The sequence below is a fragment of the Neoarius graeffei genome, chromosome 16, assembly GCF_027579695.1.
Source record: "Neoarius graeffei isolate fNeoGra1 chromosome 16, fNeoGra1.pri, whole genome shotgun sequence".
NCBI lineage: Eukaryota > Metazoa > Chordata > Actinopteri > Siluriformes > Ariidae > Neoarius > Neoarius graeffei.
Window position 1 is genome coordinate 13,644,340 of NC_083584.1, and position 72,089 is coordinate 13,716,428.

Below are 72,089 nucleotides of genomic sequence, written 5' to 3' on the forward strand. Positions count from 1 at the left end.
TCAAACTTTAAAATGGAGACAAAATTCTCCTGTGTGGATCTGGCATTCAACTTTTTTGCTAGGTTCTATACTTTTTGATTAGTCACAGATCAATCACCATGAGCAAATCTGGAGAAATTCAGACTTTATAATGGGTGTCTATGGCGTTGGAAGGAACCTATTGTTTTCGATTAACCCCTTCAGACCTGAATTACATTACAAGGTTGTGAAAATGATGATAATCGCTTCCCCTCCCAACTATATGCAACCAGAAATGCAAATCATATACATTACCTATACATTATTTTTAAATCAACAATCTTTAATTTTTTTTTTTTGTCAATTTGAATGGGCATCAGGTCTGAACAGCTGTTAAAATATGAAAAGATCATATTCATTTTTTGACATCACATAGGTTATCATATGGGCTTGATATGAACAGTTTAAAATTCAAAACGAATTAACATAACCAACAAGCAGACAAAAACCTTCAGAGGCTCACAAATCTTTAGGCCTATAGGCTCATTTTGTGTGGGCATTTTTGAAGCAGTTTCTCTGTGACACAAAGCAGAAGTGCACCTTGCACTTGTCACAGAAGACATGGGTTTTTCCTCAACAGCCTGCAGTTTGCACTTTCTTGCCTCTTTTTTTGCATCATAATTTGGCATGAGCACTAAAATAGCCCGTAGTTACAGATAGCAGGCCTTCCGTTGGTGCAGAAAGCTGCTGGTAATTGTTTTAGCAGTAGTCAGAGGCATGAATGTCACTCCCATTCTCGTCCTTAAACTGGCTCCAAATCTAGCTGATCCAGCGGCACATGAACTTGTTTTACACCTCCTTTAACAGCGTGATTGCAGCTGGTACAATCACGCTGTTTTTTTTTTTGTTGTTTTTTTTTTTTTTTTTGGGTTCTGTAGACTGGGACTACCATGCAATCTCCGCCCACAAGGAAAGTACTGGAATTCCCTGTTAGAGGGTGTAGGCTATTATTTAGGACAACCATAGCTATCCACTGTATTGTCTGGCATATGCGGAAGAGGGGTACAACTGTCACTCACCAGTCAATTTACTTGACCACTTCACAATTTAATGTAAACGGTTCTTATATATAAAGGAGACTTGGCCAAACCATGACACTAGTTAGAAGGATATGACTCTAGCCTATAAAATTGCAATAAAATAAAATCCTCATGGTCTTATCAATATTAAACTGGAACAACTTCCTCAGGCAGTGAAAATGCTGTTGTTCTTGCATATAGCTTCACAATTCTCCTAGAAGTTTAATTTGGAGTCAATAACCCTTGGTATTTATATGATTGAACTTGTTCCACTGTTTGACCGTTTCATAATTGTATTCCAGACAACATAAGGTCCTTTACTACCACCTACAGACGAACATTGGTAACTGCAGCATGAACATAAAACCAGTCAAAAGCACATGTTTGCATTTGCAGTGGAAATCATAAAACGTGCTGGTTGTCCTTAAGTTTATACTTGAGTTCTCGAACCTCCTGACTAAAATCAAACCTGTCAAAATGTGTGTAAAAGCAGTTCAGTGCATTGGCAAGCTCATCGTCAAACTTAAAACCTTGAAGGGAGATGGCTACTGTTACTGATTCTGGATACCTGCTTTCATACAGGGCCATGCAGGCAGAGCCAAGATTGTCCTCAGCCATTTTATCTTCCGAGTTTGGAATTTTTGCTTTAGTTTTTAGCTCGATGTTGGCAAAAAGCAGTATTCTTTTGAGATCCTGTTTTTTCTTTTTCTTTTTTTTTTGAGCTGGAAGCCCAAATTATGTAAAAATAAACGAATACAGACTTAGTTTAAAATATGGGCTGTGAATCTATGAATTCTAGTTTTTTGGAAAGGATCTGTATTTTTTGAGTACACAATGCCCTCGCGATTTCAACATTGTCAATATTTAGCCTACTTTCTTCTCTGCTGCACCATCTCCACGTTCACCATGACAGTCTTCAACTAGGTCCGACTCTCCTACTCGGTTGGCGGGTTCAAATTGTTCAGTCTGGAAACGACTAGTCTATAGCGTTGACTTTAAGACATATAAATTTCAGAATAGGTGGTGACAAAACCACAAAGCATTGTCTGTAAATTCTATTAGGCTATTTATTGACAATGACAGTCAAATTAATTAACACCTACTTAAGTGATTCAAATACCGCCAGAAGCGCTGAAACCTGACAGCTGTCAACTAGGTCCGCCTCTCCGGTTGGTGACTGGCTCTTGAGTTCTGCTGAGTAGCCGAGCAGTCAACAAGAATCAAACTTGTCAAAATGTGTATAAAAGCAATTCAGTGCATTGGCAAGCTCATCGTCAGACTTAAAACCTTCAAGGGAGACGGCTACTGTTACTCTGATTCTGGATACCCGCTAGAGTTTTCATACAGGGCCATGCAGGCAGAGCCGGATTCAGCCATTTTATCTTCCGAGTTTGGACTTTTTGCGTCTAGGTTTTTAGCTCGATGTTGGGGGGGAAGGCAAGAGTGGCAGTACAATGCTCATGAGCCTGCCTTTCTTTTCTCAGTAAACGTCATTTTATACATCTATTCACCCATGGTTTGCTAGGGAAGATCTCCATTTCTTTACCCTACAGGAGATCATCATATCTCCACAGAAAGCCTTTCCCAAAGTTGAAAACCGAAGGTCAGTTTGGTTCTTTGCAAGAGCTACAGCATTTATTTCAGTGGTTAAGCCATGCATTGTACCTTTTTATAAATAATACAAAAAAAAGCCAAAGTCAAGTCAGAACAAAAGCAGTTTATTAACAGCATCAGAAGCGCCAACAATGACAAATTTGGACCGTAAGAGCATCAAAGAAGCAAGAACAAAACAAAAAACATCCCTAAGAGCATCAAAGAAGTAAAAAAAAAAAAAACACTCGGGTTAAAACGTAAGAACAAAGCGCGTTAAAAAGAACTCGCCAAGACAGCGGCAGCAAACGTCCATGACCGAACGACAGTGGACAAGCCTCAAAGTCCTTTGCCAGCCTCAGCCTTCAGTGTCCTCGTCATGTTCAAAGAGTTCCTCCAGACTCAATTCCTCCTGGTCGCCTTGTGCAGCGGGCGACTGAACGGGCTCAGCCGAGCGCGCACTCACGAAACCCAGAACCAAGCCCTCTCCGTTCGTGGTCACCTCAAGCTCGCCCTGACCGATCACATGCTCCTCCAGCACCGAGCCGTTGTGAGCCGAGGCGGAGAGGAAGTTATCCCGCACGTAGTTGAAGATGGCAGAGTTCGTGAAGTTGCCGGACAGCTCCACGCCATCGTCCCCCATGACGATCAAAACGCTGGCATAAGTGAACGTGTAGGCGTTAGTCCGTTGGAGAATTTTGCAGCGCTCGCACCGGTATGGTGCTCCTAGTGGCCAAGCCGTCCTGGCTGGCGTGGCACCTACAGCACCGAGGATTCGCCACGATCTGCATGCCAGTGACCTCCCCTCGGACCGTCTGCTTCACACCGGCAGACAGTGGCTCCATCGACGACGGCTGGCCGACCTCGGCTATTTCCGAAACAGCAGTGGAGGGAGTGGTGGTAAGAACTGTGAGGTCGCCCTGCTTCCTGGTGGCCAGTGCATCGAACCGGTATGACCTGCTCTCTTGTACGGACACTACCTGGGCCCCTCACACACTCAGCGAAGTCTGGCTTGTGGGGTCGCATACCGCAAACTCCTTCACCTCCATCGGCACGCCGTTCAAGGGCACCATCCGGCAGCCAAGGGCCTGCACAATTTTCACGTCCAACTGGCTGACCTGCGAAAACATGAGCACAAACAACGTACGGATGTTGCAAGTTCAATGTGCCCGCATTGACGAGGCAAGCACGCGGTATAGATGCGGTACAGACCGCATCTGTTTTGAACTGAGCTGCAATGTACCCAAACGACCACCAGGTAGCACTTGGGAGCACTCGCCCCAGATAGCAAAATCCTCCGGCCCCTCTCTGGATTTTTCTGGCATTTCTCTGGGGTATGTACAATGTCGGCAAATGGATGACAAAGAATGCCTTAAATATTCTGGCACTTCATTGGAATGCCACCTCAGTAGCGAAATCAGTGGTGGAGGAAGGGGCGGAGGGATGTTATTTATGGTTCTTTTCTGGCAACTGTGAATGATACCTGACAACATATATTTTTTCCAGTGCGCTGTAAAAATTAATGGACGTAGGCTGCAGAGTTTTTTGCTGGGGCAGACACGACCAAACAGAGCTCTCCAGTAAGTATTGATTTATTAATTGATTAAACCACAGTTACCGACTTGAGATAGGCCTATGTTCGCATTGTGAAGTTTGAAAACAAAGGGGTTTTTTTTTAGGTTGACCTGTAGACTGGCATCTTAGCTGGGCTACTCTTTGGCATGGCAGGCTTTTTTCATATTTAATAGATGGTCGGGAGATGTCAGCTGCCAGGCTAGGTTGTCAGTTATTAAAATGATTAGACACAGACTCCACAACACTAACAGCTCCCAAACATTTTATTCAGCACAAAGTTTCGATCACTGTACTCTGAGAAGGACAACACGTCCAAAACGTTGTGCTGAATAAAACATTTGGGTGCGTTTATGGTGGCCCTATAATGAAATGTACTTTTGTTAATTTACAAGAAACGATTAAACTTTTTAACATGTTAGATAGATGCAGGGTAGCTGTAAATCACTTTCCATCTATAGGAGGCTGTTAATAAAGGAATGTGAAAACATTTAGGCTTGGCGGAGACAATTGTGCATCGCAACGCACGTTTATGGAAAGTTAAATTAGGCTGAATGTCCGACGTACCGTAAATAATGTGTAAGCCTATTACAAAGTTGCACAGTTCAGATACCCATTGTGAAGTTTGAAAACGAAGGTTTTTTTTTTTTTTTTTAATAGGTTGACTTGTAGACTGGCATCTCAGCTGGGCTACTCTTTGCATGGCGGGCTTTTTTCATATTTACGAGTAATAGATGGTCGGGAGATGTCAGCTGCCTTGCGCACGAGACAGCTACTCATGCCCACAGAAAACTCCCTGTCTACTAATGAAGGCAAATGATGTCGCCTTGTATACTGATATTACTAATACCAAAGGCTAGAGGTTGACAGTAACCAAACTTGCATTCAATCTGTTTGATTACAGGAAAGCATTCTCTGATGCCAGCCACAGACACCGACACGCGATTGTTCAACGCGGCTGTGGATCGGACCACAATCATCTCAAGATAAATTAAATAAGTCATGATAAATGAAGAAACCTTGTCCTTCGTCGGGTTATTTTTCTTGTAAGCTTATTTAAACTGTGTCTACCTTGTGCATCATTGTGAAGTTCAAGGCAAGAAAACAACAGATATTGCTTCAAAAGTTAAAACGTTTACTCATTCCGAAGGAAATTAATACAAGATGCACAAAATAGGCCTACACATAACACAAGTTAAAAACGTATTGCACAAAGCTGCATACAGACATACAGATGTTAAATGCGAAAAAAGTGATGAAAATAGACTAGTAATAGAACGACGTGCAGAGTCGTGATAAGGTTCCCTGATGTATTTCAGTGTCCTGATGAGGTGCCCTGATTAGGCCTATCCAAAGTGGTTTAGAGTAAAACAGTCAACATATTGAAGTGAGGTACTGCAGAGGTGATGAGATGTCTTGATTGTCCAGTGTTGGTCAGTCCTGTTGTTGTCAAGGACTGAGTGCAGTCTGCGGAGATCTGCGTGGTGTACGGAGGTACTCGTTGATCCTGTCAACGCACTTCATGCCGACTGTACCCGTGCCCGGAAACTTGCGCTGGACCGTCGACATCACAAAGTCCTTCACATTTCGTGGCAGTGCTTGCTTGCCCCGTGATCCATCCCAGTTGGTGGTTTTGCACCAGGCTCTGTAGTGCTCCTCAGAGATCATGGTGCGGAAGAGCAGGCAACCGTATCTGCCGACTTGACCGTGGCTCAGCTGGTGTATCCTTGCATGATCTTCGGGGCCGAAATCACGCAAGGTCATGTCTTTGTGCCAAGTTGGAGTTTGGATTCTGTCATCCAGTGTGGCAGAGAGGGCCAATGGAGACATCACCGTGCTGTCTTCCCCAGGCGTTGAGGAGCACACAGGAGCTGGTCTCTGAGGCGTCGAATGCCTTCTGTGGTCAAGCATTGTTGCCTGCAGTTCTTTCAGGTCTCTGGCCACCTGTACAATGTCCATGTTGGCACTTTCTTTTGCTTGGAGTCGCTAAAGTTCCAGCTTCAGGTTTTCCATCTGTGCTCTGTGTCTCTCTCCTCTCAATCGAGAATTTTCGGCATCCTTCTCTCTTTCCCTCTCGACTGCTTGAGCCTTCTCCGCTGCCAGCTCCGCAGTGATGGCGGTCACTGCATGATTCGCTGCTGTCAGCTCATCTGTTCTTCGAGCCAGAGTCGCATTCAACTGGGTCTCCGTCATGCTGGCATGCCCTGGCCTCACCCGCACCTCAACACCCACCTGTATTGTAATGAAAATAAATGTAATGGATTAGTAAACAAGAGTGCTTCCCAGATGTAGGTCATAGGAATACACAGCAATCGACTATACACACTTACCGGCAGTTTGGCAACCTGACGCTTTCTTGCTGGCTCCTGTACAGCTGCAACACCCTCCACATTCACCCTCGCATTCATCCATCCCTTGATTGCCGCTGATTCGGGACGTGCGCTGCTTCAGCGGACTTTACGACTTTGACTCTGGGAAGGGGAATGTGTTTCAAATGCATGTATGTATTGGACATATCTGGTATGACTTCGTTTTTTTGTTTTCCTGTGCCCTGGTGCACATTTTGTTTGCTTGATGTTGAGTGTGAAGAAAAAAGAGCGGTTTGTTTTTGATACGCCGTTGCCGTGAAGTACCCTCTTGTGTCTGTGTGTGGGGGGCTGAATCGTGTGAATGAACTTTGCAACCCCTCCCCCAATATGTGCGCGCGCACACAGTGCGATTTGCTGGGGGGGGGGATGGTCGAGAGGGGGGAGGGTGCTCCTATGGCCCTGCACTGGTCTCAAACCCATTGGCAGGCAGAGAAAGATATCTGAGAATGAAAAGTGATCCAGCAGCTGAGTAAAATGAAGGTCGCTGAGATTATGGCTTTAAATTGTAATAGTCCACCAGAGTTGAAGTGACAAAAATGCCCCACATTAGGGCAATCCACCCTACTTATTTAATACACTGTGCATTACTATTTTTGAATGTAAAACATTCTTGCGTATCAATCCATCCGCTGCAAGCCACTGTCAGCCAGGTTTCAAACGTTTAAGAACTGAAATAGTGTACAGTAACCCAGGCAGCAATCACTCACCAAGGTCTACAAAGCTATCCAGGCTGGGGGAGGGGGCATCTCTCTCTCACTCACTCACTCACTCACTCACACACACACACACACACACACACACACACACACATTTCTACACTCTTGTATCCCCCAAACCCCTGGTCTGCCCAGATCTTATCTGTTGGCTACTGCTTTCAAGTGCGCGTTCTCTCAGGGCAAGCGCGGCCAATCAGACAGGGGTTATGATGAATCCTTTCTGCCACGCGTTAAGCTGGAATGCTGAGAAATTAAATGAAACGTCACTGCATGATAACTAGGCTATGTGTTTAAATTCCACTTGTGCAAAAATGCTCAGCCTTCGTCCCAACAGTTTAGTAGCCTATCTTAACTTTTGTCATTAGATGCGTAAAATAGCGTAAATTATAAACCGCTTCACTAGTTTGCCCTTGAGTGCTTGGTGTACAGTAAGCATGTTTGGCATGTCAGCTGGCCTCGGTACCTGGATGCTTTCAGCGGAGATCATACGGGATGAGATCCGCTTCACACACCCCCTATGGACCCTTTTCACGTGACGTCACGACAAACGCAGCCGCCATTTTGGACATGTACTACCAGTAGTTTACCACAGCCAGCATTGAGGAACGGCAGCAAAAAAGTGTTTATTTTCAGCAAGACTTCCATCATGCCACTATATTGTTGTGCACCTGGATGTAGTAACCATCAACACACAAGGCAAGGGTTATTTTATCGGATCCCGACGGAGAAGATGGATAGCGGCCATTAAAAAAAATTAAGATTGGCAGCCCTCGGCATACCAGCGCTTGTGTAGTGACCACTTTGTTGGAGGTAAGACGAATAAAATTAGCCAGAAAAGGCATTACATTGCTGTTAACATTCTGTGGCGGCGAGTGTGTAACCAAATAGGCTAAAATAACCCATTGTAACCTCTTTGTTCTTCTGTAGTAGCTATTAGCTAACGACATTAGCTAGCGTTGTTCCTTTGCTGTTGGTAGACTGTAGGACAGATCAGAGGCAGTGTCCTACAAACAGCGCTTAATTTGAGGGGGAGCAAGCCGGAGCGCGCTCCGGAACCTCGGGCGTTGGCTCCGGCAGCTATTTACACTGGATCCGGTGATCCGACACCTCTTTTGACTATGTAACAAAAAAAAAAAAACCAACCCAAATAATTAAATAAAAAAATGCAAGTTTATTTAGTGTTAATGTCTGATTTTGATATCTGCCTTGTTGGTGATTTCTCTCATGAAACGACATCCACAAAATATCTGCAGATGAACTTAATTTGCAGTGTTATTACAAAACATGCCCAGAAGCGCAGCGCCCCGCCCCCTTTTTTTCCGCACCGGAGCCGCTCATCCTCTGCGCTGCGGGACCTCCCACTTTACAAATTAAGCACTGCCTACAAATAAGTGTTCAAAACAATAGGAGCATGTATTTGTCTCTTAAATCCAGGCCGTTCCCTGTAATCTGTAACACTGGGTTGGAGAAAGTAATGGCAAATAGCGAGTGCACAAGCCATAGAAGGTAAATTGTACACAGCGCCAGGGCAGTGTGATGGTATGTCTACTTTTAGATTGTTAGCTTGTCAATGAACACACTCGTCACTCGACGAGTTTCACGTCTTTACGACGGATACTTAAATGTGTGTTAGGTATTATTGTTGCAGTCTAAGCAGTCATTGTAGCAGCTAGATGAGCGAGAACCGAAAGGGTCTGTGCCATAAACCGTTATTTATGTACAGCGTTGCTAATGTGTCGTTACTGTTATTTCTCCCTCTGCTCGCCCTGTAAATGCCCTACGTCGCTGGATAGCGAAGGTGTTTTCTGCATCTCGCTCCTTTTTCTTGCATGTTCTCCGTTTGTCGCCTTCCTCGCATTCAAACCAATTCGAGCCGAAGTCCGCTACATGTCCAAAATGGTGGTCGCGTTTACGAAGGTCACGTGACTGAAAAGGGTCTATAGAGGAATTGCAGCTGGGTGCTCTAGTGAAATGGAGGAGAAGGGGGAGGTGGTGGGACAATTCGAGAAGCCTTCGCGCATGACAGGTGAAAGGAGCAGGAGGGATTAAATCTCCGGGAAGGCGGGAGCAGGTAATGACAGCTGTTAATCACTCCGCGGGCTTCCTCCCAAACTACGTTTATACAAACATTTATTTTAAATACCGAAATCACACGCAGCCACTTCACCTCTCTAACTTTAAATCCTGGAAGTGTGCTCGAGAATACTGTGCAGTTTAATGATCTCGTTATCAGCTGAATCGGCGTGCGCTAGAATATTAATGTTATAAATTAAGTTGGGATATTTATTCATAACATAACCAGACGAACTGTCTTCACCTACAAAACAACGGCAGTGTCTGTACAAAAAATTAAGTGACGGGGCATGCCAAACTGTGCAATTGCAATTTTTTTTTTTTTAACAGCTGCGGAGGAAAGGAGGTGAGAGGAGAAATTGGCGCATCTGCTCAAGTTTGTGGCGTGCAATTATCAACTCGTATGTGTTCAATTGTCTCTGTTATTAGTTAGCAATAGAGGTAATTTGCTATCACCAAATCGCTGATTATTAACGAAAGGAGAGAGAGAGATGGCGGGTGCACGTTTTTTTTTTAAGCCGGCTGTGCCAATGGAAAGGGAGGGAGAGGAGAGAAATTGGCACCTCTGTTCGTTTTTGCGGCTGGCTTTGCGCAGAATGATCAACTCGTTTGCCTTAGAATGTGTTTATTATTAGTTTGCAGTAGAGGTAATCAGCTGTCATCTATGTCATGTGATAAATGTCGGTACAATGGGTGCCGCATTTACAGATTAACACATTCTCGCCGCAACTTGCAAACTTTGTTCCTGTTGTCGACAGGATGTAGCCTATTTGAATTCATTTTGCTTAGCTAGTAACCCACACATCTTATTAAAAAGCCTACAACTAAAGGGGTCTGCAGCCTGGAGTATGACTTAAACCATCCAATAATTCGATTTATTACAGCGCATGCTTGGATATCTGGAGAACTCCAGTTCTGAGCTTAGCTCGATTTACTGCCAGTAGCTTGACTATGTAGCTCTGCATGTATACGTAGTGACTGACAACGCTCGTTGGAAGGGGCAGAAGAATTTTGCAGTGTGCTGGGAGTATGCACTCAAGGAAGCCACTGACAAAGCCTACTTCAGTGTTATGCTGCCCCCATGGCTGCAAGTTGTAACTGCACCCTTACCGCAGCTTACCGCCAGGGCCCCTACCGTTCTGTGGCAGACAGGCGAGCATTCTGAACTAGCAACCACAGTAGTGTCAGATTTCAAGCTGTGTCAAGATTTACCCAGTGTTTTAAATGTGCCTTCCATCGTCGAACGCCCCACACTTGTGCGCTGGCGAGGGCCCAGGACCAAAACTTCAGCCACCGTCATTTTCTCAGAAGTGCGAAGTTCACGGCGCCCGAATGGCAACTTCTCCGCTGCGTCAACCTGGCTTTGGGGGGGTAAGCACCACGTCGTAACCGCCAGCATCAGTCTGACCTGCAAACATGGACAAGAGAAGGCCGTCAGCACTCTACCGACCATAGCCACGAAGCATTGCTGAGCCCAAGGAAGGGGCTGGAAGGCGACAATGACTCACTGATCGTCTTGTGACAGTCCACGAGTTTCACCGCCTGGTGGTTGTTGCTGGCCCGCGTGCAAGCCACCCGCTTCTCCGGCGAAAAGCACACCACTCACCGGAACTCCTCCTGACCGGTCTGCACGGTCGCGTCGAAATAGCGAGTGTTGTTGCGAGAGACCTTCTCTCGGGAGACGTTGTGTAGATAACCAAGGATGGGCTCGCTTTCGCTCTGACTGCCCCAGGTGCGCTTAGACGGACTGGCCATGCTTGCTAAGGCATTTCTTCTCCTCTTTCGTGGGCGTCGGTGTTCGCTGAATTTCTCTGGAAATATTGCTTTATGCCCGGCGACTTGCAGTGGCTTGAAAGGCCTGCTGCTGTGCGAAGGCTATATATGGCTTCAGCGTTGGGCACCCCCCTCCTCCCAAAAGGCTCCCAATTGGTCAGGAGAAACAAAATACTTCAACTTCATTGGCTCAAAATAAACATTTAAACAAGCAAGACGCTGATTGGTTCAATCCGGCTGCCTGCTCCCAACACTCGAATGGTAAATATAACTTTGTGTCCTGAAAAAAAAAAAAATCAGTACACACATCATTTCAAAGTAGGTGTTTTATGAAGAGGAAATTGAGGGACAGCAGATGAGCTAACGGCAAACTTCAAGGATATCTGGGCTTCCATTGCTCCCACCCAATAGCCTACCACTGCCTGATTGCCTCAATGCCACAGTGCATCGAAACGGTGATTAAGGCAAAGGGATTCCTAAACCAAGTATCGGGCATTGACATATTGTTTAGAAAAATACCATATTTTGATTGATTTGATGTGTTCCTAATTCCTTTCTTTTTCATCTGCAAACTGAGGAGTAAATGGTGATTTCTTCACAGTATGCTTTTGAAATCCTGTTTTCTTGTTTTGTTTCTGGAAGCCAAAATTATGTAAAAATAAATGAATACACACTTGAAATAGTTGAAAATCTGGGCTGTGAATCTATGATATTCTAATTTTTTTGGAAAGGATCTGTATTTTTTGAGTACACAATGCCCTCGCGATTTCATTGTCAATATTTAGCCTACTTTCTTTGCTGCACCGTCTCCAAGTTCGCCATGACAGTCTTCAACTAGGTCTGACTCTCCTACTCGGTTGGCGGGTTCAAATTGCTCAGTCTGGAAACGACTATAGCGTTGACTTTAAGACAAATTTCAGAATAGGTGGTGACAAAACCACAAAGCGTTGTCTGTAAATTCTATTAGCCTACTTATTGACAAGTTTGACTTATTGACAACAAGCGTTTTCTGTAAATTCCATTACTTATTGACAATGACAGTCAAATTAATTAACACCTACTTAACAGTGATTCAAATACCGCCCGAAGCACTGAAACCCGACAGCCGTCAACTAGGTCCGCCTCTCCGGTTGGTGACCGGCTCTTGAGTTCTGCTGGGTAGCCGGGCAGTTAACAAGAAGAGTACTAGCACAGACGGTAAAAAGGCATAGAAAATCGTTGGTAGTTTCTGGATACAATCCATACCCGGTCCTTTACTACCACCTACAGACAACCATTGGTAACTGCAGCATGAACACAAAACGAGTCAGAAGCACATCTGTTTGCATTTACAGTGGAAATCATAAAACAAGTTATCACAAAGTCAACAAAAAGACATAATATAGAAAATGGGGGTGCAAAAAAAGACAAACAATGGGGTATAACACTACAAACTCAATACTAATGTAATCATAATGCCATAATAGGCAATCACTAAATTATACATCCAAATAGGCTACCATTTTAACTAAACTTGAGCTTAATTACAGAATGCCACCATGAGCACCTATTTGAGTGTCTCGATAAAGCAGTGAATTTTGAGATGACAGTTTGTTACCTTATCAACTTTTCTGAGATTTTTCATTAAAATTGAGCTTAATAAAGGAATGGGTCTGAAATCATTCAGACATTTTGACCTACTACATTTAGGGACAGGAGCAACACCAGCATCTTTCCACACTTTTGATACATGTTGTGTCTATGTTATCTGGTTATTTGTCTTGCCAAAGACATTTTGACCATGTCTTTCTCTCTCTGGTCAAAGTGACGCCTTCATTGCAACCAGCCATTCTCCCTTCCCACAGTTCGTTCTCACACACACACACACACACACACACACACACACACACACCCCTAGTACACTTGAAGTAATTTCAGCCATCAGTCAATCGAATTTGATGGTGAAGCCGCCGAAAAGCAAATGACCTTGTATCTCAGTCAAACGATGGTATATCGACATGAAACTTCTTGTGGGTGCTCGTGACCATCTGTCTGGCCCAAATGCATTCTGCTGGCCTGACGACTAGGCTCATAATCTGCTTGGCCCCCACATTGCTGCTTGCAGCTATATTTATTATTGTTGCTGCTGCTTCTTCCGTGTTTTTGCTTCGATATTCGCGCCAAGGTTTATACAAACGTAGCGACGTAACTGACATGTACAGTGACGTAATAACGTGGCTTCGCTTAGCACCGTGAGCTATGGAAAAGCAAACTGGTTCCCAGCTGTCTCGCAAGTTGAACGAGTTGTGAACCAGCACCAGCACTGGCCCCGAACCAGCCCTGGAACTGATTTGGTGGAAAAGGGGTATGTGAGGCACAGCACATCTGCTAGTTAGAGTTCATGATGTGCTTTCAGGTCCACAATGTGGGATGGAAGTCCCTGCGTGTTATGGTGGATGATGGTTAAAGTGTTGGGAGTTTGTTCTATTGATTTAAAAAAAAAAGTTAACAATGGTCTACAGCTCTGGAAAGAGGCTTGATTCATATTTTCCTGAGCTGTCTTGATTTCAGGGTCAGCATATCTCCCCCCCCCCCCCCCCCCCCCCCCCCCATCAAAGTCACAGATGGTCAGACCTCCCAGCGAAGTTGTGTGGCTGAGAGCTACATAAGCCATGGCTGGTTCAAAGACACGTTTCAGGCACACAACCGCTGACGCCGTTGTCATGCCTTGTACTTTGTGGGTCGTACACGCAAAGGCCAACTTCATGGGGAACTGGCGACGAACAACCCCTTTTTTGTTGCTCAGGTTCTCCTCAGATCTTTCAATATAGGCCAGATTATCTGAGGGACCCAAGATCTTTTTGCGGAATCTCTGTCCTGCTGTGGGATTGTCCAGTTGGAGTCCAATCAACTTTACAAATTTTGGCTCGCTCTCCATCATTACAATGTGCGAGATGGTTCCAAATGTTCCATTAACAATTTCGTCAGGCAAGTCTCGCTTGTTACCTTTAATGTCAAACACCATCGTCATGCAGCCAGTTGTAGGCATTTTCCTGTAATCCTGAGCTGTAATGGCGATAGTATCCTCGTGGAGGGAGGCTACAGTGTCAGAGTTGTGACGGTCAACTTCTTTGTTGGTAGCATATATGTAGCCTATCTACTGGACAATCCTTGATATCAGCCACTGCCTGTGTGAGCAACCCTCTATCTTCATCGCTCAAAGGATCAAGCTTTTGCTTCACTCTAAGGCGGTTCAGGAGTTCAGCAAAAGCTCGATCGTCCTTCTGTTGCATGATCTCTGTAAGGATGACCATTTTGAAGTGATCCTTCCAGAGATCAAACTCGGTGTCCTCATACCCACACTGGCTTGGCTCTACCGAGAGGCGGCAACTGATAAGTCACCTACAGCAAGGACGGCAGTTCCTCCGAACGGCTTCCTGTTTCCTCTGATCTGTTGAGAACGCCAGTTGACGTAAGCAAACAGCTCTTTGGAAACCATGGAGATCTCAATTATGAATCTCTGCGTTGGACAGCGTCGCTCTGACCTCATCAAGGGCATTTCCAAGACCTTGATATGGTGACTTCAAGGATCTTGGGAGTTTGAGGATGGAGTGCAACGTAGTGCCAGAGATGTTGAAGGCTGCTGTGCCAGTGAAGGCAGTCAGCAGCACTGCAGGCTGGGACATGTCTGCTTGGTCCTGGAATCTGGGGAGCTCACGCAGAATCCTTGTTGCCTCCTGGTAAACGCACTTGATTACGTGCAATTTACCACAGCCAGCTCCCACTGTCAAAAAGTAATAAAATGGCTCTACATCGCGACCTCACACAAGTTCAAAAGCACCACTGACGTATGCTGTAGAAGATAGAAGCCTGCATTTCGTTCAGACTTGGATACATTTTTCTCACGAAGTCTGGACTCGACTCCGGTGCTTCTATTCTAGGCTTGGAGCTCCTCCCATCTTTCTTGACTTCAAATTCAGGAACTTCTTGGTCCTCGTGCTCGTCAGGTTCTCGCTCTGCAAGACACTCTAACCGTTCTGCTTCTACTTCAGGCGCAAAAGAGTTCCACTCATTAACTATAGGGCCGTGCACCTGATACTGTTCTAACGCTTCGTCGATCTTTCTACCTTGACCTTCGTAACTTTTTTTTTTTTTTGTTGCAGGTTACAACGTCTTGGACACTCGTACCCGCCTTTTGGCCACACTTATAAAACTGCTCATAGGTCGGGTGTGCTTCATCTCTCAGGTCGTCATCAGATCTGTGTGGTTTGAGCAGTCTTCTATAGAACTTCTCAGGTGTTTTCTTCTCTGAGAAGCGAGGAAATCTAATAATTGCTGGTTTTCCAGCAGTCCTTTTCTGAATAAAGCCCATGTCATTTAAGAGGGGGATGGCACTTTGCTGTCCGTACAGCACCCTGTACTCTTATGCAAACTCGGCCATACACGTGCAAACTCTCGATCGAGAGGTCTGTTGACGTCTTTTTCAGGTAGGCCTGACATCCACACCTCCTCTGAACCCGGTTCCATTTGTTTGACTCTGCCAATAGGGTGACTCATCTTCAGACCCTCCTCATCGGTCTGAAGGTACACAACGGACCGGGAGCACCTCTTCAGACGTAAGCTTCATCCATGGGCAGTTTAGGGAAGCCAAATCTACAGGCAACATTGCCTTTTTTGCAGGACTTGGAATGTTTCCTACTGTGCACCTGAACCTCTGAGACAATTCTGTGGAGCTCCAGGTCTGGCTCGGGGTCAGGCATCTTACATGAGATGTACCGATCTATAAATGCCGATATGTCGAGGTCGAAGTCCTCTTCAAATTTGGGTGCATTTTTAATCCAAATTAGCACGTGTATATGGGGACTTGGTCTAGCTTGGAACTCAACCCTATAAAAGTAATCCTCTACTTCACCAATGGGCTGTGCTGGTGAGAGGATAAGGTTGGTCATCAGAGCATCGACTCTCTGCAAACATGCGCATTACTGTTCCAGGGTTGCTCCGCAGAATGTCGCATTTTGCTTTCCAGTCGAGCTCTGAAAAGTCCCCTAGTTCTCCCTGCTGAGCTTTAATGACCTCAGGCCATCTCATCTCAGCAGTGGAGAACATTACAAAAAATGTGGGTTTGCCTATTTGTCGGACCATGGCATGGACATCTTTGAGCTGGTTTTTTTTTTTTACACCCACCCCCCACCCCACCCCCCCACCCCCAATAAGCCAGGGTGCCTCTAAGAGGTTGCATAAATCGAGTTGCATCTTGGCTCATAATGAACCGTTGCACCTCGTCTCGGTCCAGGAGCATGATGTTAATACGACGGCCATCTTGAGCTCTGGACTTCCCTTTGCACATTTGAATAGACATACTGTTTGTCGCCAGGTGTGTTTCTGTGACAAACTGTGCAAAGAAAAGATAACTTTGGTCGCTAGCAAAACGTGTATCAGCAGCAAACAGCCTGCAATTAAAATACATACTAGGCGAGAGTGAGAAGGTTCTGGGTTCATCCAGTGTGTTCTCTCCTGTCGGGAATTGCACAGGAAAAGCCATGGCTTCTAGTTTTTGTCTGGTGAAGAACCCTACTGGTTTGTTGCCCTGGGCGGGGGCAATGCTAAATATTCCATCACCATACGAAAGAATTTCATGTGCAATATCAGGTGGCTGCATACACGTGTCCAGAGTCAGGCCAGGTCTAAGCTCCTCCTTCTCTTCGTCAGCTTCCTTGGGCTGCTGACGTCTATCAGGGTCCGGGTTGTTCTGACTACTAAAAACCTCCTCGAGGTTTATGTCCGCCTCAATGTCTCCCTGATGCTACTCTGGCTGTGCAGCATCAGCAACATTGTGCTGTGAGTCGTCTTTATCGACTGACTCATCAAAAGTAGCACTATCATTAATGGATACATCCTGATACTCAGAATGCATCTTTTTAAGTGTAGCCAGGCCAGCTAAAACATTTTTTATATTAACAGTATAGAAATGCTGGTAGCCCTTATAGTTAATGCGCCTCTTTTAATTTAACCTGAAGTAGCTGCGCTTCCGATCTGGGTCTTGGGAGACTGACTGTTGCTTCCATCTCTGATGGAACACACACACAACAGCTCCGTGGACTGCTTTTTGCTGTCCTTTCAGCAGAGCGATAACCTTGGCAAAAGGCAGTACTTTTGCAATAAGCTGCCTCTCGAGCACATTGAGCGTAGCCAACTCTGGGGGGGGATCAGTGCCAACTCCAGTTGGTTCACAGTGGCTATTGGTGGCATGCGTCCTGTCTTCAAGTGGCTGTGTCACGTGTGACAGATCCACTCCTGCAGTCGCTCTTGTGTAACAGAGCAATGTTCAGAGCAGTCGTTGTCACAAAAATGGACATACTTGCCTGTTAAGCAGGCTGCTGCCACTCTGGGTTTTTGGGTGTAGTTTCCCCTGTTGCATAATTTAACCTGATTAGGAAACATTGCTCTGTTACACACCATACAAACATGTTGGTCCACGACGAATTGTCTTGCGAAAGGCTGTGATGGCGGCTTCCATCACAGGGTTAATCACGGCCTGCGAATGGCGGGGGTTGTGGGGCACTAGCTTCCTATATTTTCTTTTGATCCTTAATGCTCTCTGCATCTTGTTAAAGATGCAAAAAGTAGCATCTGTGGACAGTTTGGTTACTCTGCGCTGCCTACAGCGTTGGATACAGCGTAACCTAAACTCAGGATCACTGTGGTACCTAGCATTGAAATGCTCCTTTTTCTTTTGCCTAAAGCTCTGGTTGGATATGTACTTGGTCATCATATACATTTTCTGTCTACTCTGAAAAGCAGGATCCGCCTTATACTTGTCTTTACTGTAATTTTTTTGTCTACTCTGGAATACGGGATCTTCCTTATATCTTTGGATAATGAATTCTCTCTTGTCTTTGAACTTTTGAATCATAATGTCTGAAAGACAATAACCGTTGTTTCCTATGATTACTGTCTTGTGAATATTTTATTTTGTTTGCTTCCATTTTTTTCATTCTAAATTCCGGGTAGTTGTCGTACTTTTTTTTCATATACTGATCTTCCTTTTTTTTTGACAATGTGGCACACTGGTGCATGTTGCTCTTTGCCGCTACTTTTTCTTCTGGCCTTTTGTCGCCGGTTTTTACCTAGTTTTACGATACTTTCATTTGTTGGAGGGAGAGCTGTCCTGGAGACTTTTTCTACCGACGATTGCTGAAGACATTCACTGGAACCGACGGCTTCAAATGAGACAAGCACAAACTCAGGTGATGGAAGGTCCACAATCTGCAAAGAGTTTGAGCAGGTGCTCAGCCAGGTCACTGATTTTGGTGAAGGTCTTCATGATTGCAGTTCCGTAGTGGTGTGGTAGACCTGCCAAATTTCTGGCGTGTGAATCACACACCATACCTCCATGATTTGTCACGGAAAACTGCAATACACTCTGGAGATACAATGATAAACGCATGCCTAACATGACCTGACAGACACTGAAGCTCTTCAGCAAGGGAAACGAGATCCTGGTTTCCGTTGCTGCTGGCTTTGACGAGTCCACATTTAATGTCGGACATGTGGACATCGTACATATTTGTCTGTCAGGACTTGTTTTGGCATTTCCCCAACGCTAAGATGGTCATCATTGTATCTTCTCTCCAGGATCAGCTGTTTCATTGCTACGTACAGTAGAGTGAATCTCCCTGTGCCAGCACTCTATCGAGGGCAGCTGTGTTAAAGTGACGGCCCTCATTCTCAAAAGCGAGAAAAGTCAGGGACATGCAGATACACTGATTCCTAGAGAATTCACTGTACCTCATGTCTCTCTGACTGTGGCTAGCCCTAACAGCGACAGACTGACCCCCACTTACCATCGCACTTACCTTGACGCTCGCCTGTAAAGATGTTAAAAGGTTAATTATTAGTAAGTTAGTCACAATTATTAGTCTTATTAGTAGTTACTACCCATTATTACCAGCATTATTAGTACTGTTAACTGTATTAATAGTAGTAATAGCAGCAGTCGTAACTAATCACATTACAAACTGTTGTATAACATCATTTTCAGCAAGTTTGTCAGATCAATTAAACATGTCTATAAAAAAAAAAAGCTGACACAATCTTACACATTATGGCAAGTATACTTGGCTACACATTCCATTCCATTATTCCTTCTTTAAAATTTAAACATGTTGAGACCATCGTGGGTTCTCCTTTGTCCCATGGTCTTCTAGAATAAAGCTTAAAGGAGGATTTAAAGGACCTTTAAAGGAGGCTACTACAGTAACTCCAAATCGCAAGCTGTAAAAGACATTGTTAGTTTGATGTTAGTGATGTCTACCTCTCTCTCTCTCTCTCTCTCTCTCACACACACACACACACACACACACACACACACACACACACACAAAAGGACAATCAAACCTGCAATGTACACTAGCCTTCATTATCAAACATGTATATGTATAATAATGTAGTCTGTTGTATGTTCTAATTCAGTATGCAGTGCTTGCTTGCAGCTCTGACGCACTGACTACTTTAGGACACGCTGGAAGTGGTGTGGGGTCCAGGCGTTCTTCGTGGCAATGCATGCATCTCATAGTGTATCTAAGTGGGAAGCCATGGAAGATGTTGCAGCCAAACAAAAGTTGACTATAATGTTAAGCAAAGCCTATAATGTGACCATTAAACGTCGTTACATGTACAAGGTATATGGATATAATTATAGTATGTTATCTTGTTGCAGCAGGGATAAAAGTACTGGTTGCCAAATCGATACAGATAGAACATGGACATGAGTTATGGAAAAGGAAATCAATCAAACAAAGAGGAAGCTGTCATTTGCATTGTTGCACATTATGAATAGACTTGTATCTTTATGGTGATGATACACGGGGCAACTTTTTGGGCAATGTTGCCGAGCAATGTTGCTGGCAACGGGCAACTAGGTGAGACACGGCAACTTTTTCAGGGCAACTAACAATGGGCAACAACAGTTAGCAATGGCAGTTTACAGTTAGCTAAAAAAAAATCGATGTCTTAATTTTTGCTGTGACCATTTAATCAAGCTGTCTGTTTTTTAGAGCTTTGGTGAGGTAAATTCCTCCATGTAGAATATTAAAATAACTTACCGGCGTAAAAACAGATGAGGAGTCTCTCCATCTCTTCACTCCACTGACACTGCGGCCGCCATATTTGTTTGAAATTTCTGATCCAAACCTCACCGGAGGTCACATGACTCGATACTCGCGTTCTGATTGGCTTATCTCAAAGTTGCCAGAGATTATCAAAACCATTCAGAAAGAAACAATGTTGCCCAATCTCAATAGAAAAGTCAAAACGCAATTGCCCAGCAACATTGCTCGGTAACATTGCCCAAAAAATTGCCCCGTGTATCATCACCATAATAGTAAGGCTAAACTTGGCTGGGTTTCAATTTGCTAGCCACTTAGACAATGGGCTACCTAGTTGATTACAATTTGCACACTTCTGCTTCATTAAAGGTGATTAGAAAATGGTTGAACCGAGCATTTATCCTTGTTCTGTGATGTGACATATAGCCAACAGCATTTTGGTTGCGTCTGTAATGCATCAGAAGCTTCCTAACAACCGCTATCTAACAGTGCTGTAGGGGTGGGAGCTTCTGAATGTGTTCTTTGCGTCCGTTTTGAGCCTTTTTGGCACCCTTACTAGTATCACGTATGACAGCATGCAACGCTGATTGGTTGCTATTGCTGCCACTCAATTGTTTGGCTCTGCTTTTTTTTTCTTCTTTTACATAGAAATGTAATAAGACAATGCATTTTTACCAATAAATTGGCCAACGTGTCATTCTGAAGTTGCTGATGGGTTTGGTATTAATGGATCACAGTCTGCATGCATTTGGGAACATTTCACAGCTAATAGTGTACATTGTTACTGTTTGGATTACTCAGAACAAAGTATTTTCCAAGGTAAGGCAGCTACCCTTTGCTATTGCTAGCTAATGCCAATGACTATGCTGTATGACAATAATAACATTTTATTTATAAGCGCCTTTCACGGTACTCAAGGACACTGAACAGAAAACATTAAAACACAACAATAAAAGAAATATAAGTTACATAAAATCAAAAGGAAAAATAAAATACATAAAATCATTGGCATACTGGAATCAAAACTTAAAACATGGGAAAAATAAATTACATAAAATCATTGGACTATACTAATATGAGAGAGAGAGAAGGAAAGAGTTAAGCATTTGCATAAGCTAAGTGGAAAAGGTGGGCTTTTAGATCCTTTTTAAAAGTGGATAATGATGAACATTGACGTAGCGAAAGTGGAAGGGCATTCCATAATTTGGGGCCAGCAACACTGAAAGCCCCATCACCCATGGAACAGAGCCTAGAGCCTGACAGAGGCTAATAATAAGCTAGCAGCTAACTAGTGAGCTAAATAATAGTTCAATAATTACAGCACCTTCACGAGGGGAGGGCAATAAAATCAGTGCGGGAGGGGGGACTGAGAGGGATTTTACGTCAGTCTCATTCTTTGTTCACATTGGCTCATTTTCTGGCGGACATTCTTAAACGTACAAGTTCTATGACACAGAATGTTCACATTGTTTAGCACTTTCTGTATGCTGTTGACTGCGGGAGGACTACTGTTGTTCAACAAAGACAGGCAAAAGGGCAATTCCATGTAAATGTCAACCTCACCATGCAAAAATAAAGCAACATGTAATACATCAAAACCACTCCCAGAGATATCACCTAGGCCTGTATTTTACAGATGTGAATAAGTTGAACCAATTTGTCACAAGAATTGTTCCCTTCACCTTAATATGTCAGTCTTTCTTTCTTATAATGTAAAACCCAAGCTAAAATCAACTTTGATCATGTACAATTCTATATTATTGCCACAAGCCACAGAAATGTATGCTAAAATCCACAAAACAGCAAAACAATAGCCATCCTAAGTATTATTTAAGAACTTTGATAGTTTTAGCTGATATTTAGAGAGTTTTTCAAAGGGTTATAGTGGTTAAATTGCTGATTTTCTAAACATATGCCATGTCTATTTCAGATGCGTCACATCCATAACGGAATTTCGTCACATCCATAACGCTGACTTTTCCTTCCGAAACTCTGCATGAAATACAAAATATTTTAAACAAAGATTTTTTAATATTCACCTTGGACCCCTCTATCAAATGGATATCTCCATTTCGACATTAGGTTTACAATTTCACAGAGTTTGATAAAAATGTACAGTCACCCAAGAAAAGTGATACTTTTTCTGTCACATCCATAACGCATCTTTTATTGGCATTTTCTGGCATGCCCTAGATGTACTATGGGAATTGTTCTTGTTCTATCACTTCTCCAGTATGGTACAGCCTTAAAATATGCAACACCTGTTTAAATACTGGGAGACAATAAAACATGCACTGGGTCATTTGTTGCCATTTTGAGTTCAAGTGTCACGTCCATAACGCTGGAATTGCTCAAAAATGGATTTCGATTCTCTGTCACCTTGAAATATTTTACACTGAGATCAGCATAAAGTTAACTTTTCTCTATCTTCTTGTCAGTGCATCACAAACTGGGTGTCAGTTGCATATTGTGCGACAATATCTATTAAACAATTCTTCCACAGTCAGCTACAGCTAACTTAAAAAAAAAAAAAACAGTTTGATTTTGGATATTGGACACAAACTCATTCAATCGGCGCTCGTAGTGTTATGGCCTGGATGATCATGAAAACGGCACAAGTTTGAAAATAATCCACAATACGCATGACCATGTTAAATGAGTGTCTAACATCCAATATTAATCCAACTGGACCACCATGCCACCTCAAACATTTAGTACAGCAACGTTTAAAGTTAAAATTACATGTCAGCAGGGGTGAAAATTAACTACAATGGTGCTTGAAAGTTTGTGAACCCTTTAGAATTTTCTATATTTCTGCATAAATATGACCAAAAACATTATCAGAGTTTCACACAAGTCCTAAAAGTAGATAAAGAGAACCCAGTTAAACAAATGAGACAAAAATATTATACTTACTCATTTATTTATTGAGGGAAATGATCCAATATTACATATCTGTGAGTGGCAAAAGTATGTGAACCTCTTGGATTAGCAGTTAATTTGAAGGTGAAAATAGTCAGGTGTTTTCAATCAATAGGATGACGATCAGGTGTGAGTGGGCACCCTGTTTTATATAAAGAACAGGGATCTATCAAAGTCTGATCTTCACAACACGTTTGTGGAAGCATATCATGGCACGAACAAAGGAGATTTCTGAGGACCTCAAAAAAAGCGTTGTTGATGCTCATCAGGCTGGAAAAAGTTACAAAACCATCTCTAAAGAGTTTGGACTCCACCAATCCACAGTCAGACAGATTGTGTACAAATGGAGGAAATTCAAGCCCATTGTTACCCTCCCCGGGAGTGGTCGACCAACAAAGATCACTCCAAGAGCAAGGCATGTAATAGTCGGTGAGGTCACAAAGGACCCCAGGGTAACTTCTAAGCAACTGAAGGCCTCTCTCACATTGGCTAATGTTCATGAGTCCACCATCAGGAGAACACTGAACAACAAATGGTGTGCATGGCAGGGTTGCAAGGAGAAAGCCACTGCTCTCCAAAAAGAACATTGCTACTCATCAGCAGTTTGCTCAAGATCACGTGGACAAGCCAGAAGGCTATTGGAAAAATGTTTTGTGGACAGATGAGACCAAAATAGAACTTTTTGGTTTAAATGAGAAGCGTTATGTTTGGAGAAAGGAAAACACTGCATTCCAGCATAAGAACCTTATCCCATCTGTGAAACATGGTGGTGGTAGTATCATGGTTTGGGCCTGTTTTGCTGCATCTGGGCCAGGATGGCTTGCCATCATTGATGGAACAATGAATTCTGAATTATACCAGCAAATTCTAAAGGAAAATGTCAGGACATCTGTCCATGAACTGAATCTCAAGAGAAGGTGGTTCATGCAGCAAGACAACGACCCTAAGCACACAAGTCGTTCTACCAAAGAATGGTTAAAGAAGAATAAAGTTAATGTTTTGGAATGGCCAAGTCAAAGTCCTGACCTTAATCCAATGGAAATGTTGTGGATTGACCTGAAGCGAGCAGTTCATGTGAGGAAACCCACCAACATCCCAGAGTTGAAGCTGTTCTGTACGGAGGAACGGGCTAAAATTCCTCCAAGCCGGTGTGCAGGACTGATCAACAGTTACCGGAAACGTTTAGTTGCAGTTATTGCTGCACAAGGGGGTCACACCAGATACTGAAAGCAAAGGTTCACATACTTTTGCCACTCACAGATATGTGATATTGGATCATTTTCCTTAATAAATAAATGACCAAGTGTAATATTTTTGTCTCATTTGTTTAACTGGGTTCTCTTTTATCTACTTTAAGGACTTTTGTGAAAATCTGATGATGTTTTAGGTCCTATTCATGCAGAAATATAGAAAATTCTAAAGGGTTCACAAACTTTCAAGCACCACTGTATACAAAATAGCATACTTTACCAGCCATTGACAAATAAATGCCAAATTTTACCAGCCACTCAACAGTAAACTACTATTCTGTTGTAAAGTGAGATGTTTGCATGCCTGCAAACAATACAGCTAGGTGCTGACAAAATATTCAAAATCTCATGAATTTAAAAACTAGCCGTGCATTAAAACTGGCGGAGGGCAATCACTCCACCCAGGCTTGAACCCAGTTGACTGCAGCCTTGATCACAATGCCGTCAAAATACACTGAAATTCTTGGCTATACGTTACATTTCACTGTATGTCACTTGTTTCAGAACTATGAATTTTGAATTTCATTTGTTTAATGTGCAAGGGTGTAAAACTAGCTGAAAGAATAATATGCTTACCTTCCAAAAGTCGCAAAATCGCAATCTGTCAAAGACAAACAAGCATTGTTAGTTTCAGCAGTGATGTCCATCTCTCTCTCTCTCGCTCTCTCTCTCTCTCTCTCTCTCTCTCTCACACACACACACACACACACACACACACACACACACAATGGACAATGAAACTGTACTGTATACTAGCCTTCATGATTAAACATGTATATTTATAATGATGTAGTCTGTTGTAGGTTCTAATTCAGTATGCAGTGCTTGCTTGCTTCCAACTCTGACGCACTATTTTAGGACACGCTGGAAGTGGTGCGGGGTCCAGGCGTTCTCTGTAGCAATGTATGCATCTCATAGTGTATCTAAGTTGGAAGCCATAGAAGTTGTGGCAGCCAAGTTGTTGCAAAAGTTGACTATAATGTTAAATTCAAAGACTATAATGTGACCATTAACTATCCTTAAATCTACCAGGATATAATTACAGTAAGTTGTCTTGTTGCGGCAGGGGATAAAGTACTGGGTTGCCAAATCGATACAGATAAAGCATGGACATGAGAAGGTCAAACCCATTCTGATGCTGAGTTACAAAAAAGGAAATGAATGAAAGAGGAAGCTGTGTCATCTGCATTATTGCAGATTATGAACAGGCTTATATCTTTGTATTAAGGCTAAACTTTCTTAGGTTTGAATTTGTTAGCCACTTGGACAATGGGCTATACACTTCTGCACTGCTTCAATAAATATTTTACAATGAGATCAGCATAAAGTTCACTTTTCATCTTATTGTCAACGCATCACAAATTGGGGGTCATTTCAGTTTGACTGAAAGTTCAGTGTGCAGGGATGAGAATTTTCCGCCGATCGGTGGATTTCCGACTTTTTCAGACCAAAATGATCGTTTTTGAGATTGATGTAAATCCGTTGAGAAATTTTCGGGGGGGTATGATTAACGATCTGTGGTCACCTTATAACGCAGACATCCCAAGTCTCCCGGAACTTCCGGGAGTCTCCTGCATATTGATAGAAGCGAGCAAGAGCATGCGCGTGCAACATTTAAGGTCTGCATCACGCATCTTAGAATGTGCGCGCGCGAGGGAGAGACTGTGTGCAGTGTTGCCAGATATTGCTGACGTTTTCCATCCCAAAATATGTTCAAAACCCGCCAAAATGCACTTAAAACCATCCAATGTGGCAACACTGCCTGTGTGCCTGTTCATGTAGCGCATGCCAGACAAAGAGCATCCTGATTGGGTTACTCAGCAAAATAAGCCAATCAGCTTTGTGTGGGCGGGCTTTTATCCCTTTTCTCGAGGACTGAAATTTTTAGTTGAGTCAGTGCAGCCGACAGGACCGGCATAGCAGAGAGAGAGCGCGCGCGCCCCAAAAAACCAAAGTACAAACCCCACTTCACCTCAGATTACACAAAAGAATCTCCCTGTCTAATAAGGGTAGAAAATGACAGTTTCGCGCGATGTACTGTTTGCAGCAGTGGTTTCAGCATTGCCCATGGTGGCTTAAATGATTGTAAAGGACATGTTGAGGTGAGGAGTGTCATTTCATGTGCATTATATTTAGGTCAACAACAGGCTGTCATGAAAAGACCAAACTTATTGAAGATTTCCGTAAAGTAACAATGTATGAATATACATCATGTATATCAAATACACGTCATGTATAAGTGTGTATCTTTTTATAAATGAGGTTAGCTTGTCTAATGTAGCATGTTGGGGAGAATCATAGTATCATATCTATATTTCTGATAAAATTTTAGGTATGATACCGTGTATAACTCTCCTACTTATTGCTCATTTCATTGGGGGGGGGATTTGCTGGCATGTGCCGCGCGGGAGCGTCTGCCCACGTTTTTTTAGGCCGAGATGAACTTAGTTTTTGATTTCAAAAAATTTTTCCAATTTGTAATGCCCATTGTACATGCCTGTTCTTTAACTCAAAATCACCATCTCGATCTTCAAATTGACCATATGGTATATGCATTACATTACACAACATCCTGTCCAGATAAAACCTAGTTAGTACACACAACAGTTGAAAGGGAAGTGATGAGTGATGTTGAATGTTGCCTGCTTAATATGCAAGACCTCCTGCTACCATGATAACATCAGAAGAAAGCTTAAGAGAATTATATGACAGAACTTGTTTCTGGTTTGCACTTCATTTTAAAGGATTAGAGTATTCAAAGACATGAATAGCAAAAATGCAAAAATATAATACTGTAGAGCTCGTTTATATTAAAAGGTGCATTGATTTTTTGAAATCATCAAATGTGAATTGATTAAAAACAAGTCTCTTGTACCATATTAATCATTTTCACCTGGGAGTCCACCAAGAAGGGGAATTTATTTCCAAATACATTGCAACTTTTTGCTGATAAAATTAATGGTTTTGGGGTAAAAAAAATGGCCAAAAATCATTAGCGCCTGGGCCCCCTTGGGGCATGGGCCCCGCCCTGGTGTTTTCAGACTTTTTAAATATTTTCCATTCTCATCCCTGAGTGTGACTATCTAGTAAACCATTCTGCAGTGGTCTGCTACAGCTAACAAAATTAAAAAACATTAGTTTGATTTTGTAGATTAGACATAAACAGCTCATGCAATCAACGCTTGTTGTGCTGCGATGGCCTGGATCATCATGAAGATGGCACAAGTTCTTTGAAAAGAATCTCTAATACACATCACTGCCTTAAATGACTGTCTAATGCCCGATATTAAACCAACTAGAGCACCGTGCCACTTCAAACATTTAACACTGACTTTAATTACACGCCCTCGCTGCTGTCTGTTCTTCTCAAATATGCTGCCGCATTCGCTCGCGTTAAAATTACACGTCGGTTTGATTTCCAAAAATCCTCGGAAGTGGCCATGTTAACTGGCGTTTGTCTGTTTATCTGTGAGCAGGATTGCTACATAATAAGGTCCACAGACCTCCTTCGCGAACCCTCCAAGAAGCGAACAGGTTAGAAAACCGGCTAGTCTTTGCACGCGTCGGACCAACGTGTTCTTGATATCTGGGAAGCTAACGTTAGCTCAGAGAGAGATTGTGATTCTCAGTCAGCAAAACGCACACCTAGTCAAAAATGACTCGACACGCCACCATTTCAGACAATCATTCAAATGTTGTCTGCCGACATGTTAGAATCCCAAACAGTCATTTGATAGTAAAGTGTACGCCGTGGGCACGAAGGCTAACTGCTACCCTGCAGCTTGCTAAGCCTTAACCTAGCTGTGTTACATCAAGCTGCAATAGTATCGGTATAGATTAAAACTAAAAAATAACCATCCATGCATTAACATCATTCATAATAACACACAACTGTGTTTAATGTCTACTCGCTTGCTTGTACATGTATGGTACTGTCAATACCTCGGAAATGACTTCAGGGATTTGATGGAAACAAAATTGTGCCCTTCACGATGAGAAAATCAAAATGGCCGTTCGATGTCATCAGACGCTTCTTCCAAAGCAGCTCGACGACACACTTTGTTGCCTCTGCTACTGGCTTAGTGATTGGCTACTGATCAGAATCTAAGAGCCAATCAGTCAACAAGAATAGCCTAGTTTTGCAGGACAAATTGCAGGTGCACTACAATTGTCGTTCATTTGATTCACCTCCAGCCTGTTCATTGCATGCGTTTAGATAGCCTACTAAGATATTTTACCCCGTGTTTTGAGTGACTTCATTGATTCAATCGATTAAACATTTGATTGCTCACACCCTTTCAGATTCAAAGTTTAACTTTCCCAATGTCAAACACCAAAAGGTACTATTTAGCAAGCGGCATTTATGTCAGTGTAATTCACAGTGCAGCTGCTTTAATGCAAAAGACCAAATTCAGTCAGAATAAAAACGTCACTTTTTTACACAGTAAAAGCATCAAACATGCATATAAAAACAGTAAGAACTTCAAACGCGCATATGAAATGAACAGTAAGACCATCAGACAGGCATATGAAATGAACAGTCAAACATGCATTTGAAGAGAGCATAGAAGGCCGCGCGAACATGAACATGGTCGCGAACATCTTTCTTGAGCGCGCAATAACAGAAGTTCCCCTTGCACCGTTGCATCGCTCTTGCTGTTCTTCGTTCAGCCTGTGTGCACAGCGTACATTTAGATACTTAGTCCCGTGTACATTTTTTGTCAGTAAAATGATTGAGTGATAAAACACAACAGAAGAGAACACTGACTTATGTTTTTCATATGCCCTCGTCCATCAATCGATCAATTATACTGTAGCCTAATGTGGGTATGCACACTAAACAATATTCAAATGAGGGGAGAAATATGGAATATACAGTACCTTTTCATGTAGAAAGCTGAAGAATTTAGGCTACATTCATTGAGGAAACCTGTACATTTCATTGCACATGGACTTTGCAATACGACACCCGTTTGTCTAGAGCTAATTAACGGATTGACTTGACCCAGTGGAAATATTAAAGGATATTGGCTATACAGTGCCACGTCTGCACCTGTTCGGCTAGGCAAGAACACATCAGTCTACAGCAGATGAGACATGGACATTATGGGTTTAGGTTGTCTGACCGGGCCTGTTTTTCTTTCACTATTTTTAATTTTACAAATATTCTTTTGCATGCAATGCCCTCGCAATTGCAACCTTGTTTTGTTCAATGTTTATTTAGTTCCATACTGTCTTGCCTGGCTGTGACGAGTGCAACTTGTATTTAGTTGTATTGACTGTGGCTCAATACGCTCTTGCCTCTACTCGGTTGGTGATTGGCTCTCTTGGTTTGCTTGGTAGCCAATCAGACAACAAGAAGAAAAGCCTAGTTTTATCTTAAGCGCTCATTAACAGAAGTTGCCCTTGCACTGTTGCATCGCTCTTGCTGTTCTTCGTTCAGCCTGTGTCCACAGCGTACATTTAGATACTTAGCCCAGTGTACATTTGTTGTAAGTAAATTGATTTGAGTGATAAAACACAACAGAAGAGAACAATTACTTTTGCTATGTTTTCCATATGCCCTCGTCCATCAGTCGATTATACTGTAATGCGGGTATGCAAACTAAACAATATTCAAACGAAGGGAGAAATATGGAATACACCTTTTCACGCACAAAGCTGAAGAATTTAGGCTACATTCATTGAGGAATCCTGTACATTTTATTGCACGTGGACTTTGCAATATTTTGGCTCACTGACGACCACTTTTAGCCTAATTGTCCACTCATACCTGCCGAGGTGTCGTTTTATTTTACCTAACGAAATTGTCAATATTTGACATAATTTGATTCAACCCATGCCAAGATTTAATTGTTCACACCAGTTCAAATTAAAATTTTTCCAATGTCAAAGACCGAAGGTGAATTAGCCTACATTTTTTATGAGCTATTGCATGTGTCAGTGGTTAAGCCATGCAGTACACCTGCTAGAATAAAAGACCAAATTCAGAACAAAAACGTCACTTTATTAAACAGCAAGAGCATCAAACACGCATATGAAAAGAACAGTGAGAGCACCAAATGCCCATATGAAATGAACAGTAAGAGCATCAAACGTGCATATGAAATGAACAGTAAGAGCATTAAACATGCATTTGAAAAGAGCATAGAATGCCGCGTGAACATAAAAGGAACAAGCGTTCGAACATTAGCACACAACTGACAAGCCCCAACGACCGTTAGGCCGTCACCCCTCAATGTCCTCGGGATCCCCCAAACAGGTCATCCAGACCAAAGTCCTCCTGGCCACCTTGCTCGGCGTGCGCAACGGGCGGATCAGCGGGTTCCGCGGACCGCGCAACCACGAAACGCTGGACCAGGCCCTCCCCATTCGTGGTGACCTCCAGTTCACCCTGACCCAACACGTGCTCCTCCAGGACAGAGCCATTGTGTGCTGAAGCAGAGAGGAAATTGTCCCGAACGTACTGGAAGACGGCAGTTTGTGAGGGTGCCGGACAGCTCCTCGCCATCGCCGCCCATGACAACGAGTACGCCAGTGTACTGGAAGGTGTGGGCGTTGGTCCGTTGAAGAATCTGGCAGTGCTCACCACGGTGAGTGGTGCTTCTCAGGGCCAGGCTGTCCTGCATGGCGTGGCACCTGCGGCACCAGGGCTTGGCCACGATCTTCTCGCCCGTCACCTCCCCTCGTATGGTGTGCTCCACTCTGGCAGACAGTGGTGTCATGGACGACGGCTGGCCGACCTCTGGTATTGCCCGGATCCCCGTGGCAGGAGTGGTTGTGATGACGGTCAGATCGCCTTGCTTCCTGGTAGACAGGGCCTCGAACCGGTATGACTTACCCTCTCGGACGGAGATGATCTGGGCCTCCCACACACTCAGACGTCTGGCCGGTGGGGTCACACACTGTGAAGACCTTCACCTCCGTGGGCACACCGTTGACGGGCACCACCCGGCTAGCTGTCGCCTGCACAATTTTCAAGTCCATCACGCCCACCTGCAAACACAGAACACAAACAAGGCCGGGTCAGATTCCAAGGTGCGCATGAAGAAGCACATTTTTAAATTGTATGCTTCATTTCCAAACGCGCCACACTTACTCGTTGCTGAGGACCCAGGGCCAAGACCTCAGCCACGGTCCTCTTCTCAGATGAGCGAAGCTCCCGGTGCCCGAATGACCAGGTTGTCCGCAGCCTCCACCCGGCTACTGGGAAACACCATCACGTCGTAACTGCCGGCGTCAGCTTGACCTGCGAATACAGAGGGAAAGAGAACATCAGGATTTCCACCTTAACCACTCATCGCTGCTTTACCCAAGGAGGATGCTGGAAGGAGAAATGACTTACTGATGTCCTTGCGACAGTCCACGAGCTTCACCGCCTGCTGGTTGTCGCTGGCCTGAACGAACACAGCCCTTTTTTCCAGCGAGAAGCAGACGATGCGCCGGAATTCCTCCCTGCCGGTCTGCAGAGTGGCATCGAAGTACTGGTTGTTGCAGGACACCTTGACGGGGGAGACGGCGTGAAGGTAGCCGGCGACAGGCTCGCTCTCGCTGCAGGGACGCTTGCACAGGCTGGACGTTGCCAAAGTCGTCTTTATGTTCTCGTGTGCTCTAGGCCTGCCGATTTTGCTTCTTCTGTGCTCGCTCGTCTGTGAATCCGATCCTGCCGATTTGCTTCTTCTGTGCTAGCTTGTGCGTCTACCTAGCCAAGCAAACAGTGCTCGCTGACCTGCCGGTTAGATTGCTTCTTCTGTGCTCGCTATAATGGATCTTGGAAGTGTTGCTGTTTAGCATGTAGGCCAATCGTCCATGCTACGAGTGATTTGGGATAATTGCTGCCTTTTGAAGCGCAATATTAATTTGCTTTTCCAATGTTAGATGTCTTCGGCTGAATGCCTGTCATGAAAATGACATTTCAATGACTGACTGAAATTGTTGCTGTCATCAACGTATACGAGGAAACCATCAGACTTACTGTAATAAATATCCACACCACACTTCTTTCCAATGGTGTCCACACACCTCATTCAACCTGGCAGGCTGCACAGGCATTAGCGTACTGGGCTGAGGTCTCTGACAAATATCATTCAATAACTTTACGGTGCAGTAGTTATAAATGGCAATCAAACAAATTAATCAAAGACCGCAGTGTATGCTATATGAGGCAAGTCCCCACCTGTTTCTCCCCATGGCCTTCACTTTAGGCTACCTAAAAATGTGTATGCTATATTTCACAGCTCGTCCACTAAGTGCCCAGCATTAACTTCAATTCAAGAATGGAAATCAGCCCGTAAGAATAGTGTCACAGAAAATGCTGTTCCAATGAAGTACAGTTATGTTGCAAATATTTAGGCAACAAGAATGCTCTTTGCGTTTGGTTTAAAGGTCAGTTTAGATTTGTGGAGATAAGCTATGTAGGAGGAAGCAGCGCACGTACATCATTGTTAGCTTAATTGCTACTGCTACAAAAATGTTCATACAAGAGTCATCATATTTAAGCAGCCTCTGTCATACAACACCTGTTTGTCTAGAGCTAATTAACGGATTGATTTGACCCAGTGGAAATATTACAGGATATTGGCCACACAGTGCCACGTCTGCTCAGCTAGCCAAGAACACATCAGTCTACAGCAGATGAGACATTGACATTGTGGGTTTAGGTTGTCTGACCAGGCCTGTTTTTCTTTCACTGTTTTTAATTTTACAAATATTTTTTTGCCTTCAATGCCCTCGCAATTGCAACCTTGTTTTGTTCAATGTTTATTTAGTTCCATACTATCTTGCCTGGCTGTGACGAGTGCAAGTTGAAGTAGTTGTATTGACTGTGGCTCAATACGCTCTTGCTTCTACTCGGTTGGTGATTGGCTCTCTTATTTTGCTCGGTAGCCAATCAGACAAGAAGAAAAGCCAAGTTTGATCATTACGTTGCCCTTGGTTTCTTCAGCGCGCAGTAACCGAATTGCACCGATGCATCGCTCTTGCTGTCCTTCGTTCAGCCGCCTCTGTGCCCACCGCGTACATTTAGATACTTAGTCCCGTGTACATTTTTGTCAGTAAAATGATTTGAGTGATAAACCACAACAGAGGAGAACAGTGACTTTTTTTATGTTTTTCATATGCCCTTGTCCATCAATCGATCAGTTATACTGTAGCCTAATGTGGGTATGCACACTATTTTATTTATTTATTTATTTTATTTAAAGTCGAAAGATCATTGAGGGCACAGCCTTCATTTACACTGCTGTCGAGTAAAAACATACATATAAAACATGTACAGCATCACAACAAGCTATTAATTAAAAAGTACATGAATGTGATAAACATCTAAGCATGACTTTTAAAATGTTCTAATGACACAAGTATCAAGACCAACACTTCGTTGCAAGGCATTCCATGATGAGGGTCCACAAAAACTAAAAGCAGTTTTGCCCAGCTCAGTACGGGCATAAGGTACCTCCAGCAAAAAATTGCTATTGCGAGTTTGGTAGGGGTTAGAATACCCAACTAAAAGAGATGAAATGTACAATGGGAGCTTGCCAGTAAGGGCCTTTATAAATAAACAAATAGATGCATATCCCTTCTTTCAGAAAGAGAAGTCCACCCAACTTTGTCATATGAGTGTTGTAGGCATCTCCAGTAATAAATCTAAGTGCTGAATGATAACTATCAAGTGCCTTGAGATTAGTGATAGAAGCATGCCTATACAGTAGATCAAATCTCCATAATCAATAGAAGACAAAAAAGTAGCTTCAATTATATTTTTACTACAGAAAACTGGAAAATAACATTTATTTCTGTGCAGAAAAGACAAAAAGACTAAATATTCAAATGAGGGGAGAAATATGGAATATACCTTTTCACGCAGAAAGCTGAAGAATTTAGGCTACATTCATTGAGGAAACATGTACATTTTATTGCACATGGACTTTGCAATACGACACCTGTTTGTCTAGGGCTAATTAACGGATTGACTTGACCCAGTGGAAATAATACAGGATACTGGCCATACGGTGCCACGTCTGCGCCTGTTCAGCTAGCCAAGAACACATCAGTCTACAGCAGATGAGACATGGACATTGTGGGTTTAGGTTGTCTGACTGGGCCCGTTTTCCTTTCACTGTTTTTAATTTTACAAATTTTTTTTTTTGCCTACAATGCCCTCGCAGTTGCAACCTTGTTTTGTTCAATGTTTTAGTTCCATAGGCTACTATCTTGCCTGGCTGTGACGAGTGCAAGTTGAAGTAGTTGTATTGACTGTGGCTCAATACGCTCTTGCTTCTACTCGGTTGGTGATTGGCTCTCTTGTTTTTGCTTGGTAGCCAATCAGACAACAAGAAGAAAAGCCAAGTTTGATCATTACGCTGCCCTTGGTTTCTTCAGCGCGCAGTAACAGAATTGCACCGATGCATCGCTCTTGCTGTCCTTCGTTCAGCCGCCTCTGTGCCCACAGCATACATTTAGATACTTTAGTCCCGTGTACATTTTTTTTTTTGTCAGTAAAATGATTTGAGTGATAAACCACAACAGAGGAGAACAATGACTTATGTTTTTCATATGCCCTCGTCCGTCAATTGATCAATTATACTGTAGCCTAATGTGGGTATGCACACTAAACGATATTCAAACGAAGGGAGAAATATGGAATACCTCTTTATGCAGAAAGCTGAAGAATTTAGGCTACATTCATTGAGGAAACCTGTACATTTTATTGCACATGGACTTTGCAATATTTTGGCTCACTGAAGACCACCTCTAATTGTCCACTCATAGCCTACCTGCTTAGGTGTCATTTTATTTTACCAAACGAAATTGTCAATATTTGACAATTTGATTCAACCCATGCCAAAATTTAATTGTTCACACCAGTTCAAATTCAAAGTTAAATTTTCCCAGTGTCAAAGACTGAAGGTGAATTAGCCTACTTTTTTATGAGCTATTGCATTTGTCAGTGGTTAAACCATGCAGTACACCTGCTAGAATAAAAGACCAAATTCAGAACAAAAACGTCACTTTATTGAACAGTAAGAGCATCATACACACGTATGAAAAGAACAGTGAGAGCACCAAATGCCCATATGACAAGAACACTGTTGAGAGAATAATCACCAGTTTGTTTGATTTGACGTAACCTACCATGAATGTTGGCCAAAAGGCGGTGGTCAACCATAGAGGCTTCATCTACAATCAGCACTTGCAAGCTCCCCATTTTACTTTGTAAAGAATTGACTTTCTCATCGCTCAGAGGTTGATAGGGCAGTCGGACATTTGCACCTATTGAGAATGTGTGGTGAATTGTTGCAGCGCCGATGTTATATGCAGCTACGCCTGTGGGTGCAGTTAGAAGCACAGTGAGATCCTCCGGATTTTCAGCAATCTGTGACAACAGCCTTGTAGATTCATAATGAATTGCTTTAATTAGATGGCTTTTGCCTGTTCCTGCTCCACCAATAATGAATAATCGCAACGGTTCAGGATTCTGTCCAAAAAGTTTCTGCAAACACCACTGGCGAACGGCATAGCAGACTGCTCCTCGTTCAATGACGGTAATAAATCCAATGCATCTTGTCTGGGCATAGTCACATGATTAGTCTTCAACGAGCATGCAGTTTGTGGGTTGGCTGTCAGGTCAGGGATGAGTTCTGCAACGTCATCTTCCTCATCTACAACTTTGTCTTTCCTCAGCTCCAAACAACAAAGATGCTCTTCCTCTGCTTGTGGAGCAATTCTGGACCAGGCACATTGTAAGTCTGGGTTGGTTTCGTGCAACTGCTTAGCTCTGTCAATCTTATCACTCTCTTTTTCAAATAGAGCTCTGTTGTAATCCACAATCGACTTCACTGTTTGAACTTTGCCACCACATCCAACTGCTCCGTCCTTGTAGAAATGTTCATATATTTCATATGGGGGAGGTTTGAGATGGCAGACTTCATAGTGAGGCAAGAACAGCTGCAGTAAAGAATGGAAGTATTTTTCTGGGTCTCTTGTGGGAGAAAATCTGGGATACCACACTACAGCAGGCTGCATTCGAGTCCTCCGTTTCACAAAGCCGCAGTTATTGGTGAGCTCTGTCGTGTGTATCTCGTTCTGTTGGAGCCTGAGACTTTGAAAGAACTCTGTATTCGGGACAAAAACTGGCCAAGCACAAGTCTTTAAACTCTTCCAATTGAGGTCTGTTCTTATATATCTCAATGATATTGGTCATTCTAATGCTGGTACTGTCTTCACACTGTTGCTGAGCTTTAGCTTGGAGCACGTGCAAAGGTAAACTCATTCTTGGAGGATTTTCGCCAACGGGAATGAACTGTACATCACTGGAGCATTCTTTCAAGTGCATATGTGTTAAGCGATAGACTGCCTCTTGAGCTGAGACCTCCCTGTTTTGTAGGTACACACTTCCGAGCTGCTTGAACGCTGCTTTTGCATCCAGATTGCCATTCATTGCCTCATTTTGAGCACGTTGTAACAACAGACCCATTTCCTGCTCTGCCTTTCTGATGTAGGACAGTATATACACAACAACAGAATATGCATCTGTGACATATTGAATGTCCATATTGCCTTGCCAAGCACGAAGTAAGTCTTCATTGTACTGGTTCACCCAAATGTCTGCAGGACTTCGCATTAGGACAGTGCTTTTCTTTGTGGAACATATACTGTATGAATGTTCAAATACACTTTGATCTATCCCCAGAGATTCAAAGAAGGCATCAGTTGTCTTGAAATTAAAATGAGGTCTAGTTAATGCAGATCTCACTTCCTTCATGACTGCAGTGGCACGTTTAGTTTCATCACTGTTATTCGACTCATCTGAATTTTCTCTTGTGATGAAAGTACGGTTTGATGGTGGTAATGGGAAATGGAACCTGCACACGGTGTTTTTCTTACGGCAAGTTTTGGAATGTCTCGTGCTGTGCTTTTGAACGCTGTTCACGGTCTCAAAAAGCTTTATCGGTTTCCGGTGGAAGTTGACATGTGATGTATCGGTCAATGAAATCAGCCACTTGAGCATCACTGTCTCTGTCAACCTTTGGAGCATTTTCAACCCAGAAAAGGCAGTGGATGTGAAGAGAACCACGTTGTTGAAATTCGACACGATAGAAGTAGTCCTTCATCTTCCCTGTAGGTGCAGCTGGTGACAAAATTACATCTCGAAGAAATGAATGCCAACGGTGATCAAATATTCGTGCTGCTGTAACAGGGTTTCTGCGTATGAGCCCACATTTATCTGACCAGTCGAGATCATCAACAGGTGTTTGCTTTCCTTCCAGTCTTTGAATTGAGTTCAACATCTCGGGCCACCTCAAATCGGCAGAACTAAACGATGCAAAGAATGTGGGTATGGAGAGTTGTCTTATCATGGCAAATAAATCTTTCTGCACAGATATCCAGTATGGAGGTGTGCCACGAATACCACGCAGAAACTTGTATCCTTAATCATTCCGCAACATTTGATTGAGTGAGTCAGTTTAATAACATGCCTGGTGATGCATCTTGCGAGGAATCTCCTTTGCGTAACGACACTGATACACTAGACACAACTTGATGTACCTCTGACATGTATTGTGCATAGAAAATGAAATGTGTTGCATGCAAAACGTCCATCAGCATTCAGAATGCGTGTATTCAGGTATCGTGACAATGTTATTTTTGACTCTCTTTCATCATGGAATGTAGGCCCACCCAAAGGTTATAGGACAGGAAAACATTTTGCCTCCTTGGTTTTATCAGACAGCAATCTAACTGGACTGTTGCCTTCACCAGGTGCCATGTTCAGTATGTGCTGAAAATTTTGATCAATAATTTCTGAACCGACATCAACAGGTTGTAATGAGGTGTCTGACACAAGCCCAGGCTGGTCTTTTATGTAGGTCAAATCTTCCTCTGCTTGTTGTTCTTGAGCATTTTCATCACTGTTATCAACCGTTTCCTGTTCGTCATTATCAACTTCATGTGCATCATTGCTATCCAGAGGGTTTAACCATTCATCATTCGAAGTGACATCATACCACTTATTGTTTGCTATCAAATACCTTGGTGCATTTCTGACATGGTCGGTGTGGACATGGAGGTATTCACAGTGCGCTTTGTAAGAAAGTTTCCGTTTGAGCTTGACTCGTATCATTTTTTGACATCACGTACGTTATCATATGGGCTTGATATGGACAGTTTAAAATTCAAAACGAATTAACATAACCAACAAGCAGACAAAAACCTTCAGAGGCTCACAAATCTTTAGGCCTATAGGCTCATTTTGTGTGGGCATTTTTGTAACAGTTTCTCTGTGACACAAAGCAGAAGTGCACCTTGCACTTGTCACAGAAGACGTGGGGTTTTCCTCAACAGCCTGCAGTTTGCACTTTCTTGCCTCTTTTTTTTTTTGCATCATAATTTGGCATGAGCACTAAAATAGCCCGTAGTTACAGATAGCAGGCCTTCCGTTGGTGCAGAAAGCTGCTGGTAATTGTTTTAACAGTAGTCAGAGGTGGGCAATTCCATGTAAATGTCAACCTCACCATGCAAAAATAAAGCAACATGTAATACATCAAAACCACTCCCAGAGATATCACCTAGGCCTGTATTTTACAGATGTGAATAAGTTGAACCAATTTGTCACAAGAATTGTTCCCGTCGCCTTAATATGTCAGTCTTTCTTATAATGTAAAACCCAAGCTAAAATCAACTTTGATCATGTACAATTCTATATTATTGCCACAAGCCACAGAAATGTATGCTAAAATCCACAAAACAGCAAAACAATAGCCATCCTAAATATTTAAGAACTTTGATAGTTTTAGCTGATATTTAGAGAGTTTTTCAAAGGGTTATAGTGGTTAAATTGCTGATTTTCTAAACATATGCCATGTCTATTTCAGACGCGTCACATCCATAACGGAATTTCGTCACATCCATAACGCTGACTTTTCTTTCCGAAACTCTGCATGAAATACAAAATATTTTAAACAAAGATTTTTTAATATTCACCTTGGACCCCTCTATCAAATGGATATCTCCATTTCGACATTAGGTTTACAATTTCACAGAGTTTGATAAAAATGTACAGTCACCCAAGAAAAGTGATGATATTTTTTCTGGCATGCCCTAGATGTACTATGGGAATTGTTCTTGTTCTATCACTTCTCCAGTATGGTACAGCCTTAAAATATGCAACACCTGTTTAAATACTGGGAGACAATAAAACATGCACTGGGTCATTTGTTGCCATTTTGAGTTCGTGTCACGTCCATAACGCTGGAATTGCTCAGGTATGAATACGTCACTCCCATTCTCTTGTCCTTAAACTGGCTCCAAATCTAGCTGATCCAGCGGTACATGAACTTGTGTTTTACACCTTCTTTAACAGCGTGATTGCAGCTGGTACAAAGCTGTTTTTTAAATTTTTTGGTTCTGTAGACTGGGACTACCATGCAATCTCCATCCACAAGGAAAGTACTGGAATTCCCTGTTAGAGGGTGTAGGCTATTATTTAGGACAACCATAGCTATCCGCTGTATTGTCTGGCATATGTGGAAGAGGGGTACAACGGTCACTCACCAGTCAATTTACTTGACCACTTCACAATTTCATGTAAACGGTTCTTATATATAAAGGAGACTTGGCCAAACCATGACACTAGTTAGAAGGATATGACTCTAGCCTATAAAATTGCAATAAAACAAAGTCCTCATGGTCTTATCAATATTAAACTGGAACAACTTCCTCAGGCAGTGAAAATGCTGTTGTCCTTGCATATAGCTTCACAATTCTCCTAGAAGTTTAATTTGGAGTCAATAACCCTTGGTATTTATATGATTGAACTTGTTCCACTGTTTGACCGTTTCATAATTGTATTCCAGACAACATAAGGTCCTTTACTACCACCTACAGACGAACATTGGTAACTGCAGCATGAACATAAAACCAGTCAAAAGCACATGTTTGCATTTGCAGTGGAAATCATAAAACGTGCTGGTTGTCCTTAAGTTTATACTTGAGTTCTCGAACCTCCTGACTAAAATCAAACCTGTCAAAATGTGTGTAAAAGCAGTTCAGTGCATTGGCAAGCTCATCGTCAAACTTAAAACCTTGAAGGGAGATGGCTACTGTTACTGATTCTGGATACCCGCTTTCATACAGGGCCATGCAGGCAGAGCCAAGATTGTCCTCAGCCATTTTATCTTCCAAGTTTGGACTTTTTCCCTTAGGTTTTTGCTCGATGTTGGCAAAAAGCAGTATTCTTTTGAGATCCTGTTTTTTTTTTGTTGTTTTTTGTTTTTTTTTTGAGCTGGAAGCCCAAATTATGTAAAAATGAACGAATACAGACTTGAAATAGTTTAAAATATGGGCTGTGAATCTATAATCTAGTTTTTTGGAAAGGATCTGTATTTTTTGAGTACACAATGCCCTCGTGATTTCAACATTGTCAATATTTAGCCTACTTTCTTCTCTGCTGCACCATCTCCAAGTTCACCATGACAGTCAACTAGGTCCGACTCTCCTACTCGGTTGGCGGGTTCAAATTGTTCAGTCTGGAAACGACTAGCCTATAGCGTTGACTTTAAGACATAAATTTCAGAATAGGTGGTGACAAAACCACAAAGCGTTGTCCTGTAAATTCTATTAGGCTATTTATTGACAATGACAGTCAAATTAATTAACACCTACTTAAGTGGTTCAAATACCGCCAGAAGCGCTGAAATCTGACAGCCATCAACTAGGTCCGCCTCTCCGGTTGGTGACTGGCTCTTGAGTTCTGCTGGGTAGCCGAGCAGTCAACAAGAATCAAACTCGTCAAAATGTGTATAAAAGCAATTTAGTGCATTGGCAAGCTCATCGTCAGACTTGAAACCTTCAAGGGAGACGGCTACTGTTACTCTGATTCTGGATACTCGCTAGAGTTTTCATACAGGGCCATGCAGGCAGAGCCGGATTCAGCCATTTTATCTTCCGAGTTTGTACTTTTTGCGTCTAGGTTTTTAGCTCGATGTTGGGGGGGAAAAAAGTCAAGAGTGGCAGTACAATGCTCATGAGCCTGCCTTTCTTTTCTCAGTAAACGTCGCTTTATACATCTATTCACCCATGGTTTGCTAGGGAAGATCTCAATTTCTTTACCCTACAGGAGATCATCATATCTCCACAGAAAGCCTTTCCCAAAGTTGAAAACCGAAAGTCAATTTGGTTCTTTGCAAGAGCTACAGCATTTATTTCAGTGGTTAAGCCATGCATTGTACCTTTTTATAAATAATACAAAAAAAAGCCAAAGTCAAGTCAGAACAAAAGCAGTTTATTACGAGCATCAGAAGCGCCAACAATGACAAATTTGGACCGTAAAAGCATCAAAGAAGCAAGAACAAAAAGATCCCTAAGAGCATCAAAGAAGCAAAAAAAAAAAAAAACACCCGGGTTAAAGCGTAAGAACAAAGCGCGTTAAAAAGAACTCGCCAAGACAGCGGCAGCAAACGTCCATGACCGAACAACAGTGGACAAGCCCCAAAGTCCTTTGCCAGCCTCAGCCTTCAGTGTCCTCGTCATGTTCAAAGAGTTCCTCCAGACTCAATTCCTCCTGGTCGCCTTGTGCGGCGGGCGACTGAACGGGCTCAGCCGAGCGCGCACTCACGAAACCCAGAACCAAGCCCTCTCCGTTCGTGGTCACCTCAAGCTCGCCCTGACCGATCACGTGCTCCTCCAGCACCGAGCCGTCGTGAGCCGAGGCGGAGAGGAAGTTATCCCGCACGTAGTTGAAGATGGCAGAGTTCGTGAAGTTGCCGGACAGCTCCACGCCATCGTCCCCCATGACGATCAGAACGCCGGCATAAGTGAACGTGTAGGCGTTAGTCCGTTGGAGAATTTTGCAGCGCTCGCACCGGTGTGTGGTGCTCCTAGTGGCCAAGCCGTCCTGGCTGGCGTGGCACCTACAGCACCGAGGATTCGCCACGATCTGCACGCCAGTGACCTCCCCTCGGACCGTCTGCTTCACACCGGCAGACAGTGGCTCCATCGACGACGGCTGGCTGACCTCAGCTATTTCCGAAACAGCAGTGGAGGGAGTGGTGGTAAGAACTGTGAGGTCGCCCTGCTTCCTGGTGGCCAGTGCGTCGAACCGGTATGACCTGCCCTCTTGTACGGACACTACCTGGGCCCCCCACATACTCGGCGAAGTCTGGCCTGTGGGGTCGCACACCGCAAACTCCTTCACCTCCATCGGCACGCCGTTCAAGGGCACGATCCGGCAACCAAGGGCCTGCACAATTTTCACGTCCAACTGGCTGACCTGCGAAAACATGAACACAAACAACGTACGTAATTCCACAGTGTGGAGACGCATAAAGGAGACAAGGCTAGTATTCCAGTGTGTTTTGGCACCCATAAATATATAGGTGAAAGTGTTTTTTCAGTGGTGAGAGGAGAGAATTCCAGTGTTTTCGGCCCAAACGGCTTCTCATACAGATCCACTCCTGCAGTCGCTCTTGTGTAACAGAGCAATGTTCAGAGCAGTTGTTGTCACAAAAATGGACATACTTGCCTGTTAAGCAGGCTGCTGCCACTGTGGGTTTTTGGGTGTATTTTCCTCTTTTGCATAATTTAACCTGATTAGGAAATATTGCTCCGTTACACACCGTACAAACATATGTTGGTCCACGACGAATTGTCTCGCGAAATGCTGTGATGGCGGCTTCCATCACAGGGTTAATCACGGCCTGCGAATGGCGGGGGTTGTGGGACACTATCTTCCTATATTTTATTTTGATCCTTAATGCCCTTTGCATCTTGTTAAAGATGCAAAAAATAGCATTTGTGGACAGTTTGGTTACTCTGTGCTGGCTACAGCGTTGGATACAGCGTAACCTAAACTCAGGATCACTGTCGTACCTAGCATTGAAATGCTCCTTTTTCTTTTGCCTAAAGCTCTGGTTGGATATGTACTTAGTCATCATGTATAGGGCTGTAACAATATGCATATTGAAATCGCGATACGCAGAGCCACGATCCGTGTCGAGATACAAGAAGGCAGAATCGCGGTAGACCCTTTTAAACTTCTCAGCCCAAAAACAGAGGTGCTTCCAAACTTCAATTTATGAATACTTTTTATTTAAATTACATTTTAAACTTACTTAAATTACTTTTTATTTTTTTATATCTATTAGTAAGTTGTTTTGTCACCGACCTGCGACAATCTTCTGCGAGTCATGCAACGTCCACACTCGCCACTGGCAACCATATGGCGTCCTTGGCCACCAGAGCATTCGTTTCTTTTAAGCAGTCGCTATTCTGGTTGCGACGCGGGGAGCGAATCTGTAAACAAGCAGCTCATTGGCTGGCTCGGTGTGCCACAAGCCAATCACAATCACCGACAAAGCTGCCTTGACCCGAAAGGCATGCAGTGTTGCCAGATTGGGCAGTTTTAGGTGCTTTTTGGCGGGTTTTGAACATATTTTGGGGTGGAAAACGTCAGCAGTATCTGGCAACGCTGAAGGCATTTCTGCTTGGGCGTTAGCGGCAGTTACGCAGAAGCCTTCTGCGGTAGTTACACTTTGACACGCGAGCAATGTTTCACTATAAAAATACCGTAATTTCCATCTGTTTTCCGCGATCACAGAAAATCAATGGCCCTATGAGAGTGAGACAGTGAGAGCCACCCCTATGCCCCCCCCCCAAAAAAAAATATCTTAACGGATTTACATGATTTGGAAAAATGACTTTCAGAACCGAAAAAAACAGCTTTCAGCTCAACAGTATGATTTTGAGAAATAAAACAATCTTTGGATATACATTTGTTTATTTTTGCATACATATTACTCATTCTCTGCAGTGGTCTGAATTATTTGTTATTAAATAGTTAATGTAAGTAAGTAAATGTTAATAAGTCAAATTTACTACTTTAAAAAAACATATTTAAAAAAAAATCGTGGGTGTATCGAATCGTGGGTCAAAAATCGTGATACGAATCGAATCGTGAGTTGGGTGTATCATTACAGCCCTAATATACATTTTCTGTCTACTCTGAAAAGCAGGATCCACTTTATACTTGTCTTTTAATGTACTTTTTTTGTCTACTCTGAAAAGCAGGATCCACCTTATACTTCTCTAACTTTTTTTGTTCATTTTGCTCTGGAAATCTAGATCTTTCTTGTACCTATTTGTAAAACATTTTATTTGTCTGCTCTGGAATGCGGGATCTTCCTTAGCATGGTTTTCCCCAAAGCATTTTAGCGTATCGGGCCTGATACACTCTAAAAAATGACACATTGTCTGAACTTAAACAATTGAGGTAACAATTTGCATCGGTCTTTTTAAGTATTCCCAACAAAGCAATTATTCAGTTCCACTGACTCTTTTTTTTTTTAAAGTATGCTAAACTTAATTTCAGTTGACTTCTAAAAGCTTAGGTAGGTTGCACAAACTTAATTTTCCAAGTGCCAACTCAATTTAAGTACACTAAACCTAATATCAGGTGGGTTCTAAAAGCTTAAGCATATTGAACAAACTTGATTTCCCGAACAATGTTTTTGTATATTCTGTAGTTAAATTGTTTCGAGTAATTCTAACAAACTCGATTTAATATCATTTAATCCAATTTAAATGCTTATTGTTTCTTATTTTTTAATTATGTTTAAATAAAATACCATTTAACCCGTACAACGGTGTGGACTCCCTTTATGTTGTGCTTATTTTGAGTCAAGTAGGCACGACATATGGGGGCTCGTCCAAACCTTTGATAGTGAATTGGATTTTGGCATTTGTAAACTTCCTGTGTTTGTGGGGAGTTTCACATCGTTTGGAAGGTTCGGGGTTAAATATTGTAGTTGTTTTGGTAAGCTTCCTCATTTTGATAATACTTTTTGGAATATTGTTTTGGAAATTTGGAGCCTTCTGGCCTATTATTTTGATTGTTTGGAGTGGTAAGTGTGTTTGTGCTTGCGCTGCGGGGTGGCATAGCGCGGAGCCTGCATTTTCCCCAATTAGAACGCGCTGCGTTGGGTTTAGGCTGCTGTGTCACTGAAGCCTGGGTGAGGGCACCGCCTTGGAAATCCGGCTGAATTGGCATCTGTCGGGACAGTACGGGTCCAACGGTATTGGTGAGTAAATGATCCTTGCTCTGGGGCCCAGTGTGAAGACAGGTCAGTTTAGTGGGGGTAAATGTTTAGGGGGAATCTCCGCTGCTGTCTCGTAGCGCGAGTGGCATTCTAATTTGCCAAAATAATTTGGATTTGATTGTGTTTGGATATTGGATTTGTTTGGTAATTGTTTGAGGAAGTGTTTTGTTTGTTTGAGCCAGGGTTAGCATTTGTTTGATGGCACGCACTGGTGCCTATTTGTGGCCAGTTTGAATATTGTATTGGTGACTTGGATTTGTTACAACAAAATGAGTAATCTTGAAGCGTTTTTTAAAGCTCCTTTGGCGGCATTGTTCCTCATGCTCACCAAGGATCAATTATATAGTGTTGCTGACCACTGTGAAATCGATATGGCGTTGCCGAAGACCGCATTAAAAGAGGACTTGGTTTTTTTTATTCAGGGGATGTTGATTAAGAAGCAGGTGTTGCCTGCCGAGGGGCGGGAGCACGGTCATAAAGGGGAATTGGGCTTTGATGCGAAGCCAACTTTGCCAGCTGCGCACTCAGACGGTGACCTCGCTGTCGTATGAGCAGCAAGTGGAGTTGTTAAAATTACAACACGAACTGAAAATGCAGCAAATTAAATTAGTAATGCAAGAAAAGGACAGGGATCACGAGTTGGAGATGCATAAACTCAAAAATGCAGAGCAGCAACGCGAGTTTGAGCGCGCTAAATTACAGCTGGCGGCTGAGGGGAACCTCGGCAGCTCTACGCCAACTTCGAACAGCTTGGCCAATATGGTAAAGTTCCTACCTAAGTTTAACAAGTGTGACCCAGATGTCTTTTTCTCATTGTTTGAAAATATTGCATCTGAACAGCACTGGAGTGTTGAGGAGAAAACTTTGTTACAGACATCTTTAATTGGTCGCGGACAGCAGGCATTTGTGGCTCTACCTTCTTCGGAACGAAAGGTGTACAAAACTGTTAAAGCGGCTGTGTTAAAGTGTTATGAGTTGATTCCTGAAGCGTACAGACAGCGTTTTCGTTCGTGGAAAAAAAAAACTGACAAGCAAACGTATGCAGAATGGGTCAGGGATTTAACCAGTTACTTCCAACGTTGGCTTACAGCCGAAAGTGTTAATGCTTTTGAAAAGCTTTGTGACCTTTTGGTATTGGAGCAGTTTAAAAACACACTGCCTGATCGTATAGCCACTTATCTTAACGAACAGAAGGTTAAGACACCATCTGATGATGCTGTCCTCGCCGATAATTTCTCGCTCGCTCACAAAATTCCATCGCGTGTTGCTAATTTGGGTTTTGACACTTGCAAGGACCATCGTCCTGGCAGTGGTAGCACGAATACTTCTGTTAATTCCAACACCAATTCCGTGCATTTCAAACCTTTTAGGTTTGATCCTAAAAAAGATTGCAATTATTGTTTTGGTAAAAACCACTGGAAGGCAAATTGCCCCATTGTATTGCATAAAATAAAGAATGATGGAGGCAAAGTTGGCCTCTGTGATTCCTCTACTCCTGCTGTGCGATCAAAGGGTAACTCCAAAAATGTTCCAGTGAAAATGTGTATCAGTGTACAGTGTCAGTTGATCACACAGTAGCTGTGCAGTGTGAATTTACCCAAGATGTGCCCTTTAATGCTTTATTTTTCTGGCGGTGAGCGCGAGAACATACAGGGACAAAAATGGTGCCTGGGGGGAGAAAAAAAAAAGGCAGCACGTGGAGAAAGAACATTCAGCTGATATTAGCCAGCTAGCTAGTTAGCAAAGCTCGCGCGGGAATATCGACAAATAACCTGAAGAACTCCACAACTCCTCATTTATGAAACGCGTTTAGTGAGTGGAATATTTGACCGTTGTTTAGCGTAGCTTTTTGTTGTTTTTATCAGGTTGTGTTATGATAATATTGGCGCCAAGCGTTAGCGCGATAGCCTAGCCGGTGGTGTCTCTGCAGCGCCGCAAGTTATTTCTCTGACCCAAACATGGCCGCCGGAAAATACATTTACAACAAAAAAAATTAGTGTGTGTGGTAAATCACACCATTTTCACCCACTAGTGCACGATTTAAAGAGTTCTAGAGAAAAATATTTAAAATCCAAAATGGATCCCACTCACCTTCTTTGATGCAGTCTGCGCCAGGAGTCTGAGGAGAAATCTGAAAAGATGTTGCGATAGTAACTCCCGCTCGTCCTCTGAAGGAGTAAAGGGCGCGCGCAAAACAAACCAATCAACGCAATGCATTAAGAAAGTTATTGTATTTAATTATGCTGAGGGGGGAAAAACTATCAACATTAATATCTGAGCAGGACTGGATGTGTATTAAAATGATAGTCAAAAAATACAAAATCTATACGAGGGGTGACTGATCAGTTTTGAGCCTCACCCAGAAAACAGTGAGATTAGAAAATTAAATTAAATTTAGTCCACATAATCTGCTAAATAGCATTATGGTGCTACCCGAGTTTCAGTCATCGCTTTATTCATCTTTGATATATACGACGAGTCAAAGACTCCTAACAAATACATTCAAACTAATAAAAGCTCTAAATTAAAAATATATTAAACAAACAAACCCAGGGCTCTCGAGTGTCCCGCATTGAGCGTGACAGTCACTCTTTTCGGTCTTTTGTCGCGCTCTCCCGCCACACATGGTGTTTCTCACGCTGAAAAATACCTTATAATCTGCCGCTGCACCCAACACTTCTCACGGGCTCTCACCATGGAACAAGCGCGTCTCCGCTGTCGGTCTAAATCGAGCCTGTAACTTACCAGCCAATCAAAAAAGAAAGGGGCTACACAATAGCCAATCAGAAAATAGCATTGTAGTATCTGGGTAAGATGTAACGCAGCAACCAATGATAAAAGCTCGTTCGCGTGATTCTGCTCCAACCAGCTTACAGTTTGGACCTGGACCCAGCCAGAACCCAGGAGCTCCGAGCATCACTACAAGCACAGAGTAAGTTATCTCCTGTGTTCATGTTACAACAGATTCACAACTTGTTTGACACAAACAATGACAACTTCACTGCTGTTTAGGAATGTTGCCCAGATAATTGGTAACATTTTTCCCAATGCTGAGTGTCTGTAGCCTTAACTTAGCCAACAGTTTTACAGCCTGTTCACTGACAAGATCTGTTCAGAACAAGTAGTCTAGGCCTAGTCATATTTCGTTATCACAGGATGACTGACGTATTCTCACATTATAATCATCTCTCTCTCCAAATAGGGGAAATAATTTTATTGACACAAAGTAAATTAAAGTGTAGGCCTATTGCATAGTCAATTTAATAGGTCACTTTTAAAATCATGTCGTATTTTATATATCCTGCTCATAGATGCATTAATTATTGCTGTCTTTCTAAGATGTCAGGAAAAAAACAATTAAGCATCCTTTCATTTGCCATGAGTGGAAAGCTCCCGAAAAAGCCCAGAGAGGATGCTGGCCCAGATGTGGCAAAAAGAGTAAGCCCTTTAGAGGAGGAGACGGTGCAGGTGGAGGAGGAGACGGTGCAGGTGGAGGAGGAGACGGTGCAGGTGGAGGAGGAGACGGTGCAGGTGGAGGAGGAGACGGTGCAGGTGGAGGAGGAGACGGTGCAGGTGGAGGAGGAGACGGTGCAGGTGGAGGAGGAAGAGACGAGACGGTGCAGGAGATGGTAGAAGAGACCATCAAAACAAAAGCGACAAAGGTACCAGGAGCGGCCACCTACAAGAGCTCTTTTAATAATGAATGGACATCTAAATGGCCATTTATTTACTGTAGGAAGCACCAGCTCCTATTACTGGTGCTCTATCTGCTGCCAAGAGAACTCCTGTGCCCATCAAGGTGTGCAGGATGTGACAAGGGGCATCAGGCCAAACAGCAGGCACTTAAGTCAACCAGCACAGCCAAAGACTTACTTGCCAGTGACTGCAGAGATGAGTGTGCAAGAGGTCAAGGTACCCAACACATTACATCCAAAAGGTTGGTTACAATGTTCATGAATACCATTTTTCCTAAATAATACAACCGATTCTATGGCATGAGACATTCACCCATGACGTGGACAGAATACTACTCTGTTGTGTATTTTTGTTGTTACTGAAATCTGTCGATTTTAATGGACATAGACATGGGGTAAATCAGTGTTAACATTCAAATCTGTTTTCAGCATAGCTATATCTCTTTGATTATGTTGCAGACAAGGAGAGCTGAGGTGAAAGTTGCCGTAGCAATGGTTCAACACAATGTCCCGTTTGCTGTGGCTGACTATTTCAGCCCCTTGTACAGGGAGTGTTTCAAAGACCCTCCCACAGCTCAAAATTTCAAGAGTGCCAGCACAAAAACGATGTGCATCATTAATGAAGCAGTTGCACCACATTACAGGAATGAGCTGGTGATGAAGATGAGGGAAAATCCCTTTACACTGCTCACAGATGGCTCAAATGACACAGGTATACCTCTCACAGCTAAATTGCCTGGTTCTGTGTCCTCATGTTCATATCGCACACACTGAAATAATACACATGCAGACATGCCAACCATTACGGTTTGCCCGTAATCATTACGGTTTCGGTGGTCCAATTACACTATTATGACTTTGAAGTCAATTATTACGGTTTTTGCTCATAATTGATATTTTCAAATTTGCCGCCAGAATTCCCACACTTGCGATTTCCCAGTCTCCCGGCAGAGGGCGCTATTACTAGAATGTCAGCCAATGCTTTAGAAACACGGTCTCTGATTGGTTAACCTCAGCAATTTTATCAAATTTCGACCAATAAGAGCCCCGCGCACATTTTGTACTTTAGAGGAAGCAAAAAAATGGCTGACAGTTCAGCCGATCCGTCTGACCCGCTGCCGAAAAAAGCAAGAAAAACGATCGGCAAAACTAAGACCATGTACCAAAAATTTAACCTCCTAGGGCTTAGCGGTCACATGCGTGGACAGCACTTTATGGAAATTCGGAACAAGAATCCACATATGTGGACATACTTTTTCTCTAAAAGTACATCTTATCAAAAGATGATGCTTAGTTTTTATTCTAATCAGGTTCTAATAACCCCAAATAGCAAAGATAAATAAAAAATGCATGTAAAAAAACAGCTTGGGCCTTAGGAGGTTAAAGAGGAATACAGTACCTTGTATCCAGTTTTTGGTGCTTTCCAAAATCAAGGTATATGTACAGGTAAACTTTTTCAATATCTGCTGTCTCTAGTCAGATTAGTTGTATGTGTTTATACCAAATACTTGTTTTTCAAATACTTGTTTTTATATTTTAGTTTGGTTGAATGACTGCAATACAAGATGCTCTAGTCATGACCATTCATACTTACAGTATGTATATCTTTAGATTTTCATTTATATATGTACTCAGAGATTCAAGCATTTTTCAATTTACTTCATATATATATATATATATATATATATATATATATATATATATATATATATATAAAAAATCTCCTTCTCACCCCCGGCGGGGGGGTGGTATCCATGTCATCCTCAAGCTCGGGTCCTCTACCAGAGGCCTGGGAGTTTGAGGGTTCTGCGCAGTATCTTCGATGTTCCTAGTACTGCACTCTTCTGGACTGAGGCTTCAGATGTTGTCCCTGGGATTTGCTGGAGCCACTCTCCCAGTTTGGGGGTTACTGCCCCAAGTGCCCCCACTACCACGGGGACTACGCAACCCTTGACCTTCCACATCCGTTCCAGCTGTTCTTTCAACCCTTGATACTTCTCAAGTTTCTCATGTTCCTTCTTCTTGATGTTGGCGTCAGCTGGGATCGCCACATCTATCACCACCACATCTATCACCATATATATATATATATATATATATATATATATATATATATATATATATATATATATATATATATAATATGAATGTGGAAAGTTTTACAGTAGGTTTGCATGCTTTTTAGCTAATCAAGGTCTGAAGAATGTTATGATGGGGATCCTGTCTATCAAATTCACGTAGAACTGGAATAGATGTACTGTGTTTGAACCAATGTTTTGTTAATTGCTGATATTTTTATATTGTAATTTGTCATTTTTGAGAGAAAACACTTCTTGTTGCTTGAAGTTACAGAATAAAGTTTTCTCAGTTATTAATCATTTGATTTCTTTTCAGAATATATATTCTAAAAAAGCTATGTTCATTTGCAAATATTTTTGAAGTTTGACAGAATAACTGAAGTTATATGATTTAATATTATAAGTATGACCTGGCGACTTGTCCAGGGTGTACCCCGCCTTTCGCCCGTAGTCAGCTGGGATAGGCTCCAGCTTGCCTGCGACCCTGTAGAACAGGATAAAGCGGCTAGAGATAATGAGATGAGAATATTATAAGTATTCAAATGGTACTGATTGCCCTTTATTTTCACTGTAAAAAGCCACCAGAGGTCACCATTTCTGAATGCATTTTATAAAATTTTCCGAGCCCAAAGGGGGGCGCACCCCCCTTTGGAACCCCCCCATGCACGCTCTGCGTGCATTATGTCTGCCATTGGCAGACATGGACAAATATCTCAAAACAACCATTACAGTTTGCTATCCTACAGGGTTGGCATGTCTGCACATGCAGTACATGCTTGCAGAGTTAGCTACGTACCTTATTGTTACAGGACGAGAGAAAATGAACCCCTTAACTGTAAGGGTATTTGACACCACAAAAGTGGTGCACAGATTTTTTGATATGTGCACCACAAGTGGTAGAAGCTGTGGCACAGCTGATGTAATTTATAAAAAAAAAAATCAACGATGTCCTGAAAGAGCATCAGATACCATGGGGAAATTGTGTCGGCCTGTCAGTGGACAATGCCCTGGTTAATGTTGGTGCCAAAAATTTAATTGGAGCAAAAATGCTTCTGGAAAATCCAAGCATTTACATGCATGGATGCCCCTGCCACATAATACACAACACTGCCAAACACGCAGGGCAGAGGTTTTTGGAAGTAAGTTCCAACATGCTTGCTTTTGCATTAAATCTCTGTTAAGCTAAATAAATAATTTGCTAATACATCTATGCACTCATGTCATGTTCTGCAGATCTCTGGATTTGACACTGAGGACCTTGTAGTGGATATTGGATACTGGTTTAAGGGCAGCACAAACCATAAAGGTTACTTGAAAGGCTTGTAATTCAATTAGCTCCAGTCTTGTACACCAAAAGTGAGGAAAAGTAATTTTATTTTTCTTACATATTTTATCAGAATTTTGTGAGCTCCATGGCAGTGAGTACATGGAAATGCTGCCTCACATTTCTGTGAGGTGGCTGAGTTTGGAGATGTGCATCACCCACATTCTGCAGCGGTATGGCCCACTCACCAGCTACTTCAAATCTGCGAGTAAGTCACGCATCATATTGACACTGGTACAGAATGGTTATATGAGACACCCAATACGAACAGTCTATTTGCAGATGAGAAACAACCAAGATTCAGAAGGCTGGCGGAGGCATTTTCCAATCCCTTGATGGAAGTCTACCTCCTGTTCCTTCAGGCCACGTTGCCCGTGTTCTCTACACTGAACCTCCTTCTCCAGAGAGAAAAGGCATCTATATTCCAGCTGTATGAAGAGGTAAATGGGAGGGTTAGGCTATTTTGATGTCTCCTTTCAAGTGCAACACCGCTATGAAATTTAGGTTGTGACTTTGTCAAAAAAAGACTATCTAAAGTTATCAAAATTGACCTATTTGTTGATTCAGTACAGTAGCTACTCCCTTGATAAATTACTTGCACAGAGTGGAAAAAATAACTTAATTATCTAAACTTAAATCTACTCATAGACATTGAACTGAGTAGCAATTGCATTGATAATGCATTGGAATCTTTTATGACATTAAATTTTGCAGATGAAGAAATTCATCAAGAAACTCTGTTCGAGGTTCATGACACCAGCAGCGCTACGAGAGGGAGAAGTCCATGATATCCCCCACATGGACCCACAGCACCAACTGCCAGGTAATGTTTTGAAGTCACATATGGAGATAAACTTGTAATCTATGCTTATTGACGAGAAATACACCTTTTCTATGGATTTATTTAAAAGTATCAATTAAACCCAGGGATATCTGATCAGATGCCTGTGTATTTGACTTGCTTTCTGTACGTCTTCTGTCTCTCTGATAGGAGAAAAACTCAATGTGGGATTCACCACCAGAGCCACGCTCAACAGACTTCTTGAGGCTGGAGACGTCACATCCCAGGAGGCCAAAGAATTCCAGCAGGCAGCACTAGCATTCCTAGTCAGAGCTGTGGAGTATGCCATGGCTAAACTACCACTGACAGATCCTCTCCTGAAACACGCAAGATTTGTTAATGTGCAGCTGAGAGCAGAGTGTGGGGTTGAAGATGCCTTGTACTTTGTGGACAGGCAAGGGTTTTCGCATACTATTTTTAAGTTTAATGGTCATGATCACAAAACAAATCTGTCTCTCACTGTATTCTAATCAGTCTTGTACACACAGATTTCAGGGACTCCTTCCTTATCACGACCCCAAAGAGCAGGACCAAATAAGTGAGGAGTTCATGGACTACCAGCTGATGGACATTGCCATGCCTGAGGACCCAACATCATTTGATGTTGAGGAGTTTTGGGGGAAAACGTCCTCAACAAAGAACAAGGTAAGAAATATTTTGCGCACAACATGACTTGCTCATTATTAATTACGATAAAAGGAAAACATTTGAGTAATAGAGGCCCTTGGTTCCTTTTTTCAAAGGTGACTGGCTTGAACCAATTTTGAAGGCTGTCAAAGATTGCGACTTTGGTTTTAGTTCTGCCGCGTTCAAATGCCGAGGGTGTTTTCAATGGTCCTGCTAAACAAAACAGCGACATGCAACAGCTTGACTTTAGATGGGACATTGTCCTCCATTATGACCCTCAAAATGGCTGGGTTAGAGCCAAACTGTCGCACTCACTCCCATCCTCATGAAGTGCTTTGAGCAGCTAGTCATGCAGCATATCAAGTCTGCCCCCCCCCCCCCCCCCCCCCGGATCCTTTCCAGTTTGCATATCAGTTTGACTGATGACGCCATCTCCACTCAGCCCTCACCCACCTGGAGACAAAAGACTCGTATGTCAGAATGCTGTTCATAGACTTTAGCTCAGCATTCAACACAATCATTCCTCAGCAGCTCATTCACAAACTGGACCAGCTGGGACTCAACACCTCCCTGTGCAACTGGCTGCTGGACTTCCTGACGGGGAGACCACAGACTGTACGGGTCGGCAGCAACTCCTCCAGCACCATCACACTGAACGCGGGGGCCCCCCAAGGATGTGTGCTAAGCCCCCTCCTCTTCACTCTGCTGACCCACGACTGCACACCAACATCCAGCTCAAATCTCTTCATTAAGTTTGCGGATGACACGACTGTGGTGGGTCTCATCAACAATGGCGATGAGACGATCTACAGGAGTGAGGTGAGCCGCTTGGCCATGTGGTGCAAGGACAACAATCTCCATCTGAACGTGGAGAAGACGAAGGAGATTGTTGTGGACTTGAGGAGAGAGCACACCCAGCATGCTCCACTATCTATCGACGGTGCTGCAGTGGAGAGGGTGAGCAGCACCAAGTTTCTGGGTGTGCACATCTCTGAAGACCTGTCCTGGAGCAACAACACCGCATCACTGACCAAAAAAGCCCAACAGCGTTTGTACTTCCTCCGCAAACTGAGGAGAGCAAGAGCCACGGCCCCCATCATGCACACATTCTACAGAGGCACCATCGAGAACATCCTGACCAGCTGCATCACCATGTGGTACGGCGCCTGCACCGTGTCCTGCTGCAAGTCTCTGCAGCGCATCGTGAGAGCAGCTGAGAGGATCATTGGTGTCTCTCTCCCTTCTCTAATGGATATTTATAACTCCCGCCTCACCCACAAAGCCATCAGGATTGCAGGTGACCCCACCCACCCATCTCACAGCCTCTTCAGCCTCCTGCCGTCGGGGAGGAGACTGCGGAGTCTCCGGGCCAAAACCAGCAGGCTCAAGAACAGTTTCTTTCACCAGGCAGTCAGGAGGCTCAACTCCCTGCCTGTTCTGCTCCTCCTCCTCCTCCCCCCTCTGCCCCCTGCCACAGATTCTGCTCGCACACCCCCCTTCAGCATCTGACATGTCATCCTCACAGTCCCCCCCCAACATGCATGCATACATACATACATCTCATCGTTCATTAACACACTGAACTCAGGGACCGCACATCTCACTTTACCTCGCTCATTTGCACTATTCCGCACTACCTCATCTTAACAGCTGCTAGTTTGTTTATACTGCTTATTTCATGTTTACCTGCTATACCTCAAGTGCCCTTGACTGTTTGGTTATTTGAACCAAATTGTGTGTGTGTGTTTAGTCTACGTCTAGTTAATATCTAGAGTGTTTATACTGTATTTTGTCTGAGTGTTTAGTCTGTCTAGTTCCTATCTAGTGTTTATACTGTTTATATTGTTTGGTTTTTTTTTCAATTCTATTTTTATTTATTGCATTGCCCGTTTGCACCGTGGGTCAGAGAGGACTGATATTTCATCTGTGCTGTAGGTCGAGCATGTATAGCATATTTGACAATAGACTTGACTTGAAACTGTTTTAAATGGGAGCCTACACCAAAAATGATGAGTCCAAAAAGGCAACCAACACATACAATAAAAAACACCAGTCATAATCTTTATCTATTCTCTCTTTCTCTCACACGCGCGTGCACACACACCAGTGTTATATACCTACATCAAAAGTGAGGGGAAAGTAGAGTTAACTGTTATTTTTGTTGTGAAGATGCACAGAAAATTTGAATAAATACTTTGTATTTGGTTAAATTGTGCCATGTGTCAAGTCTTTTGTTCCACAAGTTTGATCAATTAATAACAACAAAACTAATATTTATGAAACACCCCCTTATGGGGGCCGGGGGCAGGCTGTCACTCTTGTCTTTCTTCAAAACTTGAGAGCCCTGTATTTTTTTTATATATACACACAGTGCTCAGCATAAATGAGTCCACCCCCTTTGAAAAGTAACATTTTAAACAATATCTCAATGAACACAATTTCCAAAACGTTGACAAGATCAAGTTTAATAGAACATCTGTTTAACTTATAACGTGACAGTAAGGTTAATAATATAACCTGGATTACACTTTTTTTTTTTTTTTTTTTTCAGTTTTACTCAAATTAGGGTGGTGCAAAAATGAGTACACCCCACAACAAAAACTACTACATCTAGTACTTTGTATGGCCTCCATGATTTTTAATGACAGCACCGAGTCTTCTAGGCATGGAATGAACAAGTTGGCGACATTTTGCAACATCAATCTTTTTCCATTCTTCAACAATGACCTCTTTTAGTGACTGGATGGTGAGTGATGCTCAACTTGTCTCTTCAGAATTCCCCAAAGAAAATAATTTCTTTACACCACAAAGGTGAAGGCTACAAGAAGATCAGCAAAGCTTTACTTATCAGTCAGAATACTGTAGCAAAAGTGGTACAAAAATTTAAGAAACATGGAACTCCAACCATCTCACCGAGACGTCCAGGTCGTCCACGGAAGTTAACACCTCGACAGGAGCGTCTTCTGATGAGAAGGGATGAAGAAAAGCGGCATGCAAGTTCACTGTAGTTATCTAAAGAAGTAGAAAGCCAAACTGGGGTATTTCCCGTGACACAATACAGCGTACACTGCAGAGGAATGGCATGCGTGGATACTGTCCACGAAAGAAGCCTCTCCTAAAGCCCAGACACAAAAAAGCCTGCCTAGAGTTTGCCAGGGCCCATGCTGACACACAGCAGATTCGAAATAACATTAATACCCTTGGAGTTTATTTTAACACTTTGAAAGAGTTTATATGGAAACCACCAGCAAAGTGTTAAATTAACAGTTTCCAAAGTGTTGAAAATATAACACTATAACAGTATTACTCCACTAATACTAAGAGTGTAAGATGTGAACACCAACACTGAACACCCACTTCCAATGAAACACTACAACAATGTTGCAATTTTACACTGTACTGGTGTAGCTCAACACTTTATAAGAGTAAAAAATGTTCACTAATAATGTTGGAATTTTTCACTCCTTTAGGTGTAGAATAACTACTGTAGTGATAAATCTTATCCACATGCACACTGGGCTGGTGTTGAATTTTATACTTGGCTAGTGTTAAATGCACATTAACCGCACCCCCCTGGGAGTTGAAAATTAACTGAAAGTGTTATGATGTACAACAAAGTAGTGTTGAATTTCAATAAATCATTTCAGACATCAGCACATTTCTTTTATTTGTGGCAGAAATGCACCATTTTACAGAAAAATTTAACTGAATTTAGAGTATAGGCCTAGCCGTACAAGGCATGCCATATTCAAGTATATTAGTTACACTTGACGCAAATTGGACACATTGGAGCCCCTATTTGCACACGTGGTGGTTGTCTATTTGTCTGAAAAGAAAAAAAATAAGGCCTAGAGCACATAGCTGTCCAAGACAACATAAAAATAGGTGTCGTTGCCATTTGCAGACATCTGCAGATCATGGCTTATGGAACTGCAGTGCATCAGGTTTTATGACTGATAGACTATCCTGCTTAACAATATGAGCTACTTGTTGGAGGAGCAGCAGCTCTCTATGGATTACGTCAAGGACGCCGGAGACACCGGGGGAAGCGAGCCGGCGTGCTCGTCAGACTGAGGCAGTGGGGTTTTCGCACTGTGCTCCCGTCTATTCACCTGGCTAACGTCCGCTCTCTGGCCAACAAGATGGACGAACTGCTGTTTCTCAACTCAATTAACACGGATTTTAACAGATCTGCTGCCTTGTGCTTCACCGAAACCTGGCTCGGTGAGCACATCCCGGACACTTCTCTCCACCTGCCTGGATTTCACCTGCACCGAGCGGACCGCGAAACGGAGCTCGCGGGGAAAACGAGGGGAGGCGGAATCTGCTTTTATATTACCGAACGTTGGTGTACTGACGTCACAGTTCTAAACAAATCGTGCAGTCCTCATCTGGAGTCATTATTCATAAACTGCAAACCGTTTTATGCCCCGCAAGAGTTTTCCTCGTTTATTCTGGTTGGAGTTTACATCCATCCTCAGGCGTGTATTAATGAGGCGTTACAGCACCTGGCTGACCAGATAAACAATGTGGAGAAAAAACACCCGGACTCTCTGCTCATTGTTTTGGGGGACTTTAACAGAGCAAACCTCAGCCATGAACTGCCAAAATATAAACAGCACATTAAGTGTCCCACCAGGGACTCTAACACTCTGGACCATTGTTACACTGTTTTAAATGACTCATACCACTCTGTCCCCTGTGCAGCCTTGGGACTATCTGATCACTGTATGGTTCATCTTATCCCGTCCTACAGGCAGAAGCTGAAATCTTCTAAGCCTGTAGTTAAGACGGTAAGGAGATGGTCCAATGAGGCCAAAATGGAACTACAAGCCTGCTTCGACTGCACTGATTGGAGTGTTTTTGAGGCTGCAGCCTCGGACCTGCATGAACTGACTGATACTGTGACATCTTACATCAGTTTTTGTGAGGATGTGTGTGTGCCTACCAAAACCTTCCGCATATACAGCAATAAACCCTGGTTCACTGCAAAACTCAGGCAACTTCGTCAGAACAAAGAAGAGGCCTACAAAAGTGGAGACAGAGTTCTGTATAATCAGACCAGAAACACACTGACAATGGAGGTGAAAGCAGCTAAGAGGAACTATGCTGATAAGATTAAAAACAGCCTTTCCGCAAACGATCCGATGTCAGTGTGGAGAAGCTTGCAGAACATTACTAACTATAGGAGACCATCCACCGACACTGCAGTTTTTTATAGGACCATTTCTCAGTGTCTGTTTTTTTAATCAATAGTTTTTCAGTAATAACTTAATATTTAACATATCACTCAATTTTAATCACAAAAAGAGAAAATCGCAACAATTTCTCGCAACTTTAACTTCCTCCCGCAATGTGATCGCAATAAAAACCTAAAAAACACTGCAACTTTCATCCCAATTTTTTGGAACACCCCACCCCCCGCAACATCAGACATTTTAGCCCGCAACAATCGCAAAAAAGGCCCGCGAAATCCTGGGGGGACTGGTATATACTGGTACAAATAATCACATCCCCAACCCTAACCCAAATCTTTGTAACTTTTCAGATGTTACAAATTTGTAAAGGGGGATTATTTGGAAGAAAATGATCTTGATTTCTAATTACAGTTAAAACTGTTTACATTTTTACATGAGGACATTTAAGTATGGATACTATTGAGGTGTATCCTACTCTTATCTGAGTAAGATTTTGAAATGATATTCCATATTTACTCATATTTTCACTTGTATAACATTTCTGTATTTTTTACACTCATGTTTGCAAGGAATGTGTACTTTTTAAAGTGTGCAGTATGTAATTTTAGTCATGACTTATTGTCAGATATTTCTTTGATACAAATGATATGAATATGTGAAAGAACAGTTGTTCTCAAGGTGAGCTCCATAAGGTTTTTTTGTTGTTGTTCCTTTTTTTTTTTTTTGTCTTTCAGATTTGTTAAAATTTAGTTGCAGTGGTGTATATTACAGCCCACCATTATTTAAGTTATTTTTATGATTGAGTTCCTATAGTTATTGGTGTGGGCGGCACGGTGGTGTAGTGGTTAGCGCTGTCGCCTCAGAGCAGGAAGGTCCTGGGTTCGAGCCCCGGGGCCGGCGAGGGCCTTTCTGTGTGGAGTTTGCATGTTCTCCCTGTGTCCGCGTGGGTTTCCTCCGGGTGCTCCGGTTTCCCCCACAGTCCAAAGACATGCAGGTTAGGCTAATTGGTGACTCTAAATTGACCGTAGGTGTGAATGTGAGTGGGAATGGTTGTCTGTGTCTATGTGTCAGCCCTGTGATGACCTGGCGACTTGTCCAGGGTGTACCCCGCCTTTCGCCCGTAGTCAGCTGGGATAGACTCCAGCTTGCCTGCGACCCTGTAGAAGGATAAAGCGGCTAGAGATAATGAGATGAGATGAGTTATTGGTGTGTTTGACTGGTCACTTTAATTAAATAGGTTTAATTCAAACCTCAACAACAACAAAAAAAAGATTCAGGAATATATAATTCCTTTTATAAAATCATGCTGAAATGGATGTAATATGTTCTGTCAATAGAAATTTCAGCAATAAAAAAGCTCAATGGCTCCAATAAATATCCTGAATATTGTTTCAATATTTAAATTTAAATCCTGTGCCAAATACAACTGGACACCACAGTAGAGGCTCACTACTATAGGCTAGTATGAAAGAAAGATAACCACATTCCTTTTGTAATAAAACACTGTGTGAAATCTATTGGTGTATTTCTTTCAGCAGTTACAAGAGGAATAATATGAAAAGTTCAGTTCCACAATGCCATAAATCCACTGTGATAACTATGAGAAGAAAAAAAAAAGTATTTTCTTTACCAAAAAATTGGTTGCATGAAAACCACCATTTTACATTTTATTACAGGCATTTATCAGATGGTCTTATCCAGAGCCATGTAAAACATGCCTAGAGCAGCCTGGGGAGCAGTTGGGGGTTAGGTGCCTTGCTCAAGGGCACTTCTGGCATTCCTGCTGGTCCAGGGAATCGAATCGGTGACCTTTTGGTCCCAACACTGCTTCTCTAACCATTAGGCCATTTTCAGTTTGAAACTTTAATATGTATGATTTTTTAATTTAGAATGAATTTAGAATGTATCTTTTGTTGAACAGATAGAAAATTGTATATAACAGTTATCTGTTCTATTTGTACTAAATAATAAAAGTAATTAACTAGTCACTTATATAACTTAAGCTGTATTTAATTACCATCTGAAGATGTAGGAATTAGCTTTTGTAAGAATGGATTTAAAGTATGCTGTGATTAAAAGATTTTAGAATCTTATTCATCTCATCTCATTATCTCTAGCCGCTTTACCCTTCTACAGGGTCGCAGGCAAGCTGGAGCCTGTCCCAGCTGACTACGGGCGAAAGGCAGGGTACACCCTGGACAAGTCGCCAGGTCATCACAGGGCTGACACATAGACACAGACAACCATTCACACTCACATTCACACCTACGGTCGATTTTAGAGTCACCAGTTAACCTAACCTGCATGTCTTTGGACTGTGGGGGAAACCGGAGCACCCGGAGGAAACCCACGCGGACACGGGGAGAACATGCAAACTCCACACAGAAAGGCCCTCGCCGGCCCCGGGGCTCGAACCCAGGACCTTCTTGCTGTGAGGCGACAGCGCTAACCACTACACCACCGTGCCACCCCTAGAATCTTATTACCTCCACCAATTTTGTTGGAGAAGGTTATGTTTTTGCCTTTGTTTGTTTGTTTGTTTGCCTGCCTGTTCCCAACATGACTCAAAAAGTAGTGAATGGATTTTGATGTAATTTTGACAAAAGGTGAGCCATGGGCTAACCAACAATTAATTAGATTTTGTCACAAATCCAGATATATGTGTGGATCCAGGATCCAGATGTGTGATGCGAGTCCAGGATTATTTTTTTTTTGTCTTTTCCCAGCGTAACTCAAAGTAGTGAATGGATTTTAATTAAATTTAGTGTATACCTTTAGTATTATCCTAGGGTCAAGATTTTACCCTAGGTTTGATTTTGATACTGATGTGTGGATTGGTGGAGATAATGCCCCCCACATTCTCACCCTCACCACAAAGGGTGATAAGTCTACTGGGTATTATCTGATACAATTTAGTAAAAGAAATATGTAATTAGAAGGCCATTCAGTAGAGTGCATATCTTCCCAGGCAAGTTTGCACACTCCCTCTCCCCCACCCAGGCCAACACAGGGGCCTGAATGTGCCCCCACACACCCTGCGCCTGGCTTCACCCAGTGACAAGCCCATGCCCACCCAACCTGAGCAACATTCCCTCCACCCCAACTTGAAGCCATGGCTTGCTGGCTATGTTGTCCATTCACCTACCAGCCCTCATCTACAAAGTGCCCCTCTGGGTAGAGGGCCAGCCAGTGGAAGCTGTTCTGGATTTGGGCAACACCATCATGCTGGTCCGGCCTTCAATCCTGCCTGTGGATGCATGGCGTAGTGGTACCATTACCTGGCTCTGAGGCCAGTGGACCACACCCTGCCTCTCCAAGACATGTGCCTGGCTGGGGAAAGCAAGGAGGCAGAGGAGTGCACTGCTTAAGGTGAGTCAAACACTACCTGTAACCCACTCTCATGTGTGTTTAAGCAGGTGACACATGAGGGAAACTTCAGGCAGGAGCAAAAACAAGACAAGTGGCTGAAACACTGCTGGGGAAAGGTACACTGAGTGGAAGGGAAGGACCAACAGCCAGGGAAGGCTTTTCCTCAGTCCTACTTCTCAGTCTGCTGGGGCCTCCTATACTGACATACCAAATGATGAAGCCAAGAGGTAGACCTGCTGGTCGTCCCCTGATCCAAGGTGGACCTCATCACACATTTGGCCCACTCCAAGCCCCTGAGCGGCTGCCATGCAGGCTAGAGTACCTTGGAGAAGATCAGGGATTGCTTTTTCTGGCTGGGATGAATGCTAAAGTTAAGAACTTCCGCCAGCACTGCTCCCGCTGCCAGTGTACTGCCCCAAAGAAACCTGCCCCACTCATGCCTCTGCCTATCATCAGCTTTCCCTTTGAGAGAGTGGGCATGGATCTGGTGGGTCCCCTTCTTAAGTTGGCCTGGGTTCACGAACACATTCTTCTTGTTGTGGACTACGCCACCCATGACTCTGAGGCTGTCCCCTTCCCCAGTCCTTGAGAGGTTCAACCAGACCCTGAAGAGGATGCTGCAGTGGGTGATGGACAAAGATGGCCAGAACTGGGATCTCCTTCTCCTGTATGTCTTGTTTGCTCAGGCTTCAACTGGCGTCATTCCCTTTGAGCTCTTATTTGGGAGAAGGCCTCCTGGGCATGGCTAAGGAGGCCTGGGAGAAGCAGCCTTTACTGTTTTGCACCACCATCAAGCACATAATGGCGATGCAGGAGAGCATAAAGAAGGTGGCCCCCATTGTGCACCAGCACATGCTTGCCACCCAGGCTGAGCAGAACCACCTCTACAACTGCTCTGCCCAGCCCCAAGAGGTCCAGCCTAGTGATTGCATCCTCCTCCTCATCCCCACCACCAAATGTAAGTTCCTGACATGGTGGCAGGGTCAGTTCACTGTGGTTGAGCAAGTGGGGCCAGTGAACTACAACCTGCAACAGCCAGGTAAGCAAAACAAAAATGGCCAAACTTGCCATGTAAATTTCCTAAACTGCTGGTTCAAACATGTACCACTGCTCTCAGCACCAGACCTTATCTCCACAGAATCCCCGGGCCATACCCTGGTCCAACAGGCAGAAGACCTCTCTGGATGCCAGTGCCAAGAACTGGGGGAAATCTCAGCTGTCTTTGCAGCAGAACCAGGGCAGACCCATTTGATCCAGTGCAACATAAATGCTCCCTCCCCAGGGTGGTCATCTGGCAATGCCCCTATCACATCCCAGAGGCTTGCTGTCATGTGATTGAGGAAGAAGTGGCTTGAATGCTACATGTTGACATCATCAATGAATCCACCAGCCCCTGGTCAAGCCCCATCATGGCAGTGCCAAAGCCTGACAGAAGTCTGAGGCTTTGCAATGACTTCAGGAAGCTCAACAAGGTCTCAGACTTGGATAGCTTCTCCCTTCCTAGGGTTGGATGACCTGGCTGACAGGCTAGGGAGGACCTGCTTCATCTCAAACCTTGACCTCACCAAGGGCTACAGGCAGATGAACTTGACACCCCAGGCCCATCCAAAAACTACTTTCACAAACACATCAGGTCACTGGCAGTATCGGGTCCTTCTCTTCGGCCTCCATGGGGTGCCCACAACATTCCAGCATCTCATGGGCATCATCCTACACCCCCATTAGGACTGTGCCAGTGTCCACCTGGACGATGTCATCATCCATTCGACCGCCTGAGCTGACCATCTGCACCATCTCAAATGTGTCCTGGGGGAGCTACAAAAGACTGGGCTTACTGCACACCACTGAAAGTGCCATCTGGGGCTGACCAAGGCACAGTGCCTGGGTTACCACATCGGCCAAGCTTACTGAAGCCCCAAGAGAAGAAGATAGAGGCCATGCAGAATTACCTCAGCCCACCTCCAAGCACCAAGTATGTGCTTTTTTCGGGCTAACTGGCTATTACCATAGATCCATGCCTATCTTTTCCTCTCAAGCCTCTCTCATCTCAGACCTAACCAAGAAGGGGGAGCTGGACAGGATAAGGTGGACTGAACAAACAGAGCAGGCATTCCAGTCCCTGAAGAAGGCCCTCAACACCATCCCATCCTCTGAAACTCAGACTTTGACATCCCCTTCATCGTCCAGATGGATGCCTTGGAGATGGGCCTGGGTGCCATGCTCTCAGAGGTCATAGAGGGTGAAGAGCACCCCATACTGTATATTAGCTAAGAGCTACTCCCCACCAAGAAGAACTAGGTGGTTGTGGAAAGAGAAGTTTTGGCTATCAAGTGGGTGGTAACCGAGCTAAAGTACTATCTGGTCATCATTTTACTCTGGTCACTGACCATGCCCACTCTAGTGGATGGCAGATGCTAAAGACACAAATGCTCATGTTACTCTTTGGTTCTTGTCTCTCTAGGATTTCTCTATTCAGGTCCAACATAGGGCGGCATGGTGGTGTAGTGGTTAGCGCTGTCGCCTCACAGCAAGAAGGTCCGGCTTCGAGCCCCGTGGCCGGCGAGGGCCTTTCTGTGCGGAGTTTGCATGTTCTCCCCGTGTCCGCGTGGGTTTCCTCCGGGTGCTCCGGTTTCCCCCACAGTCCAAAGACATGCAGGTTAGGTTAACTGGTGACTCTAAATTGAGCGTAGGTGTGAATGTGAGTGTGAATGGTTGTCTGTGTCTATGTGTCAGCCCTGTGATGACCTGGCGACTTGTCCAGGGTGTACCCCGCCTTTCGCCCGTAGTCAGCTGGGATAGGCTCCAGCTTGCCTGCGACCCTGTAGAAGGATAAAGCGGCTAGAGATAATGAGATGAGATGAGGTCCAACATAGAGCCAGAACCCAGTATGGGAACACCAATGGCCTTTCTAGGAGCTACAGCTTCTGGGCCGAGATTAGGAGGACAGTAGGTTCAGAGCTTATGGGGGAAATGTAACAGCGGACTCAGGAAATCACCACCAAAGCAGTGTGCTGCTCCTTGGACAACTGCTCCCGTGGTGCTGAAGAAACAGTGGTGCTTCAGCACCATTGTTTTGGACAGCCCAGAAGAGTGTGACTATGGGGCAGAGTGCAATGATCACATGCAGCTGGAGTGGAATAATTGGCACCTTAATTCACTCTCCTCGAGCAGCCAGGGGAGTATAAAAAGGCACCACAACGCTCAGAGGTTAGTCAGAGTACATCCATGTATGAATCTCACATGCTGTCTCCCTCTCTGCTCAGGCAACCTTGCAGATGCTGAGGATGACAAGCTTGAGCTCCATGGACTCTATGCCAAGGACCCACGCCACCACCGGAAAGCCGCAAGGCTTTGGCACAGCCAGACTTCTTGGAGTCACTGGGTGGTGTCCTGGAAGGGTGCCAACTGGGGACTCCTGGGGGACTTCAACGCTCACATGGGCAGTGATGGAGAAACCTGGAGGGGGTGATTGGGAGAAACAGCCTGCCTGATCTAAACCTGAGTGGTGTTTTGTTGTTGGACTTCTGTGTTTGTCATGGATTGGCCATAATAAACACCATGTGGTTCATAAGTGTACCTGGTACCAGAACACCTTAGGCCAAAGATCAATGATCCACTTTGTGGTTATATCATCAGATCTGCAGCCATATGTCTTGGACACTCAGGTGAAGAGAGGAACAGAGCTGTCAACTGATCACCACCTGGTGGTGAGTTGGATCAGATGGCGGGGGAGGCTGCTGGACAGACCTTGCAAACCCAAGCATGTAGTGAGGGCGAACTGGGAATGTCTGGCAGAGTCCTCTGTTCATGAGGTCTTAAATTCCCACCTCCGGAGGAGCTTTTCATGCATCCTAGGGGAGGTTGAGGACATGGAATCCAAATGGACTGTGTTCAAGCCTACATGGTAGAGGCAGCTGGTAGGAGCTGTGGCTGAAAGGTCATTGTTGCCTGTCATGGCTGTAACCAAAGAACCTGCTGGTGGACACTGGTGGTGAAGAAAGCCATCAAGCTGAAGAAAGAGGCCTTTCGGGCTTGGATGGCCCAGGGGTCCCTTGAGGCAGCAGTCAGGTACTGGGAGACCAGAAGGGCTGTGGCTTTGGCAGTTGCTGAAGCAAAAACCCGGGTGTGGGAGGAGTTCGGGGAGGCCATGGAGAAGGACTTTAGGTTGGCTTCAAGGAAGTTCTGGCAAACCGTTCGGTGACTCAGGAAAGGGAAGCAGGGCTTGCCTCAGGCTGTGTACAGCTGGAGAGGAGAACTGCTGACCCAAACTGGGGATATTGTCGGGCAGTGGAAAGAGCACTTTGAGGAACTCCTGAACCCATCCTACATGTCCTCTGTGCTGACTCTGTCAGTTACTTTCGGGGTAAAACATCCCGTTTCTGTAATAGTATGTACCCTGCCATGATTAGGCTCCTTAACACTCCCAAATGACCTCTGATAATGTACCTTACTGGAATGCACAAGTCACTTTATGAGTATTGGAAAACAGCACAAGTTTAACTTATGGTTTTTATTGGTTTTGAATGATGGTCTATGTCATTGTTTGTTATGTCATTGTATGTTCTGTGTATGTATGTTTCCTTCCCTTTTTTAACTTGAAATGGCACTAAGACAAATTCCAATCAACTGGGTTGATATGGCAATAAATTATTGAACTTGAACTACTGGGTGGGGGGCGGCACAGTGGTATAGTGGTTAGCGCTGTCGCCTCACAGCAAGAAGGTCCTGGGTTCGAGCCCCGGGGCCGGCGAGGGCCTTCCTGTGCGGAGTTTGCATGTTCTCCCCGTGTCCGCGTGGGTTTCCTCCGGGTGCTCCGGTTTCCCCCACAGTCCAAAGACATGCAGGTTAGGTTAACTGGTGACTCTAAATTGACCGTAGGTGTGAATGTGAGTGTGAATGGTTGTCTGTGTCTATGTGTCAGCCCTGTGATGACCTGGCGACTTGTCCAGGGTGTACCCCGCCTTTCACCCGTAGTCAGCTGGGATAGGCTCCAGCTCGCCTGCGACCCTGTAGAAGGATAAAGCGGCTAGAGATAATGAATGAATGAATGAACTACTGGGTGGGGTTAGGTTTCCCCTAGTGGTAGTTTTAGGTACTGCAGCTTTAATTTGTAGTCACTTCCTGTTATATGCACGTGGCACTTCCTGTTTCAACCATGCCTGTTACAAGCCATGACAAATGTGCTCCTTCAGAGATTCAGCTGTTTTAACCTTGGAGTGGAACCAACAGTGAGTTATTGCTGCAAATAGTTGTTGTAGTCGTTTAAGATCATTGTGGTGTTGAAAGTGATTATCAAAATGCTTAATTTAAGTTAAAACGAGATTGTTGTTAATTATGCTAATCATTGTTAGCAATGCTAGTTAGCCACACTGCTGAGTCATTTAGCTTATTGTTAAGCCTCATTTACAACATGCTATACATTGTTTTGTGTGAAATGTTGCTAGTTAGTATATTTTCACTTTACCTGTTTACTTACCTGTCTAAATAGTCTCCTGTCAGAAAAAGATGTTAAATTTTGTCATACTTACCTGATTTACCGACCTAATTTACAACCTGCCTAGACAATACTTACCTGATTTGGAACCTGTAAAGAAATTACTTACCTGATTCAGCACCTGTAAAGGAAACAGTAGATTGTAACCAGTGTGTTGCATGTATTTTCTTTTGTAACATTTTGTATCTTGTATATTTCCCTTGTGTTTCAGTTTTACAAATAATCAAAGCACCAGAAGATTTCAGTAAATCAATCAGTCAATCTGGAATCAAGCCTACTGGTCTTTATTGTTGTTCGCTATCTGTCTACAATACCCCAGAAGTATTATCCAGGACAGAATATCCTCCATGGAGGAGGTGGAGTCTGAGAACTCAAGGGAGGCTTCACCCATATTTCTGATAAAGGTCACTGAGACAGTCAAGAAGTTCCTTGGTGGAAAGGTGCCAGGGGTGGATGAGATTCGCCCTGAGATGCTGAAGGCTCTGGACATTGTTGGGCTGTCTTGGCTGACATGCCTCTTCAATGTCACATGGAGGTTAGGTACAGTGCCTGTGGAGTGGCAGACTGGGGTGGTGGTTCCTCTTTTTTCAAAAATAGGGACCGGAGAGTGTGCTCCAATTATAGAGGCATCACACTGCTCAGCCTCCCCGAGGAAAGTTTATTCCAGGGTGCTGGAAAGGAGGCTCCGACCAATTGTTGAACCTCAGATTCAGGAGCAGCAATGTGGATTCTGTCTTGGCCATGGAATGGTGGACCAGCTCTTTACCCTAGCAGGGTTGTTTGGGGGGGTTCATGGGAGTATGACCAGCCAGTCTACATGTGTTTTGTAAATTTGGAAAAGGCTTATGACTGTGTCCCCCGGGCGCACTGTGCGAGTATGGGGTATCGGAGCCATTGCTATGAAGCATCCAGTCCTTGTACAACCAAAGTGTGAGCTGTGTCCGAATTCTCAGCACAAAGTCAAACACGTTCCCAGTGGGTGTTGGACTCTGCCAAAGCTGCCCCTTGTTGCCGATCCTGTTTGTGTGTCCATTTTGGGGACCTCAGAATTGCATCTCTGCTCTATGTAGATAGATAAGATTCTTCAGTGTGTGGCCTTCAGCAAGCACTGGGATGGTTTGCAGCCAAGAGTGAAGTGGCTGGGATGAGAGTCAGCACCTCCAAGTCTGAGGCCATGGCTCTCTGCCGGAAAATGGCGGAGTGCTCCCTCCGAGTTGGGAGTAAGTTGCTGCCCCAAGTGAGGGAGTTCAAGTATCTTGGGGTCTTGTTCACAAGTGATGGTAAAATGGAGTGTGAGATGGACAGGCGGACTGGGGAGTCATCAGCAGTAATGCAGGCATTGTACTAGTCCGTTGTGGTGAAGAGGGAGCTGAACCGGAAGGCAAAGCTTTTGATACCAGTTGCTTTATGTTCCAACCCTCACCTATGGCTATGAGCTTTGGGTAGTGACCGAAAGGATGAAATCGTGGCTACAAGCAGCTGAAATGAGCTTTCTCCATAGGGTGGCTGGGCTCACCTTTAGAGATAGGGTGAGGAGCTCAGACATTCGGAGGAACCTCGGAGTAGAGCTGCTGCTCATTCATGTCGAAAGGAGTCAGCTGAGGTGGTTCAGGCATCTGATGAGGATGCTTCCTGGGTGGTTTCCTTTGGAGGTTTTCTGGGCTCGTCCAACTGGGAGGAGACCTTGGGGTAGACCCAGAACACGCTGGAGAGATTATTTATCTCATCTGGCCTGGGAGTGCCTTGGGATCCCCCAGGAGGAACTGGAAAGCATTGCTGGGGTGAAGGACACCTGGAATACCTTGCATAGCCTGCTGCCACCATGACCCAACCTTGGATAAGTGGAAGAAAATTGATGACTGGATGGATGGATGGATTGTACACCGAGACCTGGGTTGTGTCTGTGTTCTCCCCTTCTCACAGCACGAGTATTACCATTGGGAACAAACAAAAAAATACTGGATCCACATGCATATCTGGATCCACATACATACCCAGATATGTCTAATTTCAGACCAAACTAAATAAATTGTTTCTTGGCCCATGGCTCACCTTTCCTCAAAATTTAATCAAAAAGAAAAAACAAATGGCGGCAAAAACATAACCTCCTCCAACAAAGTTAGCGGACGTAATAACTTTGAGTGGGATTTTTAAAAAATACTCATGCACACAGTCTTGCTCTTCAGTGAAATATGAACTTCAATTAAATATGTAGCATAGTAGCAGGATTCACAGAGCATGCAGACAGTACTCGAAATATTCCAGTGTTTTACAATGTTACTGGGTGGCATAATGGTTAGCACTGTCGCCTTACAGCAAGAAGGTTCTGGGTTCAAGCCCAGCAGCCGATGCGGGCTTTTCTGTGTGGAGTTTGCATGTTTGCATGTCGACTTGTCCAGGGTGTACCCCGCCTCTCGCTCACAGTCAGCTGGGATAGGCTCCAGCTTGCCTGCGACCCTGTACAGGATAAGCAGCTACAGATAATGGGTGGATGGATGCAGTGTTACTGGGAGCATAGTGAGATGTAAATATATAGGTATGGATATTTTAATCATTTTATATACAGATCATGGCATAATGTAAATCACAGGTTTACTCATGCATATCAATTAGAATATTGTGGAAAAAGTTCAATATTTTCCATCAGTTATTTAAGAAAGTGAAAGTAATATAAAATAAACTGTTCCAAGCATTTTTCTATTTTAATTTTGATAATTGTGGCTTACAGTACAAAAAAAAAATGGCTTGAAATTAGTGCTGTCAAAAATGTCGCGTTATCGTGTTAACTTGACTCAATTTTAACGGCGATAATTTTTTTTATCGCGGGATTAACGCTCTGTGACATGATGTAGGTTTTTCATAAGCTTTTGAAACTGCTAGGAACCTGGAACAAAACAGAGACTTTGCTTAGAAAAACGATAGCAGCTAGACTGTAATGTCATGCCCTGCACAGCCAGAGTCCTCCCCCCTCCCCCCCAAAGAACCAGCGCGGGCAGCTCGCGCTGCCGCGCCTCGGGACGAAGAGCCACGGTGCTCGGCTTAGGTTTCGTTTTCCCATTGGCGGCTCCAGCCCGACTTTGCAGTGGCAGTGACAAGATATGTTATACGGAGCCGTAGTAACTCGTCCCCTCACTTTTAATTACCCGAGCGCACGCCTTAACGCAAAGCGTGCGCACGGGTTATAACTCGTGCGCGCGCATTAATATCTCGTGCACACGCCTTATAAGTCGTTCCCACGCTTTGTTTTTTTATTCACCATGTCCCTTCTACGGCTCCGTAGTGTTATGCTCTGCAATAAAAAAAAAAACATTGGTACAACGCAAGCCCATTCACTTTTTTATGCTGATAAGAGAATTACAATGGTTTTTCATGTGACAAAAATGTGCGATTAAATTGCGATTAATTGCGAGTTAACTATGACAGTCGCGACATTAATTGCGATTAAATATTTTAATCGCTTGACGACACTACTTGAAATATTTCACTGTGTAATGAATATAGAATATATGAAAATTTACCTTTTTGAGTTAAATTACAAAAAAATGAACTTTTCCACAATGTTCTAATTGTTTGAGATCCACTCGTATATTAATGTGCTCGTTCTCATATATTTGTCAGTAATGGCAACAAAAATCTCAGTTCAGAGCAGCCTCCAAACATGACCGCGATGGACTACAATTCCCAAGTGCCACAGCACCCCTCTTCCCCCCAGTATTGACAGACTTGTTCCTAGTTTCTCACCACTGAAGCTCTATATAAAAATCTGGAGAGGTCATAGGCTTGTCAGAGTGAAGCCATCTGGCTGTCATCTTACCATTCACATCATGGAGTGGAACGGTCATTTAGACTACTGGAAGCTACACAAAACTGGACAAGTTATTTATGTAGTTAGATGTTGAGAAAAATTACAAGAAAAATGCCTGCATGTGCAGCAGTGAACTGTACAAACCAAGTCAAAGGTTGTGGACAGACATTTCACCTGT

At 43.5% G+C, this 72,089-nt stretch overlaps 1 protein-coding gene, 1 long non-coding RNA gene and 1 pseudogene across 2 annotated transcripts; 2 read left to right on the forward strand and 1 right to left on the reverse strand.

Moving 5' to 3' along the window:
• Positions 1-13,819: 13,819 nt before the first annotated feature.
• LOC132900200 (uncharacterized) lies at positions 13,820-38,510 on the reverse strand (annotated as a pseudogene).
• A 10,550-nt stretch (positions 38,511-49,060) lies between these two features.
• LOC132899939 (uncharacterized) lies at positions 49,061-52,559 on the forward strand. The gene is made up of 4 exons (XR_009656735.1): positions 49,061-49,142; positions 49,217-49,417; positions 49,635-49,887; positions 52,487-52,559. It is a non-coding gene; the product is annotated as an uncharacterized LOC132899939 (long non-coding RNA).
• Positions 52,560-52,717: 158 nt separating this feature from the next.
• Positions 52,718-63,201, forward strand: LOC132900201 (uncharacterized). Its single transcript, XM_060942231.1, has 6 exons — positions 52,718-52,785; positions 52,860-53,017; positions 53,292-53,400; positions 53,569-53,812; positions 53,907-54,063; positions 62,683-63,201. The coding sequence occupies exons 1-6, from the start codon at positions 52,725-52,727 to the stop codon at positions 63,199-63,201; spliced, it is 1,248 nt and encodes a 415-aa protein (XP_060798214.1). The 5' UTR covers positions 52,718-52,724.
• Positions 63,202-72,089: the final 8,888 nt, after the last annotated feature.

Coding starts and splice junctions, on each gene's coding strand:
- LOC132900201 (XM_060942231.1), top strand. CDS start 52,725: ATGTGCATCACCCACATTCTGCAGCGGTATGGCCCACTCACCAGCTAC. Junction 52,786..52,859: donor CAGCTACTTCAAATCTGCGA/GTAAGTCACGCA, acceptor GTCTATTTGCAG/ATGAGAAACAACCAAGATTC. Junction 53,401..53,568: donor CCCACAGCACCAACTGCCAG/GTAATGTTTTGA, acceptor TCTCTCTGATAG/GAGAAAAACTCAATGTGGGA.